Raw genomic sequence first — 62,076 nt, 5'->3', positions numbered from 1 at the left:
TTCATTATTGTCTGCATAATGTCACAAACTTGAAAACAGCGTTATCGCAAACGATAAAAACAGCGTTATCGCAAACAGCCAGTTATCGCAAACGCTTGATTGCAGTTGTTGTTGCTTCTCTCTCATTCATATATATATATATACTATGCTGCTGTAATCCTGTAAATGTCCCCACAGCGGGACTAATAAAGGATTATCTTAGACACTGCAGTTGTTTAGGTAAACAATATTGTTTTATTCTATTGTTTTTTAGATTCATTTCTACTGGTTTCTATTTTATATTAATTTCTACACATTTCTTTTTATATTAATTTCTACATATTTCTATTGTTTTTTATATTAATTTCTACTGGTTTCTATTGTTTCTTATATTAATTTCTACATATTTCTTTTTTTAATATTAATTTCTACTGGTTTCTATTGTTTTTTATATTAATTTCTACATATTTCTTTTTTTAATATTAATTTCTACTGGTTTCTTGTTTTTTATTTTAATTTCTACATATTTCTTTTTTATATTAATTTCTACTGGTTTCTATTGTTTTTTTATATTATTTCTACTGGTTTTTAATATTAATTTGTACTAGTTTCTATTGGTTTTTAAATATTAGTTTCTACTGGTTTCTATTTTTTTAAATATTAGTTTCTACTGGTTTCTATTTTTTTAAATATTAGTTTCTACTGGTTTCTATTTTTAAAATATTAGTTTCTACTGGTTTCTACTTTTTAAATATTAGTTTCTACTGGTTAGCTAGCTGCTAACCGACCAATCATATTGTAATTGTACCAACTGTCCAGTTAGCTAGCTAGCTAAGCTAACTGGACAAGTCATCTTGCAGCCACAGCCCAATGCATTAATTAATTTGTTTTTCATTTTTATCTCAGCTGAAGTTGTTAGCACTTAAATAAATAACTTAGCTAACCACCAGTGACATTAGACAGTTAGCTTTGTGCTAACCTGCTTGTTGTGTCAGATTAGAAGGGCAGTTTATCACCAACCGCAAACATGGTGATTATCACCAACGGCTAAAATTTAAAAACATGACATCACACAAGAAACGGTTAACAGCAGCCTTTACCAGCGCGTGCGGAAAAAAAACAATTAACCGTTAATATTGTCAAATAATGCTGCTGTTTATGTTAGCTAGCTAACATTAAGCTAACTTTCCTCTCACGTTACTCAGCTAGCAAAATCATACAATACCGTAATCACAGACGTGACACTATAATGTGCAGATAACAATAGAGTTATTACCTTAAGTTAATCACATACCAATATGCATATTCATGTCTTAAAGGAGCGATTTTAGCTCCAGCATTATAGATTGGCTTATCTGCTGTATCATAGCTAGGGTTACCTTTTTGCTAGATACACTTTCTGACGTTCGCTTGAATAATTAATTAAAACAAATACAAATAAAAAATAAAGCTCGCTTACCAGTAAAACTGCCAAACAGGCCTCCTCGTAGTGCTTACACAAGACTGTGCATTTCATGGACAGTTTACTGTGAAAAGGTGACATGCATGGAACCTTCCACTGCAACTACCGTTAGGTCCAACCAACACACAGGGCTGTGACGCTGCTGGGACCTGTCTGTCTGCCTGTCTGTCTGTCTGTCCACCAGGGCTATATGTATGTTTGTTTGTCTGTCTGTCTGTCTGTCTGCATACTGCGGTCAAGTCCGTCGACACTGTGAAACTTTACCGCACCTATATTCTGAAATTCATGATTGAACGCATTAACAACAGACCCCAGATCGGGAGCGAGCGGAAGTTGGCGGAATGATCGACGTGGGGGGACAACCTCCGGTTTTCAAAATAAGATCTTCTTTCTTCTTCTTCTTTGAGGTTTATTGGCGGTTGGCAAACAATGATCAATGATTGGTGCATAACCGCCACCAACTGGTATGGAGTGTGCATCAGGATATCTATTGTATGTATGTATGTATGTATGTATGTATGTGTATGTATATATATATATATATATATATATATATATATATTTCTTCATTTAAACACTTGACACTTTACATTACACTTCATCATACTTGTTTATAGTACTGTTATCTGTTTGTTGTGCACTTTATTTTATATTCTTTCATACTCTATTGTACATTTTAATATGTTTCTATTTCTTGTTGATTGTTTAAGAGGTTAAATGTTCATATGTAAAGATTATACATCTTCATCTGTATATTGTGCATCCTCATTGTTTATATCGTGAGGATGGAGAATAGGAGGGATTGTAAGAGCAGGCTGAGGACGGGCCTCGCCAGTAAAACATAGTAACCGCAGATGAAGGGAAAGTCCTTAACAGCATTTCACAGAGAAGACAACCCTCTTCCTCATAACACACTGCTGAGATTATGACGCCCGTGTGTGTGGAATTCTCTTTTAAAAGACATGTCGTGGCAAACTCTCTCTATGACCTGATCTTTAAACAAATTCACAGACTTTGCAAAACTATAAGAGCATTAGCCACCATCAGCTATTCAATCCATATTTCCTTATGGCTTCACTGAAGAGGATCGTTGGTGTCGGATCAATTTGGGTAAAAAAAGACCTGTTAATGCAAAAACAGCCGCCCTGTAGCCTGTAGACACAGTAATGAGTATCATTACATACAAAGCTAATGTGTTTGAACACCTTTGAAATGCACATTCTGGACAGGAAGGAGAAACATGTGTCAGCAAACAGCACACAGTATGACTGAAGCTGACACATTTTCATGATTACCACTTTGCGCCTGCAGCAACATTGTTTATATATTTTACGTGAAAAACTATATATTATATTTTGATATTATGAAGTGCGATGGATGTTTCACAATATATTGTACGGTGGCCTTTAGAGTCAAACCAACATTTCACTAAACACTAAAACATTTCACGAAACCTTTGGGAGAGAAGTTGTACTGTTTGTCGCATTCACTGACGAGGAATCATCGGCCACAACCAACCTACATCTTTCGGTTTTAGTGGTTTGCTGTTTTGTGAGATTGCTGTTGTGTCGTCCCTCAGTGCCGCTGTGCTGTTGCATGTAGTGCATATTCACCCAGCAGACTGACGCTTCACACAGAGAAGCTTTGCAAAGTGGCAGCAAACAAAGTCAAAGAAAATCAATAAATAATGTGTTTTAAATATACATTCAAATCCGCTCCTATACAGATTCTTGCCTATTCTTGTTATACGTTGTCCGTGCATTGGTTTCAGCAGACGGTGGAGATAAATCCATCTTTACAGGTTGTGAGGTGAAATACAGAAACCGTGTCTTTTTCTCCATGAATGTTGGACCCCTTCTCTGCTGCTCAAGATTACAATATGACAGGACTGATTAAGATATGTTTGTGAAAATATATTTATTATATTATAATATTATTATGTTACAGTGTTTAGTGTGTAGCAGGGCCTCTGTTGTTCAGGTGTTCACAGTGTTGGCAGCAGGAGTGAGGAGAACAGAGAGTCCGGTCTTTGCTTCAGCACATCTGGATGGTCAAACTCGGCCACCTGTCGGCCAAATCACTGACTGTTAGTCTAGGTTAAGAAGCACGTAAACGTCATCTTTATCTTATCTTTAATCTGTTACCTCTCCGTTGTCCATGACCAGAATACGGTCGGCGTGCATCACAGTGTTGATGCGATGGGCGATGGTGAGCATGGTGCAGTCCTGGAAGGCTTCACTGATGGTGGTCTGGATCAAGGCGTCGGTCTCTGCATCGATGGATGCTGTTGCCTCGTCCAAAAGAATGATCTGTTGGACAACAGGAGGGACAGTTAGTCCAGACGAAGAGAGGAATACTGGTCGTGGTGGGTTAATTGATGCAATTGTGAATAATATCAATGTCACAGGCAGTTAGTTTGGTTGGTTTTGCAACACATGCAGATGCAGGGAGCAGGGGAAGGACCCAAACACAGTCCCAGATGAGGAGGCTGCAGGAACAATTCAGTGATTGTATTTAAATGGCTTTCAGAGTCCAAATAAAGCAGGTGGTCTGTTAGGCAGGTACACAAACAGAACTCCATGCAACAAGGAAGGAATGAAAGACGAGACGACAACCAACAGTGAGAAGACAGGACTATTGGTACATCTTCAGTCTCTTATTTGTCATTTCCTCACTCCTCACTTATTGTTCTGGTCCGCCATCTTGACAGCCGTCCCAAAGCTCTTCTGTCTGCTCTGTTATCTGAGCAAGGATGGTTATCTGAGGAGCCATGAGCGAGGAAGAGCAGCCTTCACGGAACGACACGCCCCCTTATTGTTTATCAGTTATTTGATTGGACGCTTCAGCTGATCGGACTGATCTGATATTTCTTAACGTTACTGAGATTTCATACTAGAGTGAAATCACATAAACTCAAGTTGTATATTTGATTTGGTTACTTTTTCACCATCTGGTTAAAATATATGTTAATTGTAGGTCTGAACAACAAAAGGACCACAAACAACTTTCTTAATTTTTTAGAAAGATTTGCCTTTTATGATCTGTTGTTTCCCTCAATAACTGATAATTACTGGTCAGGTTTAATAAGTTACATATTTTTAAATTTCCCCGAAACATTTAGCCTAATAAAGTCTTTCCAGTGTTCAAGAGACACCATGTCTCAGGAAATGTCAGCAGGAAGCACTGCTGCTCTGGCAGTGATGGTAACTGTGTGTCTTAGTTAGTATTAGTACAGTGATCCTGTGTGCAGACACAAACTCCATCAGAAGTCTCTGCAGCTGTTAAAGCCCACTGACGGCTGATCAGAACAGAACCACGACAAATGTGGCAGTAGAGCAGCTGAAAAACTGGCAAGTGTGTAAATAACAAGAAGTCAGAAGACAGAAATTCATGTACAAACCTTGGAGTTGCGTAGTAGTGCTCTCGCCATACAAACGAGTTGTCTCTCTCCTACAGAGAAGTTCTCTCCGTTCTCCAGCACGGTTGCCTGTAGTTTCCCCTCCAGTCTGGAGATCTAAGGAAACAAAACAATCCTCATAGAACCACCTTCATGTCTGCTGCTACCTCACCTCTAAGAGTAACCTACACTGATACTGACTACGATACAATCAGGCTATAAAACCCAACGGTTTGTAGAATAGTCAAAGCTACCAACTAAAACATAAAATTGCTACTTTCACATTAATGCATCGGCAATAATAATCTAATGATATCATTGCGTAACACTCACAGGGTGCATTTTTCTACTTTGTGTACTTTTACTTTGATACATTAAGTACACAAAGCTCATAATACTGCAGTACTTTAACTCAAGTAAGATCTTACATGCAGTGACTTTACTTGTGATGGAGTACTTTCACAGCGTGGTATTGCTACTTTTACTGAAGTAAAGGATTGAATACTTCTTCCACCAATGCTACGGTTCATAATATATTTGAAAATAAGGGTTCAATAACACCAATGCACCACTAAGACCGCTACTATCTGGTCAGATAACATTTCAATTCAAGATGACTGAGCACACGCTCTAATGAAGCTGTGAATGTGCTTCATATTGTCAAGCCAACATACTGAGTCCTTCATGTAGGTCTTCTCCAGCGCCGCCCAGATCTCCTCATCATTGAAGTTATTGAAGGGGTCTAGGTTGTACCTGGAGGGAAGGACATGCAGCCAGTGACTAACCCACCACAGTGAGAGCAGTGTGTACCCGTGTGGAAACATAAAGCTCCATGGAGTTAGGCGTTAGCTTAGGTTACCTGACTGTTCCAGTGAATAGCACAGGATCCTGGGGGATGATAGACAATTTGCTGCGCAGATCCTGCAGACCAATGGCCGTAATGTCCACGCCATCTATCAGGATGGTCCCTGATGCCGGCTCCACCAGCCTGAACAGAGCCACGCCTAGAGAGGACTTCCCTGCAGAAACAAAGCACAACAGTAACCCTAATGGTGTACAGAGGCAGGGTTCCCCTCAGCACCCTACAGCCATACAAGTTAACACTCTAATCCAAGTCAGTTCTTTCATTTACACATTTAAATCCAAAGGTGCTCTTGTAACACTGGGCTATCTACATGTGCATTGTAGAAGCTACATAATGATCAATATCGACGATAGGTTTTGTTGAAATAGATAAAATTGTGTGCGTATTTAGGTTCAAGATTCAACTCTGATAATTAGTGATAGTTTCCCTCAATCAATCAATCATGTCAATATGTCTGAGTCATCTTGACATTCACACTAAAATCAACCTGCATGAAAAACAAAGTTATGAGTAAAAGCTGCTGGAGTCAAGGTCTTACCAGAGCCTGTCCTTCCCACAATGCCCAGCTTCTCTCCAGCTCGGATGAAGAAATCGAGTCCGTTCAGGACAATGGGTGTGTTTTCTCGGTACCTCATCTCATAGTCCTGGAAGGTGATGGTTCCGCTCTTCGGCCAATCCTCTGGGACTCGGGCCTCCTTTATTGTCCTGGGGGCCTCAGACTTACAACCCTGTACACAATAAACAACAACTACTGTGAAGGAGAGGAAAGGAGGTGCGTCAGAGAAAAATGTACTTTATAGAAGAGAAATGATTAGCTTTATAAAGAGGCAGAGAAGTTTAGAGTCTGACCGTGATGTATTCCTGCAGCCGCTCCACCGAGTTGAATCTAGCCTCCACCTCCGTCGCCAGCCTCACTGCATACTGAAGCAGGCCAGTCAGCTGGACAACACATCAACATCTTTAAACACACACGTTGCAGTTGCTTTCAACGTATCTTTACAAAAATAAACCAAAGGTTCATTCATGTTCTGTTCCAAATTCACCTGCATGGTGCTGCACAAGGCCAAGCCTTTCAAAGACGGACTGATGACGTCATTGCTGCTGAGCACTACGAACAGAGACACCAACAACGTCATGGTCAACGCCATGGAGTCCAGGCAGAAGGAGAGCCAACGTGTTCCGGAGAGAAACAATAAATGGTGGTTGGAGTTGATGTCACTCAGTGACTTGAACCTACAACGTGATAAAGGACATGCAGGTTTGTGAACATACTGTACCGCCTCACCCCAATGATCCGTAACACAGCATTTAAAAGGCAGACCAGGTTCAGAGACTCTGACTTTGCAGGAAACTCTATGAGTGAGTGTGCTTTGCTTATCTCGAGAACTGTTCATTTGATCTACTTGTGTATTGCTGGGGACCCAAGGGAATGCAGTGTCAAATGTTGATGGCACTATAACAACAAACTTTGCGTTTTGGCCCTAAACTTTGGAGCTGTAAGTGACAAAGTCCCAACGTTTTGTTTGTTGTTCTGTCATAGATTTAATCATATTTTTTCTCTTTACTGAAAGCAAACAATGACCTCTTAGTGTAACTTAAAATCAGGTTATTATGCATTATAACAGTTATTACAATGTGTTACTCTAACTCTCTAATGTATTAGAACTATGGGACTTATAGTACACAATGATTTAAAAAATGTGCGTCAAAAACAAGAAATATTGCATCAAGATCAATTTTCTGCCATTTTAAATTGTGTCTAAATTGTCACCCAGACAACGCTGCAAACAACAATATGTGGAGCGACGCAGTTGAGAGTCATGTGGAGGAACTTTGCTATCTTACAGTTCGATGTGTCTGTCTCTGATGTTGTAGGCGTGGATGGTGCTGAGGCCCTGCAGGGTGGAGGTGGTGAGAGAGATGCAGGGAGAACGACTGATGTTCTCATTCCTCTTCATCTGACGGATACTCCTCTGGAAGATACTGCAGATCAATCACAACTGATATATTTAGTAAAGCTTTAAAGAACTCTTGTACTGTACCTGCTTTTAAGACGTGCAACCATTTAAATGAAAATCTGCATCTAAATAAATGTCATAAAATGAACTCAACGTGTGATCAGCAGGTAGCCATACAAGGTGTTTATTTCATGTTTAAACTGGTATCAACTCACAAGAGAATGAGGGTGAACAACGCTCCAATGAACACCACAGCTGCCAGTATCGGGGGAAAGACTGCCGAGATGGTGATAACGGTGAAGGTGAACAGCAGAGCAAACTGCAAGAAAGGGTCTATGGTGAGGGGAAGCACCACGTCCACCTCCTCTTGATCTTTGGAGAAGCGGTTGAGAATGCGTCCTGTTGGCGTCGTGTCAAAGAAACTCATGGGACTGGAGAAGATCTGAGGAAGGAAAACATAAAGAAACGTCATCATGAACACATTATTATAGGGAGTACTTGTACGGCATTGTACTTGTTCATTATTTGAACATAAAGCCCCTTGTTACCTCCCACCCCTCCTCTCCATCCACTCATAGCAGAGAGAGGGCGGGGCCAGAGGGGCTGCTCAGTTGAATATCTTAGTCTAGTCCGTCTCACTAATTGATCTCACTGAGGTTTTGAAGTCGGGGAAAGAATCCGTGGCTCCGACCATGGCTATGAAATATAAATCTGTCTTTGAAGACGTAGACGGATTTATATTTGTGACTTTTTCTCCTGGTCCCTCCCTTCTGTCTGTAATACTTTGTCCTTTGGTTATGTTTTCCTTTGTTTTGACATTTCATTATTTCCTGTTTTATTTTGTGTTACTCTCCTCTCCTCTCATTTCAGATGCTTCACTTCCTGCCCCTGTGTGTTTTGTCTGATTACCTGACGTGCATTTGAGTAACAGATCTTATCTTTAATTCAGTAAACATGGTTGTGTTTGATGGTATGGCCATCCATCAGTACCTTCTTGAACATGGTGTCGTGGAGTTTTGTGGCCGCATTCAAAGTCACCCAAGTGTAGAAGAAGCATTTGATGACGGCAAGTGTCACCATGACCACCACCAGCAGGCCATAAATACTTTGGTAGAAGTGCAGGTGAGGGTTTTGTGAGATGTCTCCTTGGTTTGAGGTTGTGTTATTGGATGACTTAAAAAAACAGAAAATATATCATGTTAGAAACCAGGTCCAGAGAGACAATTCATCAACACGACTAACTAACGTACTAGTTATACAGTTATACAGTTAAGTTCTATCTGTTCTCTACAGCGCACCTCCTCTATCGCTGCCAGTGTAGACAAAAGCAGTTTGGTTCAGCCGTAAACACAGTGAAGTTATGTGAAGTAAAAGAATTTGCAGAGCACATGCAGCAATACCAACATCTGTGCACATCTGACCGACCATGTGAAAAGGGTGTGTGGCTGTTGGTTTGTCGGTTTGGAAAAGGTTAAACAGACACTCTTTGAAGAGAGCTATTCACATCCCTCAGACTTCTTATAAAACATGCCCATTGGAGCATTAAATAGTCTTTCCAGCTGTGGGAAGTCACACACTTACTGAAAACACATTCAAATGCAACCAGGGCTGTATGTGTTTGTGTGAGTGTAGGTGTGTGTGTGTGTGTAGGTGTGTGTGTGTGTATGAGAGAGAGAGAGAGAGAGAGAGGAAAAGAGAGAGAGAGAGAGAGGGAGAGGAAAAGAGAGAGAGATGGAGAGAGAGTGAGAGGAAAAGAGAGAGAGAGGAGGAGAGGGAGGAAAGAGAGAGAGAGAGATGGAGAGGGAGAGAGGAAGAGAGAGAGAGGAAAAGAGCGAGAGAGAGAGAGAGAGATATGGAGAGAGAGCGAGCGAGAGAGAGAGAGAGAGAGAGGAAAAGAGCGAGAGAGAGAGAGAGAGAGAGAGAGGAAAAGAGCGAGAGAGAGAGAGAGAGATATGGTTCTCACCCCGTCACCCTGCCCCAGCCAGATGCTGAGCCACCAGTTGCTGAAGGCTGTGGTTCCAATCATCAGGACCAAGTTGAGGAAGGTGAGGAAGCTCACTATGTAGCCTGCAGCACAGTCACATCAAACATCATCAACCAGGTTGTCCATGTGTGAATTGTGTATTATCGCATACGATCATGCCAATGCATGTGTGTGTGCTGTCGGTGTTCAAACCTCCAGCTGCCTTGCAGTATTGCTGGTAGACTCTCCAGGAGACGGCACCTTCTGTGGTGGACTCCTGACTGACCAGCTGGTCATCGACAGGTGCTGAAGAGGAAGAGGCATGGCAAGGCAAAGCAAGGCAAGTTTATTTGTATAGCACATTTCAACAACAAGGTAATTCAAAGTGCTTCACAAGTGAAAAATGAAGAAAGAGATCTTGAGAGAGAAGCTGCTCGACCATCCAGCCAGCGCTTCTGGCCACTTAACGCACACACCCTTTGTCTTTAACACATTGAAATGGAACCAAATGAGTCTGACATCCTTGCTGGATTAGATCTGAACTTCACCGACATTAGAGCTATAATTGAATACGTTTTCCAGACTCACATCTTTGGTTAGTTGTCATTCCATCGTCCTTTTCATCCGACATGTCAAATGCTGAAAGAGAGCATGTATGTGGAAGGGAGATATCAATAAAATGACAGAAGAAATATCTGTCATCTAGACCTGTAGACACACACACGCCCATATAAAACACTGATAAGAGTATATTAACAGTCAGGATTGTAGATGTGTTGCCCTGTCTTCTATTGTTTTACAAAGCTTTTACAAAGTTCATTGTCTTTTCTTTTGTTGACGAGTTCACAGAGAATTGTGTCAAAAGTAAAGCAGGATTTTCTAGAACGCCCCCTGACTGCTTCTGTTAATAAATAATGTGCGACACTCCCCGTGTGTCTTTGTACTAAACTCTAATAATCTCCAGCCTTGTTTTCGTTAAATATAAATTATTATGTGATGAATTGTGAATCTATTTTAGTTCATTACACAAACAAAGATGTTTTCCTGGTTTGCGTACCTGGGTTCACTAGCCCACCGCCGGTGCTTTGTCTCCGCTCAATGTCCCTCAGCTGGGCAGCTTCTTGGGGAGACACTTCCTCCTCCTCATTCTGACAAAGCAAAAACGCAGTGATGCTGCTGAGTCTGGACAAGTTGACGACAACTCACTTCCACCCTGAAGTACTGTAAATGATGAATCGTTAACTCGTGGCCTAGTAGAAGACTTGTTTCTGCCTCCTATGAACCTCTGACACATCTGGTTTACAGCTCACGTGTATCGCTTTATTGTTTTTAAGCTAAAAACCTCATAAAGAACCGGTGAAAGGGTTTTGCAGCTGGTAAAAGATGGAGGAGAGACACATAAAAAAGTACACTAGAGTTTTGTACTGTAGATAGATTTTTTTACCTCGGGCTCCATCTGGGAGTTGATGATGAGCTGAGCATAGCGTGCATTGGCTTTCATCAGGTCCTGGTGGTTCCCAGCCTCCTGCACCTCGCCATCATCCAAAAGCATAATGTCATCACAGAACTCCAGATACTGACAGACACAAGTGAGGACAACCATGTCAACAAACCATCTCAGCACTGAGGCCCGAGTTCTACCGAACGCATGTATGACACGTGGCATCTAAACAGCTGATGCCTGCAATCAGAAACCACCAACTGGTGTTCGATGTTCTGGTACTTTGGGGTTTACCACAATAGAATCTTCAAATCATTTTTGATGTGTTTTAAACAAGTATGTGAATTTAATTGTGAAATGTGATTCTTAATATTAAGCTATTTAGGATTCACTATCTGCTGAAGGATGAAGCGCTGTCTACCTGGAGCTGGTGTGTAATCAGTATCATGGATTTCCCCCGGAGCTCTTTCTTAATGCATTCCTCAAAGATGTGTTTCCCCACATGGGCGTCGACAGCAGCTAGCGGATCGTCAAGGAGGAAGATGTCCTTATCGGAGTAGACAGCTCTGGCCAGACTGATCCTCTGCTTCTGCCCCCCCGACAGATTCAGCCCTCGCTCTCCGATCTGCCAACAGAACAGCAGAAAGCTGATAAGATCCCTGACAACATGGTGAGGTGCATCACACAATCTGCTCTTCCCTTTTACTAACTTACAACAACATAGAAGAAATAAAACTAATCAGAGCTTAAGATTAACTCAGAAACATCCGTCAGACTTGGAACTGATCCCAAATCAAACAAACCGCCTGAATAAATTTGCTGGTATTCAACTTGTAATTATTTAGTTCTGACTCATGCAATACTTTGTTTGTTGTAAAATGACACAGTAGATGATGTTTTGGGTTCAGTCAGTTTCATGAATGAGTTGCTAGGAGACAGTCAAAAGTAACATAGTTGGCAGAGTTTGAGGTATTGTTTTTTGATATTTCAATGCAAAATATTTGAAATAAAATGATGTCGTTACTAACGAAAACACAAGATTAAAACGGGCTTTAAAAGAGTTCAAAGAAAGAAAAGCGAAGTTGATTATTGATTGTACCAACTAATGTTTACCTTCATCCATCGTTTAATGCTAATGTCCGCTAGGGGTTTCCTACCCCACATCGGAGGGTGCTAGTGGTGAAAGTTCCACTCAGCTTGTAAGAAATCATTCAAAAGCAGAACAAACATTCAGCTCGGGGGGTTTTGAGTACAGCAGAAAGCCCCCACCTCAGTTTGATCACCATGTGGGAGGACATCCAGGTCAGCTCTGAGACTGCAGACCTCCACAACTCTGCTGTATCTGTGGAGGAGGACAATGAGGTAAAGTAAAGGGACAGCGACGTATAGTGTCTTCAACAGAGCTTTGAATATTTAATTCAGTTAACTTAATGGTAAAAACAACTTTTGGAAAACGGTGTTTTTTAGTGAGTCAGGTCTGCTGCATGTTGACCTTCGCTGCAGTATATACTTCATACAAGATCATGATTACAGCTCAAGTGTGGGCCGAACCACAGTCATAGAGGCAGCTGAATGACGTGACACAGCAGTGGCTGCATTGACTGGTTTCCTAATAACAATCCTGTCAAATAACACAGATGATTGTTTCACTACTCTGCCAGATGCACACTGACAGTGATTAAAGGAACTTTCTCCAGTTATTACATTTGTCACGTGAGATAAGCTCAAAAGAAAAGAGCTGTTCATGCCTCGTTGTCATGGTCTGTGTAACGATGAGGAACAGCGGTTAAATATTAACATCACAACAGTATCCAGTTAACGATTCCTCCTTTTGTTTCCATATTCAAAAGGTCTGCGGTCCTTTATAATGTGTGTGGGTTAAGTGATTGTATACTTGGACTGGTCAAGAGGTTCCCCCATCAGGATGTTTTCTTGAACGGTCCCATGAAATATCCAGGCCTGCTGGGAAACGTAGGCAAACGTCCCGTTAGCTGTGAGGGAGCCCTGCAGAAGGTGCATCTAAAATATAAAAGTGAGCAGACCACCATGAGGTTACCTGTTCGTTGCACGGCATCGGTTAGATCTGGTTTATCAAATTAGGAGCTTCATTTTACATAACTGTGTAACAGAGTGGAAATAAAATAGTGAAAATCAACAGCCGATAGAAATGTCAAACATTATGTCAGGAACTTGCAGGGATTGTAAAAGAGAATACATTAAAAAAGAGACAGAAGGAGGAGCCAACCTGTTCCAAAATGCTGGAGATCAGTGACGTCTTTCCACTCCCCACATTCCCACAGATTCCAAGCAGGTTGCCCTTAAGGAGAGAACACAGAGAGAGCTTGGCTTTAACCTTTAACCCTTTCTAGATCACCTCATGGATTCTCACCAGTCGTAAAACACACCTTCGGCAGTGTGAAGGAGATGTTTCTCAGGGTTGGCAAGGTTTCAGACTTCCCATTCTGGCACGTCTCCTCCACTTTGTGTCCCTTCTCCCCATTAACTGAGATGATGGCTGGAGAGTCTGGCTGGTTGGCTGGTTTGTTCCAGGAAAGTGAAGCATTTTTCATCACTATGGCTGAATCACTGTCTTTTCTCTGGATCAGGTAGGGCTCTGGATTCTGGATCAGCAATATTCTCTGAAATAGCCGAACATTGCATTTATAAACTGTAAACTGTAAAGATTAGATTTTAAGTGTGAATTTGTTCCACAACAGCAACAAACACAATGAAAGCTGGCAATGAAGTTGTAGTAAAGAAGATAGCTTAAAGTGTGACACTAAGATAATGACAACAGAAGCAATAAAGCCAAGTTTGCACGGCAGGTTGGCGTACATGTTAAAACTCCAGACAAGCTAATATTTATGCTTGAAATGAATAAAGATGGAATAAGAACCATATCATGTTAGTCTGCAGATTATAAGCGTTGGTTGATCGTTATCTATCATCACGAGGAGGCACAACCTTACAGTTGGTATGGCTGGATGACATCACAGCAAGACGTCTTCATGTAAGATCAGAGTAATAATGAATACCGTTGGCAGCCGAGCAGGACAGAGAGAGAGTTTACCTTCAGTCGTTTTAGTGACACAGCAGCCTCGGCCAGGACCTTGGCAGACATGGGCATAATATCCAAGCAGAACCTCAAGGAGTTGAAGATGGCGATGGTGGCGAAGGCCTGTTCATAAAGAAGAATGACGCTCACACTATATAACACTTTGTTATTCAGTCCACCTCAACCATGTAAATCCCACAGTGGGCATGATGGCAAGGGTTGTTGTGCTGCATGTGCTGCACTACTGCAGTACTCACATCGGTTGTGTTGAGCTTCAAGCTCAACGAAGTGTGTACGAGGAAGGTGAGAATGATGGAAAAGGAGGGGATGATGCTGGTGATGCTGGTATTGGCGTTCCGGATGTAACTGACCTTCCGCAGTTCTTTCTTCTCATCTTTCCGTAAGCCTATAAGAGAGACGGCATCAACAGAACAGTTTCAGGGTTTTTTTACTTCTATTAGCTGACACCAAACGAGCATGGACTGGTGGAGGCAAGGGCACATGGGAACTCAACCCTAGGTTCCTGCTTTGCTCAATGGAAGGTAGCACACCCGACTTTCAAGATTGGGTTTGTGTTCATACACAGCCACTGTATAAATGATAAACATGATATTTGTTATTCAAGAAATGTCTGTTTAGTTGGTTTCCTGTTTTGTTTAGAATGCCCGTGCCTCGTGTGTCCTGTGTTCACTTCACTACCTGCGTTTGTATGTTCTGTGTGATTGTCTGTCCCACCCCTGATTGGATCCTCCTGTGTCTAATCATCTGCACCTCCACAGTGTCTCAGCGTCGGTTGGTCTGTCGTGCTCCCTGCTCTGCTCCCTGTTCTGATCTGCAGTGATTCCTGGGGTGATCCCTGCTCTTCTCTGCTGTGTTCCCTGTTAAGTAGTTTTGATTTCTTGGACACATTTTTTGACTCCCCAGCTCTGCAAGTTTAGTTTTGAACATTTTCGTAACAATTAAAGCCACCGTTATTCGTCCCTCTGTCCCCCCGTGTCTCTCTGCGTTTGGGTCCATCCCCTGCTACCAAGAAAGATTAAAACCACGTTTGACTGGACGACGAAGTCTGTCGAACTTCATACCTGTGATCTTCTCTTCAAAGGAGTCTTCCCAGGCGTACATCTTGATGAGCTTGATACTGTTGAGAATCTCATTCATTGTGCGAACACGGCTGTCTGTTATCAACATGGTTTTCCATCTGAACTTGTTCATGAGATTGGCCAAGCCAAACTGAAAGCAGAAAAAAACAATATTAATCTTTGTGTTGGGGGAGAAAAATGTATTTGTGTAAAATCAATCATATCCATAATTTGAAAGGTATCCATGTATATTCACATTCATACTGTGATAGTGGCCGGTATCACCGTCATATTTTATTCACGTCACTGAGACAGGGAGTCTAGTATAGCGGCCTTGGAGCCCGGGTGAAGATAGAGAGAGGGTGACAGGGTGAAGAAGGAGGGGGGTGAAGCAGATTAAGGGTTAAAAACTTAAGGTATAACGTAATGTACACCCGTGGCCAAAGATTTTGAGAATGACACAAATATTGGTTTTCACAAAGTTTTCTGCTTCAGTGTCTTTAGATCTTTTTGTCCGATGTTACTTTGGTATAATGAAGTATAATTACAAGCATTTCATAAGTGTCAACGGCTTTTATTGACAATTACAGTAAGTTTATGCAAAGAGTCAATATTTGCAGTGTTGACGATAAGTTGCTCTCGGAGGATGTTGTGGTACCATTCTTTATTCTGTGTTCTGAGGCTACATTGTGAGTGAGCCCACTCCCTTGGCTGAGAAGCAGCCCCACACATGAATGCTCTCAGGATGCTTTACTGTTGGCATGACACAGGACTGATGGTAGCGCTCACCTTTTCTTCTCCGGACAAGCTTTTTTCTGAATCCCCCAAACAATCGGACAGGGGATTCATCAGAGAAATTGACTTTACCCCTCAGCAGTCCAATCCCTGTACCTTCTGCACAACATCAGTCTGTCCCTGATGTTTCTCCTGGAGAGAAGTGGCTTCTTTGCTGCTCTTCTTGACTCCAGGCCATCCTCCAAAAGTCTTCACCTCACTGTGCGTGCAGATGCACTCACATCTGCCTGCTGCCATTCCTGAGCAAGCTCTGCTCTGGTGGTGCCCCGATCCCGCAGCTGAATCAGCTTCAGGAGACGTCCTGGCGCTTGCTGGACTTGTTGGGTGCCCTGAAGCCTTCTTCACAACATTTGAACCTCTGTCCTTGAAGTTCTTGATGATCCAATAAATGGTTGATTTAGGTGCAATCTTACTAGCAATTCATCTGATCACTCATTCTGGAGTATATGCAAATTACCATCATAAAAACTGAGGCAGCAGACTGTGAAAATTCATATTTTAGTCACTCTCAAAACTTTTGGCCACGTGTGTACAAAGCTATTGTGAAGTGAGTTGACTCCGGACAGCTCGATTTGCTGCATCTGCGTGAACTGAAGGAAATCCTCTGGTGTGTTCTGTGGGTGTTCGTTACTGAGCTCCTAACAGTGAGATGCTGTGGTGTCTCAACACGAGTCAGACAGAGAACGGTGACTGAGCCAGCCGGTAGGTTTTGAGTTTTAACAGCTGAGCATCATCATCAACGGAAAAAAACGTGTCAATTGAAAACATGCCGCAAAAAGGAAAATACAGATATGTTAGCGTTTCCATGTTGATGGCTGAATTCGAATTAATTGGAAAGCTTTAATTATTTGCCAACTACTAGATAATTAAAATGCATTTTTGTTTATAACCTTTGATTATTGCAGTGCCTCCTTTTAGCTCTGATTGTGATGTGGCTCGATTAAATCTCAATCCATTCATTTTACACTGCTCATGAAAATAGATCTAATAACTGTTTGTGCGGTTTCTAACATACAGACCTGTACTGGGATGAAGATGAGGTAGGTGCAGACTCCAGTCAGTGCGGTGTAGCCCAGAATGTAGCAGGCATAAACAATACACACAATAAAGAGCACCGGGGTGGACAGCATGAAGCTGCCAGACAATGCTGCCTCGAATAATTTGTGGCCATCGTTGGTCAAAACACCAATCATCTGGATGGGAGAGAAGGAGAGAGAGAGAGAGATGTAAAATACATTTGCCAAGATTGCTTTGCCAAGGCAAGTTGCTTGAACTAATGGTGAGAACAAGTGAATTCCACCGGATGTTCAAAGAAGTGTGGCCTTGTAAAACAGGATCAAAAACAAAGTTGTGCAGGAAAGAAGAACACATATAGCCACAAGGGGCCATTCCAGGTTCCAGGGGACAGAGTATTTAGCTGAACAAAGTTGAGCAAAGTCAATTCAACTGGTTTAATCTTGTTTAAAGACAAAGTGAGACCATTCATGACCACGTAGCAGCCTTTCAGAAATACACACTCAAAGTCCCACCAGACATATTTTTTGTTACATTTGACATCAAAAATATCCAGCAAGTTTGGTGATGTTTGGACAAACTGTCATTGATTTATGGACAGATTTGCCCCATGCACATGTTAAGAACTAGTCCCGACCCCTATTGAGTGATTTTGAAGTAGTTTCACACATGTGCTCTAACGTCGTCATGAAACATGTCCGAGGAGTTTTGTATTGATTGGATCAACGGTTTCTGATCTATTGTCCAATTTGGGTTGTGCCACGCTCATCTATTGTATTAGAAGCGCCACCTAGTGGTCGATTCAACTGGAACTTTCAGGGTGTTTCAGCTGCTCTTGTAGACATACCCTGCAGGATGATTGTTGAGTTAGGTCTATTATTATGCTGAGGCAGGCCCCCTTGAAGTTCATTCGTCAATATCTTGAAAACTTTATAAGATATCAAGAAGGTTTTGATCTGTTTGTTTAGTTTGGTCCAATAATGATCCACAGAAAGTTTGGTAACAATTAGATCTACATTTAAGGAGAAGATGACACAAATGTATATTTTAAAAAATCCAAATGGAGATAAATGTAGTGGGTGAACTTTCAAATTTGTCAAATTTCAATTCAATCTGACTGGGTGGCGAAAGGTCGTGGCCTTCCCAAAATGTGTTTTTGTGTGTTGGCACGTTCCAGCGCCATCCTTTGGCCGATTGAAGTCAGATTTCTTGTAAGCACATCGTGTCCAGTTATTGGGCCAAGTTTCTATTTCTTGCTGTTTCCAGCTCACGGGTTATCCCTTCGGAGCTAGAACCCTAAAAATGCAAATCTGTCGACCAAAATGTTTGATAAAATAAATCTATATATTGAAGAAAGGCATTATGCAGTCGTCCCCTGTCACTCCAACTAGATGTGCACTTGATGTATGTCCACATTACAAATAACCACACCATCAACATTTAATTCCTGCCTTCACTTCAGCTGCTGAAGTCTTGGACTGACCCCAGTCTACATGTTAAACTCCACAAATCTAACAGACACGAGGTATATTGAAAATATATTTTCTTTAGACTACTTTGTACAGTTCACCAAGAGAAAGAAGATCTCTCTGACGATGGCCAAAGCGATTTTGGTGTGTGAGATCGGTTTCCAAGAGAAATGCAGGCACCCTACCTCTCCCATTGAGATGTCGCTGTGCGCCCGCAGAGAGATGACTTTCTGAAAGGCCACTGAAGAGAAGGCTCCCTTCAGTCTGACTGCAGTGCGCAGGTTCAACGTCCACATCAAGGATACCAGGAAGGCTTTGGAGAACTCAGAGGCGAACAACGCGAAGGACAGACCAACACCGTAGGATACTGTGGACTTCTCTGGGTCCGCAGTATAGTTCAGGATCTCATAGACCAGAACAGCCTGAGAGGACAGAGATGTTTGTGACACACAAAAGAGCATTCAATATTAAACAACCTTTACATTTGTGTCATAAAACCTTTGTGCACATTTACATTGAATGTGACATTAGCGACAACCTCAGAAAAGGCTCCTGGATCTGGTATCCAATAGAGGAAGCACTGGTACTGGCACTGATATGCAGCTTCTAATGTAATTACCGGGCCCAGAAACAGTGTCACCATGACAAGGACACCAACAGTGACGGAGAGAATCAGCCTGGTTCTTTGAAAGCGAAGGAATACTCGGACCAGAGAGGCCTTCTGCAGGCCCACCTTGGCCACCTCTTCCTCCCACAGTCTGTGGAGTCTGTGCACAACACACAATGTGAGCCTTATTCAATTATTACTCGAGTAAAACAGTGACACACACACGACTTAATTCATAACTTCCTTGCATTTTCACGAGTCATTTTCCAGATAAGAATTTCAGCAGCTATACTTAAATATCTATAAATCTGTAAATATACTGTCCTGTACTTCATTGCATCAAATGACAGTAGAGACATGGGGGGGGCCCATGAATCAACAAGAGTGTCCAACCTTTCTCCGCTGGTGTCGGCTACATCCAAAGGAGACAGTTCGGGAGAGCTCACGTCCAGCTTATTCTTGAAGAAGGCCCACATCAAGGGGGTCATCCAGGCAAAGGTTGCAAAGGACAGGAAACCTGCACTGTCCATAGGGTGGGACCTGGACATGGAGACATTGGTACAGTATCTGTCAGCTAACATGTCACCTTACATGTATTTATCAAGTGGAATATAAGAGCATCAAAACAAGATAAATGATGTCATCGATGACACTGACTGAGATGAGGACCGGCGGAAGGGTTTGAGGGTCTGAAGGCTCTGGCTGTATTTTCCAAACAGGGTCGGGTAGGATTCTACTCTGCTGTCCAAATCAGTATGTTCTGGTACGGAGGCCACAGATCCAGTTCTCCATCGGAAAACATCTTCCCGCTGAAGAGTCAGAGAGAGAGAGAGAGAGAGAGAGAGAGAGAGAGAGAGAGAGAGAGAGCCTTTTGTCAATATTCCAACTAAAGAGAGTCTCAAAAAGTGGATCAAACAAGTTTGCATCAACACACAGGCTGCAGGAGAAACAGTAGAAGAGGAAAAGATCTCAGGCAGTGAACGCCACATGAAGAGGCCAGCAGTGAGCTGGTGTTTGTTCATAACTTACAAAAGAGACTCCTCGACTGTCGCTCCTCTCCAGAGAAAAGTCTTTCTTCATTTTGTCCTGTAGGGAAACAAACTGCAGCGTCACTATTTCACATTGCTTTAAGTCTAATAACCAAATACTTTTAACAGCATCAACATGTATCTCATTCTGCTGTGTAACAGTGTAACGACATTACGGTTATTGTGTGTTTGAAGCTTACTCATTTCAACACAATCATCAGTCATAAGAGATGCTGTCGTTCAGGATGCTTTATGTATCACAACTGTGATCAAAATACTTCACTTGGTCAAATATCACAAATGTAGCCGCATTGCATGAAAGGTTATGAAGTCCAATTAAAAACAAAGAGTAAGATTGTAATGATTTTGATAAGGCTGAGGCAGAGGCATGCAGAATATCAAACTTGTGAATATACATTTTATATGTATTCCACCCACATTGTGTTGAGACATCATCCCGATATTTAAACTTTGCACTTTCATTTCTTAGATTCCCATTTTTTACTTGCGTGACTTGAAATTTTCTTTTCTAAGCTTTTATAATCATTTATTTTATTTGACCTTTGTCCTACCAGGAAGCCTGCCTCAGGTAGCAGCCGTACAAAAACACGAAATAACACCATACACAATGGGATCTACAAAAGATTACAAGAAAGCAGAATAATAGCTGTTTAACAAAGTGGCCTGACTTGAGAAAATGACTTGCGTGACTATTGGCTCAGAATATGAATGGAAACCTGCATTATAAGGGGCAGGGCGTTTGAAAGATGTCGATGTTTGCCGGACACAGAGGGTCTCGAGAACAATTCTTTGTCGTTGCATTGTAGGAAATGCATTTTTGGAGCTTGATCCATATTTCAATCAGGAGAGACTTCATTAGAATTTAACAATAATTCATAAAATTTGAAGAGTGGAGGAAGACTCCACCCTGAAGTAGGATAACGAGGGGTAGGGATGCTGAGGTCAGATAATAATAATAATGTATAATACAAATATTATATAATATAATAATTATTTTATATGAATAAATAAAGTAAATACTTTACCTACCTTTATAGAGGTTGTCTTTTATTTATTCTCTGCACAGAGAAGGTTCAGTCATCACAGCAGAGTGCGTACGTCTCAGTGAGGAAGAACCAGGTGTAGAGTGAACACGCTTTCTTTATACAGAAGGAGCGACGGTGGGGGCCGATGTTGCAGACATTTTGGTCTCAGACGGATGGAAACAACAATGAGAAACAAAAGGCCAGCAACCAGAAGAAGCGGCCTGACGGCATGAAGGCCTTGGGGCTGGAACATTCCCGTACAACACAGTTACAGTTATCTCTGTTATCAACGGGGAACTCTTCTTTGCAACAATAAGAAAGATACATCTGGGCCTGTACGCTAACACAGTGAAGTTCAGCTGAGTTCAGAGTAAACTAAGTAGAAATATATACTATACGTATACTGATTATGTAGAAATATCTATACTAAGTAGAAACATATACTAAGTAAAAATAGCATTACATTCCTCCCTCTTGATCATTATACATTAGATCAATACAATAGTATATACACCACGCTAGAAGTGAGAACATCAGTCAAAAACATGTCATAATGATGTTAGTTTGGGACATCATTAACCCCGAGCGTAGGAAAGAGCTGATGGATGGTTTTAAACTAAACTACACTGAGACTATCACACTTTGTTAGACTGAATTTAATGTACAAATTAAACGTCACTAACAACATATTTCAGTTTGGTTGAATCTTTAATTCGTGTTAGTTTTTCAAATGAAATAGCAACACATTCATGACATTAAATCATGTTGTAGCAAATAAACACATTTCTATAGTTAGTTTAAATGAATCCTTCTATCCGTCCGTTACTGTTTGTGCTCATGTCAGCATTTCCTCACAGAGTTGAGAGTTCTTGTATCAGTATAACTAATATCAATAAAAGGAGAAATAATTAATCACTCAGTCAGCAGTTTCAGATTATAATGCTGTGCAGATAAATACGGATATTAAACAATGAATAAAAAGTATGATGTAAGGTTAAATGATTCAATGCTTTTATATAAAATGAGATTACATTTTAGATTTTACCGAATGTGGGTTTTTTCAGAATGACATTTTTCATTATGACATTTTTGTGACGGCAGTGCAAACATTGTTTTTGAAAGGCTAAACGCCAACAGATCTGGGTTGAAAAGGAACAATTCGTTAGAGACATGATGTGAAAGAAAGGTCCAGCGTAAACCCTGCTCCCACACATGCCACACGTCTTTCAAGGCGTTCTTTGTTGCAAGTTGTTAAATGAAGACATCAGATTATGTGTCGCTACTATTTTAGTCGATAACGCAACGTAATATAAAACCTGCAGCCGGCACACAACTCCAGCTGTTGTTGTTTCTGACTGTCTCACCCAATCCAACCTCAGGGCGGAGCAGTTGACTATGCAGTTACAACAAGACACTCTGTGACGTCCTTTCACAAATTCCCATTGCATTTTTTTATCAATCCATTTCTAAAATCAGCCATTGATTATGCTCCAATGGCTTAGAAAAACATTGGTCTGAGGCCAGACTTAATTGCCGTCGCCTGCATCAATCACTCCCAACAGACAGCAGACAACTGATTCTGTGTAGTGTTCAGTAGCTCTGCTAAAGAGTGATACTGAGATATCTCTTGAGCTTATTGGTGCATCAGTTTTCACCTGCAGATGTGGCGTTTTGGTGAGTCACACAGTCGGATTTTAGTTCTTTTAACGTGCTCAGGTCTGTTGTATCGGACTTCTTCGTTGGTATCCCATTTCTTTGATCTTTCACTTGTTCTTACAGTCACAATTTCTAACTACTGTGCCCCTGGAAACCCATATACATACATATAACACACATATCTATATATATATATATATATATATATATATATATATATATATATATACATGCATACAGTGATTTTGACGTTTTAATGTGGTGCACCTTTATTTGCACCCCATGGTGATAATCAGACAGAGCGTTTTGCAGGTAAAAAATTTGAGGTGCACCACACTGCCTTTTAGATGCCCGATCAGACAGAATGTTTTTGCAATTTGCTGCGTCTTTTGTTGTTGTTGTTGTTGTTGTTGTTGTTGTTGTTGTTGTTGTTGTTAGGTAATTACCACAATACAATTTTAAAGGAGCTGTTAGTAAGATTTAGTGGAATCTGAATACTCCTCTGCTCACTCCTGCCTTTCAAAGCGCGTTGGAGAACTAAAGTGACCTTACAGTAACGTAAAAGCGTGAAAGCTTTTCTCTCGATTCAGTGTTTGGTTTGTCCGTTCTGGGCTACTGTAGAAACGTAGCGGCAACGGACCTGCTCCTTATGTACCTCATAATATACTGTATATAGTACAACGATTCTTAGGTTCAGGTGATTATACTCGAATGAAAACATAGTTATTTTCAATTGCTGTGAATCATTGGTTACAGTAACCACGGCGGGTAAAGTCATTTAGCTCCGGGTATCATCGCCACAATGATAAAAATAAAAACCCGGTTAATTTTTTTCAGTTAGAGGCGTTGTTAGGGGCTCTCTTGCAAAAATACAAGGAGCAGAGAGCAGAAAAACGTGAGGCGCTCAGCTACGCAGAAGTAATACGCAAAACGCTTCACTCTCATTGAGAACAATCACAAAAAGTTTTAGGCTGCTAAAACGCACTCCTGTCTGATCAGGGCTTTAGTCTGTCTTAAGGCCCCCCAGTTTGGGAACCACTGTTCTTCACAGGAAGACACATTTAGTCTTCAATCTGTGACAGATAAACTGAGGATGGTGACAATCTCGAGTCAGTACCGAGGTCCATTCGTCCAAACCCAAACGCAGGGTAGAGGGCTCCAGTGAAAGTGCAGCGGAAGGTGTGGAGGTGGATCTGTCTGATCGAAGAGACAACGGAGGGGAGACAGTAGAAGGACACGGTGCCGGCAGGCCAGTCCAGATACACTGCTACTCTGTTGGAGTGAGACGGCGGGCCAGTAGCTATGTCTTCTGGTTTGTTATCGTGCCAGGCCGTGTAACCCTGAGCCGAGCAGAACAGACTCCAGGACTGATCGTTCCATCCGATACAGCAGTCATCACCTCTCCTGTTGATTCCTCTGTATGTCACTCCGATATGAACCTTTCCTCTCCACTGGACCTCCCAGTAACAACGCCCAGTCAGACCTTCTCTACACAGCAGCTGTCTCCAGCTGTCAAATCTCTCCGGATGATCGGGATACGGCTGCTTCTCTTTCACCACCATCACTCCTCTGTTGTCGTCGGACAGTGAGAGGTTTCGGTCTGCTGTGGTTGGGTCCAGTGAAAGCTCACAGAAATCTGATGGAGGACATAAGACACAAAAACACAGCGTTAAGTTGACTGCCCTTTGAAATCACCAACGCAGCTTCCATGTTGATTGAAAATGACGTTGGTTAGATGTACATTATATGTCACTCGCTTCTGATTAGTATGGGTAGAAATATAACGTCTTTATTACCTTTGGACGAAACCAGTCTTCATGCTAAGCTAATTCTCCTTGTTGTAGCTTTATAATTACCGTACACACATTAGAGGTCAATTTAAACCTCATCTTATTCTCTGCAAGAAAGTGACCTTTATCACATGAGGTTTTAGTCAACCAGATCAGTGACGCTCGAAAAGTTTAACTTACACCTAAGAGGTGGTGGGTTCAGCCGACACTTTCCACAATGATCAATCCTGTGGAAAAAGGTAGAGACTTGTGAATGGCAGAGAAAGACGAATCAAAACAGACACTAAGTTTGCTTTCACACCTGTAGTTGGGTTCATTTGGTTTGGACCAAGGGAAAAAACATGAAGTTGACAGGTAACTCGTGGATCGGACAGTTATGGCAATTTTCATCTTGCGTCATCAGGACCCACAACGGGAAATCAAATTATGGTGACTGGCGGAAGTTTATGCAGCACTTTAATGCTTCTGATTTGTATATTTATGTTCTTTGGTGTCACAAATAGCTCACAAAAAATAGATATAAGCATTATCAATATCCTTAGAGTGAAAATCAACTGCATGTTATAAATGAATAGTGACTAACAGGTAGAACTGTACAAAAGCCCCTTTACATGCTCCAAGATGACTGGTGCGAACGCATAGTGCGAATAATTTATTTGTTGTTAAGCTTTTGAAATCGTGCTAAAATCACATATCTGCTATCATAAAGTCTTGTTGTTGGTTTGTTGGTTTTCTCACCACAAACTCAGCAGATTCAGCTAAGAAGCGGATCGAGATCCACCTTTTTAGGCGGCCTCGGTTCGGCTACTTGGGCCGCATCTTGGTTTAATTGACAGCTTTTACAACAGTCCAAATGAACCGTACTTACCAAGCAGTTTAGGTGTGAAAGCACTCTAACACATGCACATATATACAACAACCATAATGTATTTGCACAAGTATATAATCTATGCTACTTGAGAGTTTCCAGTTTCCAGCGGGGGTTAACCAGTCCAGCACGCAGCAGCGTCAATCCTGAGTCTCCAGGATGGTTGAAGCTCAGGTCCAGCTCTCTCAGATGGGAGGGGTTGGACATGAGAGCTGAAGCCAGAAAAGTGCAGCCTGTCTCTGTGACCTGACACTCCGAAAGCCTGTAAACACATCAAAAGCTTCATAATAGATTCACACCTTCATTAATTCATAATTCATTAACAATCTGCTTGGAAATTTCATGCTTCCTCTTACCCTCATTTTAGCAAAATGTATGACTTTCTGTCAAACTGTGCTCAGCTCAACTGACCCTTGATTAGGCCCTGCCCCCCCGCTGCCACTCCACCGAGCAGTTAGAGCTACGTTACCGTGGAGCCCACACTGTCACTAACTGCAACCCCAGAATAAATATCACATTTTTGTAAAACCAGAAAAGGCAATTTCAGAGAGAAGCAAGACAGAAGGGTCTAAAATATGGTTTTGATTGATATTTCCAGGATGTCAAAATGATTCCGCAGTGAAAACAGGTAAAAAAAGATAAAGATAGAAGCTAAAGCTACAGATGAGTGTAAAAGTGAACCAGCACATCACCTGGAGATCCAGACAGAAGACAATGAAATTAAGAAACCATACTGTTCCTCAAGAATAACGTGAATCTGAATGATGGTTATTAATCCATTCAAATGATAAACTATTCAACAAAGACTGACCTGAGAATCTCCAGTCTACAGTGCGGACTCCTGAGTCCAGCTGACAGCATCTTTACACCTAAATCCTGCAGGTCATTGTTACTCAGGTCCAGCTCTCTCAGACTAGATTTCTTGGTGATGAAAACTGTGGCCAGAGCTTCACAGCTTTCCCGTGAGACGTTACAGCCTCTCAGCCTGAAGAAGAAAAAGTAGTTTGAACTCTGCCACAGAAATGAGCATTTTCAACACATTTTATGCTTTCATGTATGTATATGAACACCTACCGAGCTGTTTTGGATGCTTTGACCACTGGCAGAAGCCTCAGAAAACCTTCCTCTGAAGCTGAGAATTTCCTCAGATCAAACACGTCTAGATCCTTTTGTGATGATAGTAAGATGAAGACGAGCGCTGACCACTGAGAGGGAGAGAGTTTGTTTCCAAGGAGACGTCCTGATCTCAGGTACTGTTGGATCTCATCCACTAAAGAATGGTCATCCAGCTCATTCAGACAGTGGAACAGGTTGATGCTCTTCTCTGGAGACGGATTGGCCTTGATCTTCTTTTTGATATACCGCACTAAGATCTCTTTGACTTCTTGTTTACTTCCTGTATTTTTCAGCAGGCCTCGTAGGAGAGTCTGATTGTTCTCCTGTGAAAGGCCCAGGAGGAAGCGGACAAACAAGTCCAAGTGTCCATTTGGACTCTCGAAAGCCTTGTCCACTGCAATCTGGTAGAGGTGTTTGAATTTGATATCGAGTTGTAATGGCACAGGCTGTACTGAGAAGAACCGGCTTCTTCTTCTCAGGAGATCGATGCCGGTGTTGATGAACGTCACGAAGACATAAAGTGCAGCCAGAAACTCCTGAACGCTCAGATGGACAAAGCAGAATACCTTGTCCTGGCTCAGCCCATGCTCCTCTTTGAAGATCTCTGAGAATAGTCCAGAGTGGATGCAGGCAGCTTCCATGTCAACGCCACACTCTTTCAGGTCGGCTTCATAGAAGATGAGGTTTCCTTTCTCTAGCTGCTCAAAAGCCAGTTTTCCCAGAGTGAGAATGCTCTTCTTGGTCTCTGTGTTCCAGACTGGATCTGTCGACACACTGCTGTGATACTTTGCATTCCCTTGTTTGGTCTGAACCACCAGGAAGTGGATGTACATCTCAGTCAGGGTCTTGGGCAGCTCCGCTCTCTCTCTGATTCTCAACACATGGTCCAGGACTGTAGCAGTGATCCAGCAGAAGACCGGGATGTGGCACATGATGTGGAGGCTTCGTGACTCCTCGATGTGGGAGATGATTCTGCCGCCGTGCTCATTGTCTCTGAATCTCTTTCTGAAGTACTCCTCCTTCTGTGGGTCACTGAACCCTCTCACCTCTGTCACCATATCAATGCATTCAGGAGGGATCTGATTGGCTGCTGCAGGTCTTGTGGTTATCCAGAGGCGAGCAGAGGGAAGCAGTTTACCTCTAATGAGGTTTGTCAGCAGCACTTCGACTGAAGTTGACTCTGTAACGTCAGTTAGGATCTTGTTGCTGTGGAAGTCCAGAGGAGGTCGACACTCGTCCAGACCGTCAAAGATGAACAGAACCTGGAACTTTTCAAATCTGCAGATTCCTGCTTCTTTGGTTTCAGTAAAGAGTTGATGAAGAAGTTCCACCAAACTGTATTCTTTTGCTTTCAGCAGGTTTAGCTCTCGGAAAGAGAATGGAAAGATGAACTGTATACTGTTGTTGTCTTTGTCTTCAGCCCAGTCCAGGATGTACTTCTGCGTTAGGACTGTTTTCCCAATGCCGGCCACTCCCTTTGTCACCAGAGTTCTGACTGGTTCATCTCTTCCGGGTAAAGGTTTAAATATATCCCGACATCCGATTGTTCTTTCTGAACCTGCCATTTTTCGAGATGCTGCTTCTATCTGTCTGACCTCATGTTGATCGTTGACCTCTCCACTCCCTCCCTCTGTGATGTAGAGTTCAGTGTAGATCTGATTTAGAAGTGTTGGGTTTCCTGCTTTGGCAATTCCTTCAAACAAACACTGAAACTTGTTCTTCAGTTTAGACTTTAGTTTACGTTGGCAAATCGCAGCATGAGTTTCTGAGGAAGTAACAGGAAAGATGGTCAATGGATGTTGCAGTAAATATGTAAAATTACACCTTTTGACGAATGCATACATTTCTCAACACACAAATTACCTTAATCTGCAATAATTATGCATAGTGAAAACTACTCACCAACCTCACATTTTGAACAAATTATTCAGTCATTAGGCTAATGTTGGTTCAGATATGGAGTTCAATAGATCTAATAGAAAAAGTACATATTTCCAGAAGCGGTATGTAATTCTATAAAAGCATCTTACTGCTCTGCAGAGAGTCAGCCAGCTGCTTCTGCTTCATGTTCCTCAGGAAGTTCAGTGCGAGTTTCAGAACTGCATCTCTGTTGCTGTTTCTTTGCTCGTCATCTTCACGACCCATAATGTCATCATCTTCTTTCAGCCCCTCTTCTGGACCCAGAACTTTCTTGAACTTCTTGAGCTCGTCCTTGACAAAAGTCACAATGTTTTCTTCAAGAAGCTGAAAGAGTAAAAAGTACCATTTAAAATGTTCTCACAATGATGGAAATAAACATCATATCCACCTGGCTCTGCTGATAGCCGACTCATCTAAAAACTATAACATGAAGACCATCAGTGTAGCATTAAAGCATGGTGGAATTAACAAGCTAGCCTGCTAGCTAGCTAAAGCGGATAGCTCTCTAGTTAGCCTGCTGTAATGCTACACTGATCACAGAAAATAAGCTTAGAAGTGCTAATGCTAGTTATTGATGTGCTACCATACTATGTTAGCTCCACAGGTTTTTACGTAGAAACATAACGTTTTATAAACGTGTCCCAACCTCTCCAGGTAACGAGTATCAGTATTACACAACGTTTAACCACGAAGAGCTCCAAATCCACCAAACCAGCCTGAACATGAAGAACATCTGAAGACATTGATGAGAGTCAATGGAGCAGAGACGGATAGTTGTCAGAGCTGGACGATGCTACGCTATGATTGGCCAGTATTTGTTTTAGGGGCGGGATTTAGCAAAGGGTCAATTAATGCAAATCTAAATTCAGCCCTGGATTTCTTTGGTACCATGCAGAACTTTCACAGTGTCCTTCATTTCATTGTTTTGGTTTTACAACACAAATTAACTGCTTTAGTTCACTTTCACTGCTATTATAGCTTTGTCTTCTGGCTGTAGGAGGCAGCTGTATAAGATAGGTTGAGACCAGAAACAGAGCTAAAAGAGAGTGACTATTGAATTTACATTCACCAGGTGGAAATAAACTCAACTCAAAAATGAAAGATCATGATGCTCCGTAAAAAAGCAAATGTTTGCGAACAAGTTCACCATCATCACCTTCTCAAAGCTTGTTCCTCAGGCCCAAGTGAGCAAAAAATATTATTAAATAAATATAAATGTTTTTTATTATTGCAACTGCTGCACTGACTGCAGCCCAAATACCTACTGTTGTTTATCAGCTGATAGAGAATGAATACAGCTGCCACATCATGTGACACCTGCTTTTCACAACCGCTATGAACCGTATCACATTAGCACATAATCAACTTGCAGCTCAGCCAATTTGTGACCAGTATCTGGTTGTCACGATGTGATTTAACAGGTTGGATTGCATGGTGCTTTCCAGGCAGAGGATGCCTTTGAGTGACAGTGCCAAAGAAAGACGAACAAAGGAAGTTCAGTCTTCTTTAGTTGATCTTGAAAATGTTGAAAGTGTGTATTTAAATCCGACAGAAACACAGAAATGTTCATATAAAATCAGAGCGTACAATTTCCGAACACAAAGGTTCAATGTTTGAAAAGTAAAAGTAGAAAGTGCTTTTGTGCTTTTCCATACCATGAAAACAGAGACCAGGTTTTGATGGTGCTTCAGGTCAGGCCGTTCACTGAGAACCTCTGACCTCTTCCGGTGAGGTCTGCAGACCCAGAAAACATGAGGTCATTTCACACACATACACACGCACACGCACACACACACACACACACACACACACACACACACACACACACACACACAGATGTGTTGTATTCTGCTGTGTATTTGTGGATGTCTTGAGTGAAAAACATTTGATTTCAATTTTTTAAAGTCTGCAACCTTCAGTCCACCTGACAAATACATCCATTATCTCCCCCCACTCAACCTTTGCAAAAGACGATTAACCCGTACTTTGAATTGTTGGAGGAAATGAACGTTCGTTTTTTCTGAAGAATGTTGACCGACAGCAGGTACCTTCCAGTAACTGATGACTAAAATAATACGGCTTTGTTGATGTCACCTGAGGTAGGAATGCAGGTGTTGTGTTCGAAATCGTACTTCATCTTACATCCTCGTACTGTATGTACTGCACACTGCCTACTTAACAATTAGGTATGTTGTTACCAGCAGGATGAAGTGCTTATTATAAGTTATTAAAACATTTTAACTAATAGATGGATCACCATGAAGCTTCCCCAGTAGATTTGTTTGTATTAAAGCTGTCTGAAAATGTATGTTATAATGTACAAATGAGGATTTATCTCATCAAATTTGTGCTAATTTGCTAATTTCCAGAACAGAAAAGTGAACATTGGATAAAGTCAGGTTTGAATTTAATATTACAGTCAAATAGGACATATCTTTAGTCTACAGGTGAATGTGGTAAAATGAACTAATAGATATCACCATGAAGCTTCACCAGTTCATTACTCACATTAAGACGATTATTGTTTTGTATTACATGTTTTCTGAAATGTTGTGTTTAAATATGTAAATGAGACATTATCTAATTGTGACCTTTGGTGAATTTAGGAGAAATCTACAGACGTAAATAAACAAAGTAGTAAAATAAACACCTGAATGTGTATTGTGGATGTTTTCTTTCCACTAGTCTGAAAGAAGACGAGTTATGGAAACAAAATAGACCAAAATTTACAAAAAGAATTATAAATGAGCACAGTTTAACACTAGGAGGCTGTTCACATGAATCTGCAGAAGCAGAAAGTTTCTCTGTGCTCACTTTAAATCAGATATAATACAAGTCAACTGCGATACCAAACTTTAAATTCTTACCTTGGCTCAACAATCGGCCCTCCATTCTTGAATTCTGGAGGTTCACTAATAGACCAGCCACTCTTCATGGACAAACAGCTGGGTCCATATGACTCTGGTCTCTCCTGCTTCACTGGGCTTCAACACAATATAGAGAGTACAAGTTACATTTTACAGCCCTGAGAAGACAAACAGTCATAAACAGTCAGAGAAAAGTGCATCTCACCTCCTGTCTCCATGTTGCTCAGAGGCAGAGACGCCGTCCTCTTTCTCCTCAGACACATTCATGTTTTAGGGTAAACCTTTACAAACACAAGCCTGGTGAGAACTCCAACCACACTGTAGCAAATGTCTGCAAATCACTACAGTAAGAGATCGTTAATTCTAAACAGGTTAAATTCAGTTTCTATGACAGTGAAACACCATAAATGTGTATCAGCCCAAACAATAATTTCTGCATTTATTTATTGGAAAAAAATACATTTAGTCATTGTTAATTGTACTAAACATTGTACTGATTACAGAAATACACTGTAATATGAACAACAATCAATACCATCATTTTTGCATTTATAATTTAAGAAAAATACATTTGGTTACTGTTAAATATACGGACCATTGTGCTGGCAACGGAAATATAACTTATTATACATTTAAGAGCCAGCCCTGTATTTTTTTCATTCAAAATTTGTAAAAAACAACAAAAATTGTTTGTCACTGTCAAAAAACAGTTCTCAACTGTGAAATCTACGGTTGCAAAGAAACCACCATACCGTGATGTTTTATACATTGTTAATTTTTCACATTGAAGTACTGGCAACCACAGCTGCCAGTATTTTACCTTTTTACAGTGCAGTATGTCACAATAATTACATTTAATTTGTGGGTAAAGATTCTTACCTGCTTCACTCACATCCATATCATATTTTTCAAAACACTGAAGAAAAGTAAACAAATAGAAAACACTCTTCATTCTCTCCGTCTGTTCCTGAGAGTGTGTGTCTGATTTACTGTCACAGCCTCCTTACTTCATTCATAACATTCTCTAACCAGTCCAACCTGTTTGCAGGCTAAATGTGTCGCTGACGTAGATGATGGTAATCAAATGGTTATTAACTGTTACTTACCAAACCCCAACCTTTGACTTTGTCTCAAAGGCTCTGAAAACATATACGCAATGGAGTCCTTCATGAAGACGCAATTTCAAAAGTTACAACAGATTTGGTCATTTATCTTTTTTTAATTCTTACTGGAATGAAGATGGGGCTTCGTTGAAAAAAGGTGATGCAACGTTTCTGTAAATCTAGTTAAACCACACCCACACAATCCTCAGGTAACTAAAGGTGTTTCTTTTCCCCAAAACTTTAACTTTGATTGTTGCTTATAAAGTTACAGTTATCTGTATAAAGTTTTAGCCCTGACTCAACCTTAACCAAGTCGTAACCTTAAATTGGCTAAACAATGAACTTTGTAGACGCAGAACACATTGTCTATATTAGTCATTGATACAAATGGGGAAGAAAACATACTAGACATCTTTTAGTTTAATAAAAAACAATTCAACAGCAAAATCTGCACATTAAAACCTTCATGAAGGAAGGATTTATTGCAGGACTGTTGTATTAGACTACATTAAATCAAGCTAGGTGTACCTACAGTAATAAACATGTTTATATATATATGTTTGTGTATATATATATATATATATATATATATATATATATATATACGTGTGTGTCCTAGTAATAAGAAACAGAAGTGGCTAAAAAGCTAATAACTGTGCTCAAACGCCCAGACACATACATACACGTGCACGCGCGCGCACACGAGCAAATGACAGGTCAGATGGTGGTCACGTGGTTCAGTCAGCTGATACTTACAGTCAGCTGATGCTAACGCTGAACAGCCGGACGGACGGTTCTAGTAGCAGAGACGGATCTGAGGTCAGCCAGGATGCCTTTCTCCGAGCTATACTTCAACGTTGATAACGGCTACCTGGAGGGGCTGGTCAGAGGGTTCAAAGCGGGAATATTGTCCCAGGCGGATTATTTAAACCTCGTTCAGTGTGAGACTCTGGAAGGTGAGTTAAAAACAGATGTTAGCTAACGGCTAACAGCTAGCCTGCTCAGGGCTAATTCAAGCTAACCGTTAGCTGTCAGTTTGAGAGCTAGTTAGCTGCTTATAATCACACATTAATCAACATTCTACTTGGTATTGTTGTCACTAAGTGCTAGTCATTAAGCTTCACATCGACAGTAAGTGACTAAATGTTAAATAGTACACGAGATATGTTTTCTAAAGCTTGATATCCTCTAAATCCCAGCTAGCTAGGTAGCTAACATAAGCTAAATGCATCAGTGGACTTTTTTCAGAGGAAGTGAAATCAACGTAGGAAGAGATTTTCACAATTACGTTAAATACTGCAGTTTGTTACCAAATAGTATGTAACATTAGCTTCAGCTAGCTGTATAGCACTGACACCCAGCGCAGTTTATTATGGTCATTAATATATATATATTAGTTTATTTGTATTGACTGTCTCACTGAGCTTTCTGTTATTGTTATTACTGTCTTACTTTTGCTGCTTCGTTGTTAAAGCACTTTTAAAAAACATGAAATGTCAACTGTAATACTGTGGTAAAGTGGTGTACAGTAGTGATAATGAACAAACTGTACTACAGACTGGATAAATTAGATCTGTGAACAGCAGTGTGTGCCGGTGTAAACAGGAAGTAGAGGAAGTATAAAGGTAAAGTGGACCAGAGTGGTGCCAATAAAGAGCCAAGTGATGAGCTCAACAGTTCAGCAGTCATATGTTCTGCAGGTATTTATAGTATTGTTGCCGTTATCGTGCCGATTCATACAAACATTATGCCGTACCACAAAACAATAATGTTCACTGTGACAGTTTGTGCATTTCATGCACTGACAAGTCTACACATTGCATTTCATATCGTGGTGAATTTAAAAGCATTGGCTGCCTGGAAGTTAGAGGAAAACAACTCAAACTCATGAGGAAAGCTGACGAGGTCTCTAATCTTTGTCTTATTTTAACAGCTGCTCGCATAGACAACAAAGTCATCAATACTCATAATTTGTTATCGATGTTGAAATGAACGACTTGTAGTTGAGGCTGATGATGTTGGACGCTGCAAAACCGATATAAACAATCAAGAAGCGTTTTCAGCGGTCTCTGTTTCTGCTTGGACTAAAACATAACCCTGGAGTTTTGAATAGAGCTGCTGAAGCCGTTTTAGTTTGAACTGTCTCTGTTATAGCGCCTCTAAAACGCTGGCTCGGCCCCAGTGTGGTTTCTAGATGTAACGGTAGCAAAGAATTTAGCGTTTTAAAATTAGACTGAAGTAGACTTGGAGGTAGCGCGTGTCTGTCATGTCCTCACCAGGCTAACCGTGGTGTTAGCAGTGAAATGGACTGCTGTGCGTAGAGAAGTGGACGTCATAAATCCGGTGGAAAGAGATTAAAATCATCCTTCAAAAGATTGCAGTGCTTTGGAGAATGTCAGCAGCAATATAAAGTGTGCATCATTTGTATGAAATCAGCTGTCGATACAGTGGTATGGTTCTGCTGAGTCATGTTGTGAGACACCAGAGTTTGTTGATGATTAGGAACGTTCCAGGATTCACTCCTCGTCTTGCAGCTTGGTTTTAGGTTCCTCCCGCACTGTTCTGATCGGCGTGCGTCTCTCCTGCAGATCTGAAGCTCCACCTGCAGAGCACAGACTATGGCAGCTTCCTGGCCAACGAGGCGTCTCCTCTCACCGTGTCCGTCATCGACGACAAGCTGAAGGAGAAGATGGTGGTGGAGTTTCGCCACATGAGGAACCAGTCGTACGAGCCCCTGGCCAGCTTCATGGACTTCATCACGTAAGCAAAAAGCCGTCGTGTTAAAACAACTTATTGAACTATAACATTACAAGTTAACATTCTCTTACGTAGCTAAGTTGCAGTAAATAGATTTTAAAATATTCGGTTGAGTTGTACGCTGCTTGTCAGTGATGTTTGCATGTGCAGGTGTTATCATCTTTAAGACCGCACCATTACATCATAAAACTAATGTCTTACACTTTAAATACATTTCCCTAAAATTCAGCCTGAGAGTTTTCCACACAACAACCTTTGACTGTCTTTGAATAAAGCGTCAATAAAGTGCAAGTCATTACTATTATGTTATTTTATAAAACACATTCATTTCCCAGTTGGTTTTCATAAGAATGATTATTCAGTCACCGTTCTCATCTTTGTGTTGTCTTGTGGTACTACACCTGCTGCTTTAGAACCTCAATGGTGCATTCAAGTGTGCTCTGACATCTGTGTACTGATGCTGTAAAGCAATCCATTGATGAGTTCTGACATTGGGGGGGGGGGGAAATAAAGCAAACATAAACACCATTCAAATGCTGTTGTCCTTGAATGCACCAGCAGGGACTAAGTGGTCCCTGTCTCTAAATCCGTTACAATGACGCTGAAATAAAGGTGACTAAATGTTCTTAGTAGGTTAAAACCTCACATTGTAATAGAAATGTCAGCTAACTGTTCAGGGTACAGATTTGATAGAAGGGTTGAGGGTTGATATAATTCATTTAAGGTTAAAATAAGGACTCAAGACAACGTTACTTTAAGTATTCCTTATTGTGAATTAAGTTATGATAAACTCGGGGCCCTTCCCCAACTGAATTATGAATAAATGGGCTGTATTAAAATCATTTTAGCACATTTAGTCATATTTTTCACACACTAAGGTTTTAGGGTTCGTACATCTTTCATATTTGAAGGCTTTAGATGTCTTGGTGGGTTGTCTGTTTTATTTCTGTACTAAAATGGACTGGCTGTAAATGCCAAATGTTTATTTAAGCTTAATCAGTTGGTAGTGAAGTAAAGTACACTATATTGTATGAGCTATTTATAACCCTATCTGATCATTTTAAATATTGAATTTAAAGGACATTATAAACAGAGTTTATAGCTGTTGCTGATTTCTAACTTGTGTAAATCAGATATACAGCCTTCTGTATCATAAAACAACAATACACTACAAATGTGGAAATACAATAAAAATACACAACAAACATACCGCCATACAGAAATACATATACACCAATACTCCTTGGTTTACAGTACAACTTGTGGACGAATGGGTTCAGCTCTGCTTTGCTTTCATCCAGCACCAAACCGCTGTGTGAAGGACTTTATATCTGTATTTCTGTTGGTAATGTTCCAGACTTGACAGCCGTTTATGGAGAATCTGCTACCAGATAAATACCACCGAGATGAACGTGGCTTCTCTTTTTTTTTTTTTTTTTTTTTCTCTCCTCCCACGTTGTGTGTTCAGGTACAGCTATATGATCGATAACGTCATCCTGCTGATCACCGGCACCCTCCACCAGCGGGCCATCTCCGAGCTGGTGCCCAAGTGTCACCCGCTGGGCAGCTTCGAGCAGATGGAGGCGGTCAACATTGCCCAGACCCCCGCCGAGCTCTACAACGCCATCCTGGTGGACACGCCCCTGGGTGTGTACTCTGTGTCGTTAGCAAAAAGCATATGGTTATGATAATACGGTTATGAATAATGTGAAGGTTAGCGCTTGCTGAGTCAGCGTTAGCTGTGCTGAGTTTGGAAATAACAGATTTTTTGAAGTGGGTTTGTATCGTATGTGTACTCCGGTGTGTTGCCAGGTAGAATTGCTGTTTATGTGAATGGAGTCTGGTGTGTGAACACTGAAATATTGATAACTGGTAATATCTCCTGCAGAACAGCAGCTGGCGCCAAAGCTTTAAGTTTTGACTTTCTTTTCTTCTCAGCTGCGTTCTTCCAGGACTGCATATCTGAACAGGACTTGGACGAGATGAACATTGAAATAATTCGTAATACACTTTACAAGGTAAAGCATTTTATAGTTATGATCATATTAATGATTAACTTACTCCTTAATGTGAGTGCTTAAAGAAAGGGGCAAGAGAAGAAATGGGATACATTTAATGAAGAGAAACTAAGACGATAGGCAGAAGATTAAGATTATAAGACATCTATACATAATACAAGATTCCAACAATTGAATATATTTAGTTGATATTGACAGTTGTATAAATTGCAATATGATATCAATTGAAATACAAGTTCTACTTTGATAATACATTTTAAAGAGCTGCAATGATTTTGTTCATGAATTTGTGTATTTATTGTTTGACTAAATGAACATTTGAACCGTCTCCTCTCAGGCTTACCTGGAGGGTTTCTACAAGTTCTGTTCCAACCTCGGAGGAACCACGGCTGACACCATGTGTCCTATTCTGGAGGTGAGTCTCTGTTTAAAACACAATGCAGGTAAACGCACTCAGCTGGTGGACGATTCACAATCTGTGAAATTCATAGAAGCTACGGAGCAGATCTGTAGGTACGCCCCTCAAAGCTCTAAACGGGAACCCCAAGCAGCTTCCTGTCACATGTTCCTCTCCGTGGTCTTGATCTTCACAGTGACATAAAGTCCTGCTCCTCTATAGAACCAGAACCATCATGACTAGAAGTAGAGAGAACGAGAACATGTCTTCAGTGCAGAATAACACAGTTATGATGACATCAATCATAGAAACAAACAACAAACTCTCCTCTCCTCTCCTCTCCTCTCTGTGTTCACTTCCTGTAGTTCAGTCAAAGTTTCTCTGGTTTGTTGTCACATGACTGTTGGTCTCAGATGAAACAATCATGACTTCATAGTTTCACTGAGGCGCTCACAACTTAATGTTTTTTACAGGATTTCTTTTAACTGGGCATAAATCCGTCAGAACTCTTACGGTGGGTTAAACGGTAAATAATTAACATCGTATGAACACGCTCAGTGTTCCTGTCTGCGGGTGGAAGTCGGTCTCTTGTACTTCCTCCGCTCACCTTGCCGTCTCCGCTGCAGTTCGAGGCCGACAGGAGAGCCTTCATCATCACCATCAACTCGTTCGGCACCGAGCTGTCCAAGGAGGACCGAGCCAAGCTCTTCCCCCACTGCGGCAAGCTTTACCCAGAAGGCCTTGCTCAGCTGGCCCGGGCGGATGACTACGATCAGGTCAAGATCGTCGCTGATTTCTATCCAGTAAGTTCTCAGTCGTTTATGTGGAGTTTTTAAAGTCTGTCTCGGTACTGATCACCATCACTGTCAATGTGTCTGAACCTTGTCTCGTGTTCTTCAGGAGTACAAGCTGCTGTTTGAAGGAGCCGGCAGCAACCCGGGCGACAAAACACTGGAGGACCGTTTCTTTGAGCACGAGGTGACACACACTCTTACACCTGATGAACACGGCTGCTTCATAGCTTCAGTTTCCTCTGGAAACGTTTCCAAAAGCATCACTTAGTGTGTTGTGTGATCAAGTTTAATTCCACGTTAGCAGCTGTTTGTGTTAACAGACTGTCCTTGAATATGCAACCAGCTGTGCGTATCAACACACATCCTAGCCACAAATAGACTTAGGATGTCCTCATACATAGTACGTCAAACGCAGCATGCCTGAAGTACCAGGATGTTCTAGATATCTCTATATCTCTATATCTATATCTATATCTGCATCTGCAAAGGATTGTGGGTCAGAATAGCCAGAAAAGCGTGCTGGCTTGTGTGCTGTAAAATGGGACCGGATGCAGTAGAACATCCTGGTACTTCAGGCTTAAAATGTCGATATAACTGATCTCACAGCAGTGTTTGTTTCTCCTCGTGATGAGGAGAATGAATGGAGGGTTAAACTTTGCTCTCTACACAAAGCTAGAGACATGAAGGAGACGACGTCAGAGTTCAATTCATCATTGAAAGATAGATTTAAGGAGCTCCAGGGAAGGCATTCATATATCCGATGCACACTGTTTCTCTTGTAATGATCACAGTCTCACTTCAGGTTTCAACAGTATTTTAACTTGTTTGTTTGTGATATTGTTGCTTTGTATTTAGAGAGTCCATAATCTGCAATAAGTTAATGTAGGCTGATGTTAGGAGTGCAGCTTTGTGGTGTTTGCACACTCATCCTCCTCCTCCCTCCTCTTCCTCCTCACAGGTGAAGCTGAACAAGCTGGCCTTCCTCAACCAGTTCCACTTCAGCGTCTTCTACGCCTACGTCAAGCTGAAGGAGCAGGAGTGCAGGAACATCGTGTGGATCGCCGAGTGCATCGCCCAGCGGCACCGCGCCAAGATCGACAACTACATCCCCATCTTTTGAGCCTCCTCTTCTTCCTCCCGACATCATTTCATTCATGTCTTGAGCGGTGTCTCCAGTCTCGCCTCGATATTAAACATTGTGACGGTTTGATGCTAAATCTTCAGCATTCTTCACTCGCAGGTGTAAATTAGGGTTTTTTTGTTAGCCCCCGAATTTCCTGCTGCGACGTGAGTTCCATTCAGGCTCGTTATTGTTTACAAAGCAAAACATATAATCAACTTAAATACTGAGTTTTTAAGCTGGAAAAAGAGTCGCGATGAGTTCAGTCCAACACAGGTGGTTGCTGCTTGTTTTAATCAGAAGGCGACTCATTTGACTTCCAAACGCTCACCTGTGATTGTCTAAACTGTGACGCTCGGCGTGTTTACTCGACACGTCGGCTGACAAAACACAAGAAGAAGAATTTGCAATTTACTCCCAGCGCAGCAAACAAACCACCATCTTTCTGCAACACGTCAAGCTGCAGCGTGCTGTTTTTTTTGGACCAAAATCAATAAAAAGAAACGCCCCAAATCAGAAACTTAACACGACCGCATGACAACATTCCGCTGCTCATCTTCAGTCTCCACCAGCTTCTGTATAACCTGTAGTTATTTCTGTTTTAGTGCTCCTTTTTGTCAGCATGTCTGGTCATTACTGTGGTTCCCCCACCCAAAATAAATAGACAAAAATATAGCGAGTGAAGTGAGCCCCCACCTGATTTGCTGTCTTGACTAGATCGTTGTTGGATATTAATAAAAGCAGCAGCTCCCCGTCCCTGAGTTTGTGTAAATGAACGTGCTGGAATGAGTATACGACCGACTTAATGTTTAAACTATACAAAGATATATAGATATTTAAAGATATGACTATGATTTTGTTTTACTTATGCTGTAAAAAAAAAAAGAAGAAGAATTGATCTGTTTCTGTTTCTTACTTGTGGAATGTGTTCTGTAAATGTGATGAAAAAAATAAATAAGACTAAACTGCACTAATGCAGGTCTGGAAGAATTTAAAAAGTTTGACGTGTTTGTGACCGATGAAAGTCAAAGATGCTTCAGGAGGAAAGAGTTCAACGTGGATTGTTCTGACCGGCCAAGTGGGTCAGATGTCTACTTTCACTTTCCTCTAAACAAATAGTTTTATTTAGTAGTGTCAGTTATCAAATAACAACAAATACTGAAGTCAATACTCATGTTTTATCCGCCTTGCTACATACACCACACGAGTAAGACGTCAGTGAGGTTTATTAATTGATTGTTGATAGGAAAGAGTGAGCAGAACACTTATATCAGGTAAAACATATTGCAAAAAGTACAAACAAATATGAAGACATGTCTCTGACGGTGTTTCAGAAACTGTGTTGTGAATGTTAAATGAGGCTGTGTTCAGTGGGGCTCTTAGCTAATGCTAATGTCAGAATGCTAACAGCGACAATGCTGATGTTTAGCAGGTTTATTGTTCACCATCTTAGTTTAGCATGTTAGCATACTAAAAGTTTCCATTTGCACTAAACATAAAATAAAGGTGAGGTCATTAGTTTTGGACAAATTTAAATTTTGACCCCGATGGCCCTAAATTAAATATAATTCATCCTGAGGCAAAATGGTTTTTAATTTTTTTCTTTTCTTGTTTCTGTACAGAACCAAACCAGATATAACGAGTTATTCTGAGACGCATGTTAGCTGAATTATTACTATATTTATTTATCTTCTCATCTAACTCTCAAGAAAGTGAACAAGTGTTGATGTATTCCCAAATCTTAAACTATCCCTTTAACAAATATGTTTTATTTATTTCCTCCCTCACAACCTTTTTTTTGTTTCTTCAATATTCTGAAACCGGCGTCCATGTTTTCATCTTTTGACGGAGCGTTTCTGTTTTAACCTGCACAGCTTTTCCAGCCTTTACGGTACTCGTTTCGCGGTCCCGGAAACACGCCGACCAATTGGACCAATTACATGCATTGTAATTCACATCACGTGATGCGGCTCAACCAATCAAATTTGTGTATTCCGAACAGTTTTATTCACCTGGGAGAAAGACAAGGAAGAGTAGGAGAATTACGTGAGTTCGAAGTTATTTCACACATGTCGTTTAACTAAGTATGAACCGACTCGTATATGTTAATTCTTCACACGGGCAGTTTAAAACCAGTATATGTCTCATATGTTCAGAGACCGTGACGGTTATTAAAAGCGGGAATATGAAGCACGCTTGTGTAGAGCTCCAGCGCAAATCAAACAGCAGCGCATGTATATCACTTTAGCAAGCCCGTTAAAAATCAGAATATCTCTGCTTGCGCGGGCTAAATTGCAGCCTGTGAGCAGAAAACCATGCTTTGAGCGGTTCCTCCCTTAGTGAGGGACTGCTATTCTGCTCGCGAGTCTTTCACCTGCTCCTTGCTAGTAGTTTTTTAAAAATTTTGACAGTAAGTGGGCGGTTATAATCGTTTTTGGATTGGCCAGATATCACTCTGGCACAGACGCTAGGAGCGGTATAGAGGTGGTTATACTCCACTACATCTCAGAGGTAAATATTGTACTTTTACTGTACTATATCTCAGAGGTAAATATAGTACATTTTACTATACTTCATCTCAGTAGGGCTGCACGATTATGGCCAAAATCATAATCGCGATTATTTTGATCAATATTGAGATCACGATTATTCATTCATTTTAGGGACATCATCTTTTTATTGCACTTTCACGTTTAAATGAACAAGAGCACTGCTTCCACTTCCATTGTTGTGCTACATTCCAGCTAATGTACACGCCTCTGCATCAAAATACAACGTATACGGTACTGATCACCTGAAGCAAAATATAAATAAAATGTTTACCCAAAATAAAGGGCTAACTAAAAATAAATATGTCTGTTGCTCACAGTATTTATTGGACATGTCTTTGGCCAAATGAAATGCGATTGCATCTGTTATTTCAGCGTGTCTTTGGGAGGTGGATGGATACGCTGTGGCGCTGTGCAGGGTCGCATGGACGGAGATTCAGTGAGGTAACGTTAGATTTGGCCTTAATGCATTCATCGTAGTGGTTTGTGGTGATTGTTCAGGTGGTTGAACAAGGTAGTTGTATTGCTATGCGGCGCAGACACAACTCTAACGCACTCTGCGCATATGATTTGTTCTTGGTTAACATCACTTGGCCTAAATCCAAAAAACGTCCAGACAACGGATGATGATCCTTGTCGAGGGGCTAGCTCCTCGCCTTCTGCTCCTGCCATTAGATTTACCTTTCACACGACACCCGTGACCGTCTGTTCTGTTTGTCTCTCTACTCTTCTACTCGACTGCAGACAGAACTTTCTTTGAGGCTGCCGCTGCAGGGTGCGCGCATGACACCTCCCAACTCGTTCGCCCCCTGGTGGTCGGCTGAATGTTAGTTGAGGAAGAGCTTGATTTGATGTGTAGCAGAGCACACATTTTAAACGTCAATATCGCTGACGATCATGCTCATTTAATCGTGGCAGCCAAAATCGTGATCGCGATTAAAATTCGATTAATTGTGCAGCCCTACATCTCAGAGGTACATATTGTACTTTTTACTGTACTACATCGCAGAGGTACATATTGTACTTTTGTGTGACAGGTTTTGTGAACTTTTCAGACAGTAGAGGCTGATGAAATACAAAGCTTGTTAATAGCGTTTTTAAATAAAAGAGGAAACATTGTTCACAGCAGGTGGATTCATTTAATCAATCGGGTGCAATTTTGCTCCAGTTGGTTCAAATTCAGAGTAATTATCACATTAAGTGTTTTAAACTCAGTTGGATTTATTTGATTCAAACACAGCTGCAGGATGACACTCTTGAGGTGTGATTGAGTTCAATCAGGCTGCTTTTCAGTCAACCGGAAAGAATCCAACGATGACCTTCCCTCTGAAAACCAAAGGCCTACTGTCCCACCTGCACGGCACTGTGGGCCTGACGGACTGGGACATGGACAAGGAGCTGAAACTGGCCACTACCACCGACCAGTTCTACCACGGTGACTGGTTGCTCTTTGTTCTGGCTTCACTGGAGGTCAAAAGATGATTGTTATTCACTCCCATTAAAACCACTGTGGATGTAGTTGATGTTAAAGTTAAAACACTGATTACCGATGGAATCAACTGATTTAAAAGTGAACAATGTTGTGTGTGTTTCAATCTATCACTGATGACAGATGACGAACAATACTTGGTCCAGAGGCCTTCTGACAGAGCCTCAAGAGGAAAAGAGGAAACCACTTTTTACGATGAAACCTCAGGTGAGCTGATCCAGGATTTACCTTGTTTTCATGCTGCAGGAATTGCGTGTTTTTGTAGTCCAACAGGAAGTTATCGTCACTGGTTCCCTCCACAAACAGCCAATAGGATTCTACGAGTGGATTTTGTGATTATTACAGAAAATATTCTCTGACAAACAAACGTTTATGGTTCTTACACGTTTTGTTCATCAAGATAATCTTAACTAATGAACTCCACTTTTATGGTTGAAGTGTAGCATAAAAAGCAAACCTTAAATGACTTCTGTTGTGATCTGGCGCTATATAGAAAATAAAATTCAAAGGGGGGCGGGGGGGTGCCGTTGGGGGGGCGGGGTGCTCCCAATATAATGGTAGGGGAAACACTGTAGTCTATAAAGGAACTCCACCACGGTCACATGACTTCATGTCGCCACCACTAAGCTAAAGGACTAGTGTTCTAGTGAGGACGTTTAGTCGTCTCATTTAATAGTTAACTTACTTTACTTAATAGTTTGACATTTTGGGAAATCACACAAAATCAAACTGTCGATTTCTTTGTTTGTTGACAATTTTACACAAATGTCTAACAAGATAAAATGCTGAAGTGATGACATTTTGGACAGACATGGATATAAACTGCAACTGTACTGGTTGGTGGAGACATACAACCATGACGTAGTAGTTCTAGTTGGGTCGATCAAATTTTTCATTTTGACGAATCGAGGTGCACTTTTAGCTTTTTCCTGAGCTTTTAACCCAAATGTCACGGCACTTTCCCCGTCTTTTATTGCCAAACAAATTACATGGATCTACTTGTTGCAGCACCTTGAATGTCTGCTTTGGATACACTCCCGTCCTTCAGACACCTTTGTGACGCCAAGCCTGTGGCTGCTGGTGGATCCCAACATCGTCTGCCCGATCCCGTCCAGAAAAAACACACCAGATCAGCAGGAAGTCAGCAAACCTGATGAGGAAATCCAGACGGCTCAGCTGAACCCTGCAGAGACCCAGAGACCCTCCACTGACTACATGGTACAGTCTTTTCTGCAGACATCAGCATCACTTTGCCCCACTGACTACATGGTACAGTCTTCTCTGCAAACATCAGCATCACTCTGCTCTACTGACGACATGGTACAGTTTTCTGACGACATGGTACAGTCATTTCTGCAGACATCACCATCACTCTGCCCCACTGACGACATGGTACAGTCTTCTGACGACATGGTACAGTCTTCTGACGACATGGTACAGTCTTCTGACGACATGGTACAGTCTTCTGGCGACATGGTACAGTCTTCTGGCGACATGGTACAGTCTTCTGGCGACATGGTACAGTCTTCTGACGACATGGTACAGTCTTCTCTGGAGACATCAGAATCACTCTGCTCCACTGACGACATGGTATAGTCTTCTCTGCAGACATCAGGGCCACGTTCACAGTATTGCAACCTGTCTTGAAGGTCCCCTTAATGTTAGACCTCTTGTAGCGTTATAGAGTTGTTTTATATTTTAAAAAAAAATGTTTTTATGGACATTTTAATTGCAATGTTTTAGCATTTAGTTTCATTGTCAACCAAGAAAGTTCCGTTTTTCTACCGCTCTACTTGGGGACTTTAACAACGCTTTCTATGCCGTTTTAAAAGCAGTTTTTATTACTGTTCTGTTTTTATAAAGCCAGTAAGCTCAAATGTTCTGAAACCAATCGGTCAAGAGTTAAGCCAGACCAAAGCAATGGAAGTGTCTGCAAGTGTTAAGATGTGATCTGTGATGTTCAGAGAATTAAAAGAGTATTTTGCCTGATAATTTAATCCCCTTGCTTGCCTTCATTGTCTTTTTAAAACGACCTCTTTTAAATCATTGTAGTGTAGATATAGCTATTGGGCTCTGTCGGTGCAAGAGGTGGACACTTGGGCTTTGTAATTGTCTTCATTCACTGAAAAAAAGCATGTTTGAAAATCGACGCATTTATTGTCCCTTTCGGCTTTCCGTAGTTTTTCTATGGATGGGTCTCCGTTTGGTTTATGTGGAAGACTATTCCACTGATCTATTTGCTGAGGGCCGTGTAAGAAGATGCCTCGATCTTCTGAGCACACCAGTCCCTTCTCCTCTAGTTTATCCCGGATGACTTTATCAATGTCTTGTTTATTTAGACATATTCTGCACGTCGAGCAGAAGTCCCGAGTTAATTCCTCTCCCACTCGTGTTAACCTGTTTTTTACTTGTGTTTTGGTTCCTTCCCTGCAACTGGGTCGGTCACTGCAATCAAATTGCGCTCGGGGTTCACTTCGAGACCTTCGGTCCGAGACCTCCTCTTGCGGGCGATCTCAGCGATGCTTTTTGGGCTCATTGGTTGAGGTGAAGTAGGTCACCTGCCTGACATCCAATCACAAAGCAAACCTTCCCATAGTAATGCATTATGTTGTTTCTTCTTCAGATGTAAGCTCCTAATACAGAGCACATTTAATAATACCGGGTCTAATACTAGTTCAAAAAGTTTAGCTGGATTTAATCTCCATTTTCAAAATGTAAAGTAACAACATGCTTTTACAAACTCCAGGATTATACCACTAATATTAACCCAGGATGCATTGCACTCATAGTTTGTGTTTTGTGTGTTATGAATGTCTTTGACTGGGATCAAGAATGAAGATGTCTGTCGTCGACCAGCGAAGAACAGACGAAAGGGAAGAACCCCGAATTTCCGGGTGAGAACTCTGATCCAGTTCCTTCGGTGTGGTGTCGGGAACTCTATTTGGTGTCGGGAACCTGTTTTTGAAAGGCTATAAAAACCTATTTTCCAAATTATATCACAAAGTTATCTTCCTGTTTATCTGTTCTCTTCTTCCTGGTTTCATGTTTCCAACTCTGTCAATGAAATCTGATGAAGAAGTTCATCTTTTTGAGAGTTACACTTAAAACTAAACTTTAACTTTAAAGTTACTGTGAGGAACTTTTACCTAGTCCTGAACCAGTCTGTGTAGTCCTGATCCTCTATCAGACCTCCATCAGTAAAGAGACCATCAGAGAGAAGATGGTCTGTTTCTATAGAGTTATTCTTGATGCTCATCATCGGAGCCACCGGGTCGGATTCTGGTGAAACCAGATGAACTCATGCAGGTTCACCAGAACCTCCTTCAGCTCAGACTCCAGCAGAGACCGGTCCACCGTGGACAGACCCAGCTCCTCCAGCAGAGACCGGTTATAAAAGTCCATGTTATAAATAAGATCTAAAGGATATTTAAAGATCCTTAAATATCCTTTAGAAGTGAATCATTTTTTCTGGTAATTTAAGCTAAAGTGTGCAGTTTGCATGCTTTCTCAGGGTGCTCTGTGAAATGGGTTTTTAATTAATTTCTGTCTGCTTCCAGGACAGTAAGACCCTGAAGCCGGGATGCTGGCCTCGTCCACCTGTGAACTACTGCATCCTCATCGCCTTGGCGCTCAAGAGCAGCCACACTGGGAGCCTCAAAGTCCAGCAGATATACAACTTCACCAGGTCAGAGTGTTGACAGTCTGGTCAAACACACAGTCAACAGGTTTCTGTGAAGATTAAAGCTCCAATCTCTGGGTAATAATCGGGAATATATCCAATCCCCCAGAGAGCACTTCCCCTTCTTCCAGACGGCTCCAGATGGCTGGAAGAACACCATCCGACACAACCTGTGCTTCAACAGCAGCTTCCGCAAGACCTGCAACCAGCTGTGCAGAGACGGCAAGAGGAAGTCGTGTTTCTGGCACCTGACGCTGGACGGCCACCGCCGGCTGAAGGACGAGATCGGCACGCTGACGGGGGAATCCTTCACGCAGCTGGAGAGGAGCATGTCCCGCCCAGGTGAACACGAGTACATTTATTCTTAAATGAACCAGACGAACCACAACAACCTGCACCGTCAGCATACACATAATGTGTCAATAAGATCTCTGCCTGATTTGAGGGAGTTAATTTAGTAATTCTTCATGAGTTCAAGTAAACAAAAGACTACAGATGCGTTGATTCCTGCTGCGGTTTGTAAATATGAAACATTTTCACCAGCAACACGCTTAAAATACGTAAACCTCAGTAACTGTTTTAATCTGAGGGTTTTAGTTACAGTGCTCTGTATTCAGTGAGTTGCTTCATGTGAAGATATTTCTTACTAAATACTGTTTTCTTCTTGTTTCAGATGAAATTCAGAGTTTATTCGCTCTGTGATTGCAGGTGTAAAAAGGCATCAAAGAGTTCAAATCAATGCGTAATAAAACTTTATGTGCCCAAAGTTTGTTCTCCATTATTGATGAATATTATTTATTCATTTATATTTTGTTTAAAACCAAGGTTATAAAAATAAACACTTAAAACATGTCAAGAACTACGTCCTAAGTTTGAGGAGGCAAACAATAGATATAAAGTTCATCGTAATGAATTAACTGATGTCAATCTTTTTATCTGCTATTGTTCGTTCCTACCGCAGCTACTGGCATCAAAACAGGAAGGAAGTAGTTTAGTAGTTAAGCCCGCCTCTTACCTGATTTGATTGGCTGCCTTGGTCAAGTGTGACATTTGACATTATCTGACGCTGAAAAGTTGATATTTCGTCTAAACGCGTCTAAAACGCACATCGTACCAAAGAACAATGGATTCTAATGACGCGTCTTGAAACTACAGAACTATGGCCACACGGTTTACAATCCCCCCCCCCACACACACACACATTCATTTTTGTGCTTTAATTTGTTGTCATTTACCAGCTGACGTATTCGTTGATATCAATGCATCTGCAATGAGCTCATATTGGCTGAGATCTATCCGGCCTCACCTGGTGATTGTGAAGACGCACGATTAAAACGTAAATAAATAAAAAGTTTCAACGTGATGACGATCCAGAGTAAAACTCCGTCTTCTTGTGCTTTTAACCACTCCGGTGGATGTTATGTTATCGTCTCATTTAGTGTTTTGTGTTCATAAAAACATATTCAGTGTTTTTATTTCATTTTATTTACAGTGCTAGAACTGTTTTAACTATCGTTAAGACTTCCCGACGTCTTGGTTGAGGATATCCTGATTGTTGAGGACGTCCTCACATTAAAGACGTAATGTGACTCCAAACACCGTGACGCAGCAGTCTAGTTGTCTTTCTTTTTTCTCCAGCGTCTCTGCGTCTCTTGCACTAACCATATCCATATATTTGCAGGTCTGTCGGTAAATCTCTGCTTCATTTGCCAACAGTCAAATGGTTTGTGGAGAAAGTTGTTTTAAGTGTGTCTGCCAGTCAAATAGTCAAATGACTGCTCTGATACGTGGAACTCAGAGTGGTGAGATGTTCAGCTGCAGCACCGGCTCATTCTCACTGAGCACGAGGAGACGAGCATCGGGACCGGCAACAACACGGCGACACAAAGTTTACTGTCATTTAAGCTCTTCCTGAATCATGTTTTTGTGAAAAATGAGCACAAATACTCACAAATCTGCTTCAGTGTTTAACCTGCCTGTTTTATGCTCTTTGTTCAACAGATTTGTGACGATGACGATGAAGAGCTGCTTCCTCCTCCTCTGCGGTGCTTTGTGTGGACTGGGATCAGTGGTGGTTAAAGAATACTTTCACAAACACGGTCACTACAACTGGCACAACGCTCAGAGCTTCTGCAGGAGGTGGGCTTCTCTTCATCAGAATGTGTTGACGGGATCGTAAGAAGTAATTGTAGAGAATGACAGCGGTGCGTAGATGAACAGAAACATCACGCGTCTCGTAATAAGGCCTTTTTAATAATTGTATTTATTTAGCACTTTTTACGTTTAAGCACAAAGTGCTTTACAGAATAAAAAGAATCTCATGTAAACTACAACACATGTGAGCAGATCTATCGAGCAGCACTGAGCCTGCACATTAGCAGCAGGGTTAAAGTGCTAATAAAAGAAATAAGTTCATACGTAACAGTTTAAGATGTGGATCAGAGAAATGAGCTCAAATGAGATTTAAGAAACTAATCTGATCGCACATGAGGCGTAATGACGGCAACAGAATGAGCTCTTCAACATATCATAACTTTTAATTCAGCGCCATCATCAGGTCAGAGTTTAAATTTGTCCAATACTTTGTTAGAGACACGGAGACGTCCTCGACTGTTTGTATGATTCAGTTTTTATCATATAAATGAATGTCTGTTACATTCGAGCCAAACGAGTTCTTGCAGTGCAGATTGAGGCCGTCGCTGTCGGGGAAACAGAATATCTGCACTCCAGCTTCTATCACTTGTATTCTGACGGATCACTTTGCATATAAAGCTGTTTGAATTATTATTTTCTTTTATCCGAATAGCTCGCCTCACAACTACACTGACTTGGCCACCATCTTTAAGACGTCCGATGAAGACCAAATAAAACTGGACGATTATGACGCTTGGATCGGTCTGCGCAGAACAACGCCGAATCACTGGAAGTGGACTAATGGAGACATCGAAAGGAATCACTGGGCAAACAACCAGCTAGACAAAAGCAAAGAATGTGTTGCCATCTCTTACAGCAAGAAAAGGTAATGAGAGACCGTTCTTATATCTCGTATATTGTTTTATATTCATCAATTTTCTCAAGCAGCCGCCTAACTCAATTCTTTAAAGTTAAAACATTTTGATCTGCTGTTTTTGATGTGTGGCAGGGGAGGAGGTACAGAAGTGAATGCATGCAGTGAATGAGAGCTCAGTGACACGTAAAGGGATAGTTTGGATGTTTTACAGTTGTCCATCGTCGGTGTGTTACAGTAGATGCAGCAGAGTCTTTGATGAGAGCGTAGATTACGCCTCGAGCGTTTCTCAACCACCACCTGATTACCAGCGACGGGTCAGGATAACGTTGAAGCGGTTAGATTGACATGGAGATGTTTGACCTGTAGTACTATTTATCCATCTAAATAGTTTAGCTGTGAGTTGCAGAGTGTTGGACGTATCGGCCGCAGAGACGTCGGCCTTCTCTCCAATATAATATGACGACTGTGTGATTATTTTCAGTAACCGGGTCATGATTTCTGGAAAGAGACATTTCTGTTGAGCTTTTCTAAATGTAGGTGTAGACGTATAGTCCCATTGTGGAGAGAAGGAAGACCTCTTTAACAGCCAATATCTCCAACACACCAGAACAACCTGCTCTTATAGATACACTACAGGTAACAGGAACATATCTTAGATGTTAGAGTGACCTGCCCGTTTTAAGGAGATAACAATACCAATGCAATTTTTTATTCCTCTCAATGTTCTGATTTGTAGTTAAATAATCAAAAACAATAGAATGGTCCTAAAATGACAAATGCAGTCAACTGGTAACACTGAAATATTTTACTTTTAATTGTATTTCTGCATCAAATTCTTCCTCTTTGTAATTGTGTTTAATATTTCTCTTGAAAGGTTTTATAGCGCCGATTGTGAGGAACATGCCTTCTTCTTTTGTCAAACGTCCGGGGGCGGCAGTGATGAATTCAAGTTCCTGCCTCAGTCGAAGACGTGGACTGAAGCTCGGCAGTACTGCCAGAGTCGGTTCACTGAACTGGCATCTCTCCCACGCAAGAAAGACGTGGACTCGGCTGTCAACGAGCAGGACTTTCCCGTCTGGACCGGACTGCACCGAGAAGGTGAACACAATTCCAACCTGTCGTGCTTTTCTGAACGACTCTGATGCATTCATTGCAGAGAGTCATTCAGCGGTGAGTTCTCGAATGGCACAGAATCTGTTAGGTCTCCAAACATCAGCATAAAGATATCTACACCACCCACCTACAGACCTAACCTATCAGAGGCAGAGTTGGGCGGGTCTTTACGTAATGTAAACGTATATTTCATGGAGACGTTTAATATCGGCCTCGTATCGCACACAATACCACGTAGGAACACCATTGTTTAGTTTTAGGCTTCAAAACTATTTAGTTAAAGTTAGAAATAAAATTCTAACAGGACTCTGGTTGCTCTGGACTCGGTTAGGACGGCCTTTGGACTTGGTCTTCACTCGGACTCGACTGGACCTGGATCTGGTCTTGGTCTTGCCTACAGCCCTGATTAAACTGACAGCCAGTCGCTTAAACGTCCCTCATAGCATAAAACCTTGATTCAACCTATATTCAACTTATTCTGCCTCCTGAAACACGTAGAAGGGAGTAAAAGCCTTTCTACCGTTGATCCAACCAGTAATCACGTTCTGTGTTTCTGCAGGGGGAACGTGGAAGTGGAGCTCAGGGCTGTCGGAGTACAGAAATTGGGCATCACAAGAGCCAAGTGACCGGGGCAACTGCGTCTCCATCTCCTCCCGGGACAAAACGATGTCCGCCCAGAACTGCTCCGACCGGTTTCCCGTCGTCTGCTTCAGGAACAACCTGGTCCTGGTGAAGGAGAACAAGACGTGGGAGGAGGCGCTGGAGCACTGCCGAGCCCTCCGTTCACCCGCCCAGAATGGCCTCCGCTACGAGCTGGTCAGCGTGCAGCCCGGGCCAGAACACGAGTACGTGACGACCAAGGTGAAGGAGGCCGACACTGAGGAGGTGGGTTCACATTCAGAATGTTAGGGTGTTTTATAGCTCTGTGTTCAGGGGAATATTACCTTCTGTTTTATAATGATGGAGGATTTCGGGTGAAAAATGCTTCTTGGAGGTTCATGAGTGGTTTCCTGTCCTCAGGTGTGGGCGGGTCTCCGTTTCCTGGCCGGTGATTGGCTGTGGGTGAACAGGGCGACCGTGTCGTTCCCCGACCTGCCGCTCTGTGCCCCGGTACGGCAGCACTGCGGAGCTCTGTCCAAGAACGACACGGACGGCTTGTTGCTCACCGACTGCTCTGAGAAGAGGAACTTCCTGTGTTACAGCTCATACTGAGCATCAGGTTATACAGATGTGCAGGGTTTGAATACGTTAATGGAATAACTTTAATCATGTTTAATCAAACTTTAATCACACACGCTGAAACGTTTTCTGCAGACTTTGACATAGACGTAGTCGTGTATCAGCTCAGTAAAAGATGGTCATTAAAAAATAACTGATCAAGTCTCTTTGTTTATCATTGAAGGAGCAATATAGCACATTTTATACGTATTCATGTAAAGATGTAGAGAGTAATGTGTACCTGAGCAGAGAAGGAAGTCTCTCTCCCTCTACTGAAACTGTAATCAGAGCTTCTCCCTGATTTGTTGACATAGCCGGCCGGCGTGTGTGTTTTTTAGTGCATGTAAGCCCGCGCACACACACACACACACTTACCTACATGCACACACACTTACCTACATGCACACACACTTACCTACATGCACACACACTTACCTACATGCACACACACTTACCTACATGCACCTACACACACACACACTTACCGACACACACACACTTACCTACACACGCCTACGTCTACACCCACACGCGCGTACATACACACACCTACACTTCTACACATACCTACACACACAAACATCTACATACATGCACCTACACACACCATGTCTGGTACAACAGACTGGTGGCATTACTGTCCCTCTATCTTGGGAGTGAAGTGATTGAGACAATTGAGAAAATTCTATTTTTTAAAACGGAACAAAAAAGTAAATGAGAAGCAGAATCTCTGGAAGGTTTTAAAAGCGAGTTGAACGATGTCGTTGGTGAGATTTGGACTTTTCTGTTCCTTAACGGCTGATCCCTCCCTGTGTTTTAATGACGCTGTTGAGTCATGAATGTTTCACAGATGTGTGTGTGTGTGTGTGTGTGTGTGTGTGTGTGTGTGTGCTTGTTATGAGCGAGATGGAAACACTGTGTGTGTGTGCTATAGACCGATACAGTAAGTCTAGAACCACATGCATCATTTTTATGTCAAACTGCTGAAAATTAATGATTTTTTCATTGCAGTCAGTTTTTAGAAATCCTATGACTAGTTTCTCTGTGTGATGAAGAGACAGAAAAACTCAACATTTCCAAACTAAATCATAAATAAATAAATATATAAAAATATATAAATATATAAAAATATATATATATAAATAAATATATAAAAAAAAATATAAATATATATATATATATAAATAAATTTCCTTTCCAAAAGGACCCATGTGTAGTATAAAGGTGTTTTCAAAATAAACTTTAACGGATAAGAAGTTAAGCTGAACATGGACGAAGGAGCTGACTCATTGTGGCCTCCGTGTTTGGAAAAGCTGACGTAAGAGTTTAGTTTGTTGATGAAGGCAGATACAGACACGAGTGCAGCTGTGTGGTCCTCACACTGGATCCTCAGAGGAAACACAAACCAGAAGAAAAGCTGACCTTCTGAACTCACCAGGTCTTCTTCTTTATAGAATATTAAAATGTGTCAAGACTGGATTCTGCAGCTCTTTGAGGCTCCTCACGTCAGCGTGCTGACATGCATCTTAGTTTGTCACAAAGTGCAATCTATTGGTTTCGTGCACAGGAACACGAATTCTCAGGTTTTCTTTGTATCATCCGGACTCCATGAATATCTGCACAAAGCTTCAATCCATCCAACAGTTCAGAACTTACAGAAAGGGCGGTGACTTCCATCAAAGTCAATACAAACCATGTCAACTCAAAGAACTGCAGGTTAGATAAATCACCCTTTCTTATAGAGATAGAGATCGAACCGCCGATCCTCTGAAGGACGGCCCTGCTCTCCACTTAGCCACAGTCGCCCACTTCATGTCGCAACACAGATTGAGAGTTCTTATTTTCCCACATGGCATCAGTGCATCAGTCAATTGTTGCACTCAAACAAAGACTCTTTCCGAGCTGCAGACCGTCTCCAACCAGCTCTTTGACTTTCATGGGATTGGCTCTTGAGTGCTCCTTCCTGACGTCACTCACCTTGAATCCATTCCCTCATTTGTCCGGTTGGGATCTGCAGTTCCCGCCTTCCTGCTTTGTGACGCCGTCTTTATGGGACAGCTGGCACCGGTTACCTCCGTGAGAGAGGAGACGGACGGGCCGTCTGGGACCTGAAGGGAGACGCTGCAGCCTTTCAGGCCGAAAACGTGGAAGGAAGTTCTCAAATTGTGAAGTAAACTTATTAAATAGTGACTAGCTCTGTCAACCCGACTGTGATTTAAACATTCGATCACACAATTACAATGCAACATGAAGACAAAGTCAATGGAGAGAGCCGGTTCACGCCAGATGACGAGAGCTGAGGAGACGCATCGGCTCAAACAATCTACAATCGCTCATCTGTTGGCTGCGTTCACACCAAACAGGGAGCAAACTTATATATATATATATATATATATGAACAATAACCACGCTGCCGTATTTACGTCTAGATGACCTCATGTTGAGTGTTGATGGAGCTGCTACTATGTTAGCTTAGCATAACACCGATCAATCCGAGCTCCATTCAGAAAACAAGCATTTAAAAGTTGTTTACTTGTCGTCTTGTGGAGAGAACGAACAAAACATGAATTCAGACTTTTTACAAATCTGCATTATGTAGTTATTTTTTCATCTTTTTAATCTGTTTATTGCAATTGATCTGTTTATTTTGGGTTCACAGCTTCTTAGCTCCAGTGAATAGAAATTCACAGAGCGTCTCCGGATGATCTGGTGCTTTAACATGTTAAAATCAGCAGCAGTGTTAAAATAATGAAACAGCGTAAAATAACTATTAATAAATGACTGCCCTTCACAGACCTTTCTTGCGTAACAACTGTAAAGTCAAAGTTAGCCTTTGGTTTCAAACGGGACTCAAACTGTGGTCTCCTGGGTGAAAGTTCTGTGCTGAGCCGCGTGTTGCTGTGGCGACCGTTTTGTGGAGTGTTTGTGAGTGTTTCCAGCTCCCGGAGGATGGGGGGGGGGGGGGGTTGGCTGGAAATACTTGTGTGACCTAATGCACATCTGTGTGTGCTGGACTGATAGACGGAGAGAGTTTCTATAAAGTTCCACTCCTGTCTGTGTGTTCGGAGGTAGAGAGCGTCCGAACACAATAAAATAAAACAACAAACAGCCGATCAGCTGATCGGCTGATCAGCTGGCGGCCTCCAGCAGCTGCTCCTGTTCTGAGGATTCGTATCTTATTGATGAACAGTAACCGGATCCAACACAACTCGTTACAGCCTCGGGCTCGGGCTGCTGCTCACTCACTTCCTCCGGACTCTACGATGCATTTATTTCATCTCCTGCAACCATGAAGAGAAAACGTTATGTTAAGATGACTTTAGTTTATTACGTTTCACAGACTATTTACAACACAAGGACAAGAAATGCAGTGTACCAGATTCAGTCGATTTCTAATCAACAAAACCTGTTTTTATATATTTATTCATTGATGTAATTATTATTATCTAAAGTATTGGTCATATAATTCATTTAGATTACATGTTTTTGTTTTTTGCAGTTGACAGTTGGCGCCACATTCTGCAGGGTTTAATTAAAGTATATCAATGTTTCCAGAATCATCGTGTCCGTCCCCTGAAACATCGAGCTGAAGCTGTTAAATGTTACGTTCAGTTATTCATCAAGCTGCATGAAGCGTCATTGTTTATTTTTAAAGCTCACTAGAGTTTATAATTTCTTATCAGTCAGAATGCTTTATTGATCTTAAGGAATATAAGAACAAATATAAATAAAGGCCTATGTAATTTATGTACATCAGGCTACGATATATAGAGTATAGATAGAGCAGCATCAATGATTAACAAGCAGGAGTCTCTAAACAAGTCGCTCTCCTCACATCATGAATATGTACAATACACATGCATATCATATCGTCACTGATCCACTCTTATATCATCTTACTAACCCCCCCTTAGGTCAGTCACATGACCCCGTTTGGGTGAGAGAGAGAGAGCGAGAGAGAGAAAGAGGTAGAGAGAGAAAGAGGTAGAGAGAGAGACAGAGAGAGAGAGAAAGAGGTAGAGAGAGAGAAAGAGGTAGAGAGAGAGACAGAGAGAGAGAAAGAGGTAGAGAGAGAGAAAGAGGTAGAGAGAGAGAGAGGTAGAGAGAGAGAAAGAGGTAGAGAGAGAGACAGAGAGAGAGAGGTAGAGAGAGAGAGACAGAGAGAGGTAGAGAGAGAGAGGTAGAGAGAGAGAAAGAGGTAGAGAGAGAGAGAGAGGTAGAGAGAGAGAAAGAGACAGAGAGAGAGGTAGAGAGAGAGGTAGAGAGAGGTACAGAGGTAGAGAGAGGTAGAGAGAGAGAGACAGAGAGAGGTAGAGAGAGAGAAAGAGAGAGACAGAGAGACAGAGAGAGAGAGGTAGAGAGAGGTAGAGAGAGAGAGAAAGAGAGACAGAGAGAGAGAGGTAGAGAGAGAGAGAGAGAGAGGTAGAGAGACAGAGAGAGAGAGGTAGAGAGAGAGAGGTAGAGAGAGAGAGAGGTAGAGAGACAGAGAGAGAGGTAGAGAGAGAGACAGAGAGGGAGAGAGAGAGACAGAGAGGGAGACAGAGAGATAGAGAGAGAGGGAGAGGGGGGGGGGTCAGAACACCTCAATGAAAACCACATGGAGGGAGGAGAGAGCTGCAACCAACAGAGAGAGAGAGAGAGAGAGAGAGAGAGAGAGAGAGGCGTGCACGAAGAAGAACAAGAGAGCAGCTGTAGGAAACGTCTCAGCCTCCAGGACCAGGACCGAGGTCAGACCCAGGACCAGAGGCTGCACGCAGACCAGAATCGGGACCACAGACCGGGAGCAGCCCAGTCCACCATGTCTGAGTCCATCAGAAGGAAAAGCTCCAGCAGACAGCTCCTGCAGAACCTCATCAGGTGAGACAACATATTCGTACCTGCAGGGAAGTCGGTAAAGTCTTGTACTTCACTTCAGTTTTATGCTTTTTATGTTGCGTTTACTTTTTAATCCACCTTTTTAATTTGCAGTTAAAACCTGAGTATGCTGCAGTATTTCAAACGTTCATATACATTCTCAACCAGATTGATGTTAAAATGTGGTTGTGTCAAATTTTAATATCATAATACAATCATTTTGAATATTATAGAAGCGAGAGGGACCAGTCTCGCTGCATCGTGTTACCACCTGGCGTTTGCTTATCTTCTGCATTGACTCTTGATTCTATCGTCGGTCTGTTGAATGCAGAACTTAACGTGTAGTTTTGATACTGTTGATACTTTTACTGTAAACATCTGAGTGAATCTTAATATTCTAATAGTATAATATATTGATACCAATTGTTCCACAACTGGAATAAACCACAAAGTGAAACGGTTTATGTTTACAAAAGCACATTGAAGAGAATGGTGATGTCTGTCATCGTCACTGTGTGTATGTTTCATTTAGGAGACAGTCAGCCGGGAGGGGGGGAGGAGGAGGAGGAGGAGGAGGAGGAGGGGGGGAGGAGGAGGAGGAGGAGGAGGGGGGAGAGGAGGAGGAGGAGGAGGAGGAGGTCACCTTTGTCTGATTGAGATTTTCTGTCTCCAGTAAAAACACAACAAGATGACATGAAGTAGTAAACACAGAAGGTTCAGGTTCATATTCATGCTGAAGTAGAAAAGCAGGATTGTTTGCTTTTATTCCTCCTCTAACTTTGAACTACATTGTCCATGAAGAGGAACTTTGTCTTGCAGCCAAATTCAACACTTGAACACAACATATTGAAATACGTAAAAACATTTTTAAGAATGTGTAAATCATTCTGCATTAAATCATTATTAACCCTCCACACAAGCTCACATCAAATAATGAATTAGTGACAGAATAACCTCCTGATTGTGGTTAAAATACGATCACCATCATCACATCATATGGAAGTGTGATCGTCCGCTGACTCGTGACTGACTTGAGTGAGAGACTTGATATAGATGATGTACATTAAGATACAGAGGATCACAGAACACATGACAGTAGTGAGCTATCCACCATATCTACCGCTTCTTACTCTCTTTGTTATGGAAGCCCTCAGAGGAAAAAATTAATTCTGGTAATTCATTTTCTTAGTCTGATCAAATTGTTTATGACTTCGGAAAATATGAACATTTTCCAGGATAACCTTTCTTATTACCTTCATTTTCTTTTGTTTCAATTTGTCAGGATCATTTTCCTGTTTGTTGTAAGAAAATTATTAATATCATTTGGAACATGGGTTAGTTGGACTTTTGTGGCCAAAATTAGTATTACAACAACAAACATTGGCCAAAGATGTAAATTGTTTTCTTTCCACCTGTTTGCTGGTAAATAAAATAAAAAAAGTAGTTTAGAAAAACGATCGTGGTAAAACCTTTTCCACCTGTTTCACAGTGTGTCGGAGAACTACGGTGGCCTTAAGGGGTTAAAACAACGTGAAAGGCTCTCTAGGTTTGGCCATTCTGGACTGCTGCAGAAACAAAGTGATGAAACATGGCGAACTCCACAAACCCACATTTTCTTCTGTATTGTGCTGCATCAACACTTGAGTCTCTTTTTATTTGCATCATACTGTAATCACACTAAGTAATGTCTGGAACTGCAAAATCAAACCCCAAAACAAGACAATTCTAGTTTTCTGTAACACTCTTCAGGATGATGGTGGAGGCTCAGTTTCACCTTTGATTGTGTCTTTTTGTTCTTTTTTTGTACCTATGCATGTCAGCATAGTTTGTCCTCTTGATACAATCGACTCTGATTTATTTATTTGTCTTCTATACTTGCATCCCTCTCCTAACTCCTGCTCCTCGTCCTCCTATCCTCCTCCTTGTTTCCTCAGTGAGCGGTGGAACATTGCTGTAACTTCACTAAAAAATGACACTAAACTCTGAGTTCAATGGCTTCTTTTATAGCTGCAACTTCCTTAATGGCCATGACATCATCTGGCTGAGTCCTGACCCCCCCCGCTCAACTGCACACACAAAGAGAATGCAGTTCCCCAGGCCTCCATTGCCTCATTGTGTAATGGTGGAAAAAGTGATGCTGCGTATCACACAGATTTCCCCCACAATTTGCTCGTTTCACATTCATGCTTCACGGCGTCGAGTTAAATGTCCCAGCGGACCCTGAAGGTACCTGGAAGTACAGACTGTCCCACACTGACCCAGACTGTACAGACGATACCCTGTAACAAAGCAGAGCAGACATGCCTCATCGCTTGTGATCTGCTGCATTTCACCTTTTCATGGAGGGCAGTGATCTCGACATGTCGTCTGCCATCACAGCTGTTTTCCAGCTTGGTGTTCAGAGATATTTGTGGAGCCCCCGAAGTCCCAAAAGATGCTTTTTTATCTTATTAGCAACCCTGTCTGCTAAAAAGTACGTATAAATATAAAATGCTAATCTGTTTTGCCAATTACAACATAATCTCACGGTTTGTGAAATAGTCTCAAACTACTTTTTTCTGGGACGACATTATGTTGGAAACGTAATTACACTGTTAGCAGTATGATATATATGATTGGTAGCTATTGGCTAAAGCTTTTTAAACATGCACTAAGGTCCTTTTTAAGAGTTTCGCACTCCTTCCCCTTGTGGCGTTTCAGGCAGCAACGATGACCTCATCAGACAATCAAACCTCATCCCCAGTTGATCCAGTTCCTCCTAAAAATGGCTCCCTATCACACATCACATTGATTCACAGAAACTAATGACCAACGTGGCTCCCTCTGCATCTCCAGTGGGTCTGATCTCATGTAGGTCACTTTCCCACATAATGATGACCGCAGCATGTTTGACTCACAGCCGCTCACGGCCAGCGTCCTCACAGCAGCCGCAACCGACGACATCGGCTCCGGACTTTGGGTATCCTTTTTAGTGCCGATGTCATTCAGCCAAATGTTTGATCAGCTGACTGGTTGACATGTTGGGAGAATTAATCATATTTTTGGGTCAATGCCTCTGCATTACAAACGCTAATGAGAAGCGACCAGCTTTAAGGCTTCGGCCGCTTTTTCTTCCCTGATGCTGCTGCAGTGTTTAAACTCACAACCTGCTTCCACCAGTCCTCCTCCTGTGCAGAGTTTATCTTAAAGGGGACATCACGCTCATTTTCAGGTTCATACTTGTATTTGGGGGTTTCTACTAGAACATGTCAACATGCTTTAATATTAACCCCCCCCCCCCCATACTGTCTGTCTGAATATACCTGTATTCACCGTCTGTCTCAAACGCTCCGTTGACGCGCCTGTCTCTTTAAGAGTCCCAGTGAAGCGGAAGTCGTCTTCGGTTTTAGTTACGATTTCAAATGTTTGTTGACTCATCCTGCAAAAAAATAATCCAATCAAAGGAGACTTTTTGGCGACTAGCTGGCCACACCGGTCAAATAAAAACGCTGTATATTGTAAAGAGCCTGCATGTGACATTAGACGGGGGGGGGCATATCTGATTGACTTGTTGAATCACATTTCTTTCAGATCTGGATCGTCTTATTTCATAGGTTGTTGGTTTGATGAACTCCAGATACCCGAATGAATGAGTTTTTCATGACATGTCCCTTTTAAATCAATACGAGGCCTCAGCACTCTGGAGTTCATCAAATCTAGAGATTTTCTCCTTTTAGTACCACATTGGGTTACTGGTCGTCCACTCCAGTTAACAAGAAAACACAAGAAAAGGCTGTAACTTTGGAAGACATCCACTTGATCGTCTAACTCGGACGCCTGAAGCCTCATGAGAACTCGTAAGCTTTGGAAACTATTATTGCACAAAACGAGGACTGTGGATATTTCCCCCGATCTCTAACATCGTTAAGGATCCAGAAAATGATCAGTTGCAAAGGAACATTCCAGTTCATCACAAAGGTTTTGAACTTGTTATAACAGTTAAACCAACGTAAACCACTTTATTAGGAAGTAAAAGTGAGTAAATGTGAAGTGGTTGTGCAGGAAGCCTGAACGACAGTCAGTGCAGTGGGTCAAAGTTGAAACAAGAAGTCCATCTGTAATCTATGATGGATGTTTACAACTGACAGTAGTTTGTTAACCTTCAGTGTTGGTTTAAGAACTGTATGTTTCTGACCCAGCCGGACATCCAGTCAGAGCGATTACACCGATATCACAACGATATCACGGACAAATCTACAAATGTATGATCCAAGTTATAAAACCATAATTATCCTTTAAAAAAACAATGACACACTTTGGAAAACTGGTTTGTATTCAACCAACAGGTGCTCTCCAGAGACGGGTGATGTCAAGCCGATTGGCTCACTGATTATTTCCATAGTTCTTCTTCTTCCAATTTTTTGATCAGATTTTCTCCAGACCTCCATAAGTATGATGAGGTTCTGGCTCCTCTGGATGACAGCCTCTCTCTCTCAATTTTCTGCCTCCTCCTCCTGCTCCTCCTCCTCCTCCTCTTGCTCCTGCTCCTCCTGCTCCTGCTCCTCCTCCTCCTCCTCCTCCTGCTCCTCCTCCTCCTGCTCCTGCTCCTCCTCCTCCTCCT

The 62,076-nt window shown here is 41.7% G+C and overlaps 5 protein-coding genes across 9 annotated transcripts in view; 3 read left to right on the top strand and 2 right to left on the bottom strand.

Moving 5' to 3' along the window:
* Positions 1-3,425: 3,425 nt before the first annotated feature.
* Positions 3,426-20,164, bottom strand: LOC116384011 (multidrug resistance-associated protein 9-like). The gene is made up of 31 exons (XM_031848268.1): positions 20,114-20,164; positions 19,742-19,893; positions 19,478-19,624; positions 19,097-19,244; positions 18,663-18,899; positions 17,014-17,187; positions 15,203-15,350; positions 14,378-14,526; positions 14,136-14,243; positions 13,603-13,704; positions 13,471-13,539; positions 13,311-13,382; positions 12,960-13,084; positions 12,335-12,407; positions 11,487-11,690; positions 11,069-11,200; positions 10,682-10,772; positions 10,213-10,263; positions 9,838-9,930; positions 9,625-9,728; positions 8,652-8,834; positions 7,877-8,103; positions 7,549-7,686; positions 6,747-6,936; positions 6,553-6,642; positions 6,242-6,431; positions 5,698-5,857; positions 5,513-5,591; positions 4,842-4,955; positions 3,586-3,750; positions 3,426-3,506 (listed from the first exon to the last, which is right to left on the bottom strand). Exons 1-31 carry the CDS (start codon positions 20,162-20,164, stop codon positions 3,426-3,428), a joined length of 4,047 nt encoding a protein of 1,348 aa, XP_031704128.1.
* Positions 20,165-23,050: 2,886 nt separating this feature from the next.
* On the bottom strand, positions 23,051-32,540 carry LOC116384012 (NACHT, LRR and PYD domains-containing protein 12-like). Of its 5 annotated transcripts, none has more exons than XM_031848272.1 (10): positions 32,482-32,540; positions 31,581-31,656; positions 31,376-31,492; positions 30,164-30,242; positions 28,619-28,832; positions 26,547-28,353; positions 26,284-26,457; positions 25,561-25,734; positions 24,785-24,831; positions 23,051-24,450 (listed from the first exon to the last, which is right to left on the bottom strand). In XM_031848272.1, exons 2-10 carry the CDS (start codon positions 31,640-31,642, stop codon positions 23,876-23,878), a joined length of 3,249 nt encoding a protein of 1,082 aa, XP_031704132.1. In that variant the 5' UTR covers positions 31,643-31,656; positions 32,482-32,540; the 3' UTR covers positions 23,051-23,875. The 5 variants fall into 5 exon arrangements, with proteins under 5 accessions (XP_031704132.1, XP_031704131.1, XP_031704129.1 ...); XM_031848271.1 differs by lacking the exon at positions 32,482-32,540 and adding an exon at positions 32,255-32,336 and having other exon boundaries at positions 31,581-31,716; XM_031848269.1 differs by lacking the exon at positions 32,482-32,540 and adding an exon at positions 32,255-32,336.
* A 691-nt stretch (positions 32,541-33,231) lies between these two features.
* atp6v0d1 (ATPase H+ transporting V0 subunit d1) lies at positions 33,232-40,562 on the top strand. The gene is made up of 8 exons (XM_031848799.1): positions 33,232-33,434; positions 35,067-35,238; positions 36,704-36,882; positions 37,174-37,253; positions 37,591-37,668; positions 38,277-38,453; positions 38,551-38,628; positions 39,403-40,562. The coding sequence occupies exons 1-8, from the start codon at positions 33,308-33,310 to the stop codon at positions 39,562-39,564; spliced, it is 1,053 nt and encodes a 350-aa protein (XP_031704659.1). The 5' UTR covers positions 33,232-33,307; the 3' UTR covers positions 39,565-40,562.
* A 939-nt stretch (positions 40,563-41,501) lies between these two features.
* Positions 41,502-48,045, top strand: foxr1 (forkhead box R1). Its single transcript, XM_031848800.1, has 8 exons — positions 41,502-41,610; positions 43,354-43,548; positions 43,726-43,809; positions 44,651-44,820; positions 46,434-46,496; positions 47,160-47,287; positions 47,391-47,623; positions 47,955-48,045. Exons 2-8 carry the CDS (start codon positions 43,428-43,430, stop codon positions 47,981-47,983), a joined length of 828 nt encoding a protein of 275 aa, XP_031704660.1. The 5' UTR covers positions 41,502-41,610; positions 43,354-43,427; the 3' UTR covers positions 47,984-48,045.
* A 9,320-nt stretch (positions 48,046-57,365) lies between these two features.
* LOC116384296 (lymphocyte-specific protein 1-like) overlaps positions 57,366-62,076 on the top strand; it is a 25,097-nt gene continuing 20,386 nt past the window's right edge. The window contains exon 1 of the mRNA XM_031848810.1: positions 57,366-57,479. Coding sequence (XP_031704670.1) covers positions 57,421-57,479 — 59 coding nt within the window. The 5' untranslated portion in view covers positions 57,366-57,420. The remainder of the gene's footprint in view (positions 57,480-62,076) is intronic.

The sequence above is a fragment of the Anarrhichthys ocellatus genome, unplaced genomic scaffold (assembly GCF_004355925.1).
Source record: "Anarrhichthys ocellatus isolate YVR2014 unplaced genomic scaffold, GSC_Weel_1.0 scaffold8, whole genome shotgun sequence".
Lineage (NCBI taxonomy): Eukaryota > Metazoa > Chordata > Actinopteri > Perciformes > Anarhichadidae > Anarrhichthys > Anarrhichthys ocellatus.
The sequence above is the reverse complement of the archived record's forward strand: the minus strand, read 5'-3'. Positions and strand labels throughout refer to the sequence as shown.

Excerpts from the sequence above, each read along its gene's own strand:
- LOC116384011 (XM_031848268.1), bottom strand. The coding sequence starts at position 20,164 with ATGAAGAAAGACTTTTCTCTGGAGAGGAGCGACAGTCGAGGAGTCTCT. Across the intron at positions 18,900-19,096 it reads TGACACTGTTTCTGGGCCCG|GCTGTTCTGGTCTATGAGAT; the intron begins GTAATTACATTA and ends CTGTCCTCTCAG. Across the intron at positions 13,705-14,135 it reads TGTCACTAAAACGACTGAAG|AGAATATTGCTGATCCAGAA; the intron begins GTAAACTCTCTC and ends CGGCTATTTCAG.
- foxr1 (XM_031848800.1), top strand. The coding sequence starts at position 43,428 with ATGACCTTCCCTCTGAAAACCAAAGGCCTACTGTCCCACCTGCACGGC. Across the intron at positions 43,810-44,650 it reads TTTTTACGATGAAACCTCAG|ACACCTTTGTGACGCCAAGC; the intron begins GTGAGCTGATCC and ends CCCGTCCTTCAG. Across the intron at positions 47,288-47,390 it reads CAGATATACAACTTCACCAG|AGAGCACTTCCCCTTCTTCC; the intron begins GTCAGAGTGTTG and ends CCAATCCCCCAG.
- LOC116384012 (XM_031848272.1), bottom strand. The coding sequence starts at position 31,642 with ATGAATGTGTCTGAGGAGAAAGAGGACGGCGTCTCTGCCTCTGAGCAA. Across the intron at positions 28,833-30,163 it reads ACCTGGTCTCTGTTTTCATG|CTTCTTGAAGAAAACATTGT; the intron begins GTATGGAAAAGC and ends TTACTCTTTCAG. Across the intron at positions 25,735-26,283 it reads TGTAGACTGGAGATTCTCAG|GCTTTCGGAGTGTCAGGTCA; the intron begins GTCAGTCTTTGT and ends ATGTGTTTACAG.
- atp6v0d1 (XM_031848799.1), top strand. The coding sequence starts at position 33,308 with ATGCCTTTCTCCGAGCTATACTTCAACGTTGATAACGGCTACCTGGAG. Across the intron at positions 37,669-38,276 it reads CCATGTGTCCTATTCTGGAG|TTCGAGGCCGACAGGAGAGC; the intron begins GTGAGTCTCTGT and ends TCTCCGCTGCAG. Across the intron at positions 38,454-38,550 it reads TCGTCGCTGATTTCTATCCA|GAGTACAAGCTGCTGTTTGA; the intron begins GTAAGTTCTCAG and ends CGTGTTCTTCAG.